At 44.8% G+C, this 72089-nt stretch overlaps 1 protein-coding gene across 1 annotated transcript; it reads left to right on the top strand.

Annotated features, from left to right (window-relative positions):
- Positions 1-26273: 26273 nt before the first annotated feature.
- Positions 26274-70328, top strand: GPR139 (G protein-coupled receptor 139). Its single transcript, XM_055561838.1, has 2 exons — positions 26274-26397; positions 69394-70328. The coding sequence occupies exons 1-2, from the start codon at positions 26274-26276 to the stop codon at positions 70326-70328; spliced, it is 1059 nt and encodes a 352-aa protein (XP_055417813.1).
- Positions 70329-72089: the final 1761 nt, after the last annotated feature.

Raw genomic sequence — 72089 nt, 5'->3', positions numbered from 1 at the left:
TGCCAGGAGCAGTGCTCCATCTCCCATTTGCAACAACCAAAAATATCTCCAGATGTTGCCAAGTGTACCCTGGGAAACAAAACTGCTCCCAGCACGGTCACTGCAGTAAAGGAATGTGACATGGGAGAACAGAGGGCCTTTTCCCAGAAGCTATTACCAAAATGTGCATCTTGAGGGGTGAGGGGAAGATAAGGAGAATAACATGGAAAAGGGAAAGAGGAAGGATTGAGACGGCAGTGCTTCCAGAAACTTCCATCTCATTGACCATTTTCCCATTAGCCCCTGCTGCTGCTGCTGCTGCTGCTGCTGCTGCTGCTAAGTCACTTCAGTCGTGTCCGACTCTGTGCGACCCCATAGACAGCAGCCCACCAGGCTCCCCCCATCCCTGGGATTCTCCAGGCAAGAACACTGGAGTGGGTTGCCATTGCCTTCTCCACCATTAGCCCCTGGGAACCAATTGATTTATCATGTTATCTAGCTGTCACCTTGGAAGAAGAGCTAGGATCCCAAGGCTTATGAAACAGAATGAAGCATATGAATACTTCAACCTGGGGATGTGGGGAGGAAAGAATGGACTAAAGATTTAGACTCCTTAATTAAGTAGATGGTGATAGTTCAGCATCAGTGACCACAACCTGAGGGTCCTGGACTGTGTTTCTTGTGAAGGTACTGGATTTTTTCTTGTGTCTAGTACCAACTGTTATCCATACTAACAAAAGAGATCACTTGTAATTTAGAGTTTTCATTGGGCTTTTCAGACCCAATCTTCTTTGATTCTCCTCTAAACCCTTGAAGTGGGCAAGGTAATATCTTGTTATGCCTATTTTCATATAAGAAAACTGATATCCATTATATAAGAAATAGAGACACTATCACATGGGCACTAAAAGTATGGAGCTTTTAATACAAACAAATCAGACTTCAATTCTTGGTTCCACAACTGACTAGTTATTTGATCTTGTCATGTTACTTAATACTTCATCTGTAAAATGTAGTCAATGCCTAGGTAATACAGGTTGTCATAAGAACTAGGTTAATTAATGCAGGTAAAGTATCTACTATGGTACCTGACACTTAGTAAGCACATAATAAAAGATAGCAGGTATTGTTATATAGTTATCAATATCCTCACTGAAATTCCAAGAAAAATTAAAATATACCAATATAGCCAGAGTCTCACAGCCTGTAAAGGATGGGTCATGTCCTTAAAATCAACTTTTGAACATCTGGTATCATTTTAATATTCTGTGATAACAGATTGAGTAAGGGGATAAAGACTGATTATTCACTATTTACATTACCTTACTTAACCTCACTGTGTTAGAGAATCAGTCACTGGTATGTCCATTTCACAGGAAACAAAATTTGAGATTTAGAGAAATAACTTGCCCCTGTCACCCAGGTTGAGAGTGGGGTTGGATCATCAGTTTTGTAGTACTGTTGCAAGAAGGGGGACCCCTTTCAGAACGTAAATCTAATGCCTTGATTTAGATCAGGTGGGGAGAGTCTTCTACTCTATTAGACAGGACAGCACCCACTCCCAGAAGAAAGTAGTTACAGAAGAAAGAGATGTCTACCACAGTTCCCAAGATGTATCTTAAGTGAGGTCTCTCGGGGTTGACGGAAGGGGGGCAGTTATTAGGGAACTGTTGACCAAAACTATTTGCCTTGGCCAGGCTGGTTTACCTTGGTTGTCTCACAAAAGGAGGCTCCTGTAAGGAACATGGTGCTGACACTGAAAATTAACTGGGAGAATTCAAGAGGCCAAAAGTTTCTGGACCACCTGTCTTATGAGTCTAGGAAATATTCCCTCTTGTTGCCTATTCCTGTATCTAGAGTTCAGTTCAGTCTCTCAGTCGTGTCCGACTCTTTTCGACCCCATGAATTGCAGCACGCCAGGCCTCCCTGTCCATCACCAGCTCCCGGAGTTCACTCAAACTCACGTCCATCAAGTCGGTGATGCCATCCAGCCATCTCATCCTCTGTTGTCCCCTTCTCCTCTTTCCCCCAATCCCTCCCAGCGTCAGAGTCTTTTCCAATAAGTCAACTCTTCGCATGAGGTGGCCAAAGTACTGGAGTTTCAGCTTTAACATCATTCCTTCCAAAGAAATCCCAGGGCTGATCTCCTTCAGAATGGACTGGTTGGATCTCCTTGCACTCCAAGGGGCTCTCACTATTACAATTATTGATCTCATATAGAACTGCATATCATCAGTTTATTGGAGGCTCAGTCACACACTTGGTAATACAAGCAACAACAATTTTGTAAAACAGGCAATATAAAAAATATGACAGCTAGGAGTACTAGTAAGGTCATAAGCAAGAACTTAAGTCAAGAACTTCCATGGCTATAGCCCACTATATTCCAGGTCATCTGACAGTCTGTTCTATACCAACTTTTGTATTTAAGGAAAATTACATATTGGTATTGTCCATAAAGCACCCAGCCCAATTTCCTAGTGCTACTAGTCTGGCTATTCCTAGTACAGTTTGATTGTTCCCAACATAAGGGAGACTTTAAATTTAAATGACCATAGCCTAATGTTAACCCCCTGGTTGCAGATCATGAAGCATCTGATCTTCATCCAAAGATTACTGAGTTAAGCTTCAGAAACAAATTTAGAGTGCCCTTTTAGTAATTCAATTAAAGTTTACAACAATATAACCTAACAACAAAGAACTATCTGGGAAGTGAGTCAGTAAATAGAGACACCAAAAAACAGAATTAGAATTTTATATCCAGAAAAGACCCTGATGCTGGGGAAAATTGAAGGCAGGAGAAGGGGACAACAGAGGATGAGATGGCTGGATGGCATCACCAACTCGATGGACATGAGTTTGGGTGGACTCCAGGAGTTGGTGATGGACAGGGAGGCCTGGCCTGCTGCGGTTCATGGGGTCGCAAAGAGTCGGACATGACTGAGCGACTGAACTGAACTGAACTGAAGCCCACTGGGGATTCCCTGTTGGCTCAGTCAGTAAAGAGTCTGCCTCCAATGTGGGAGACCCAGGTTTAGTCCCTGGGTCAGGAAGATCCTCTGGAGAAGGACATGGCAACCCACTTCAGTATTCTTGCCTGGAGAATCCCATAGACAGGGGAGCCTGGCAGGCTACAGTCCATGGGGTCACAACAGTCAGACACGATTAAGTGACTAAACCACCACCATCCATTGACATGTCTCTTTCTCTCTAAAAGTATGTTCTGTTTTTATCAAATATGGTCAAATCAAGATTAATTTGTCTGCGAATTGTCTGATTAATTGATAGAAGATCCCCTACAAGCAGGAAAGCCATGTCAGAAGTTTGCACCAATTTTGCCTTGCAGATTTAAGTGAATTCCTCCCTTTTTGAGATCCACAACATACCTTAAGACTCCTGCACCTATTAGAGGGTGGCCTTCCTTACTTAATTTATCTTATAATGCTGCTGGGAACCTAAGAGTTTCCAATCTCTGGAAAGATCAAGTAGAAAGAAAAGAGAAAAGTTTCGATTTTATTCACAGTGGTGTCATTTACCAAAGTGCTGTAAGTCATAAGTAACTTGAGGGAAAAGTTTCCCCATATTTGAAAGACACAATTCAAAACCAGTAATACTCCAAGATGAAACCCATAAAAATTATAACCATATTCACCGGTTCACTCAGTAAACAATCCTGTTCTTAGCTTTTCATGAAGACTTCCTGGTGGCAAGCCCATCTCTCAACCAAGATGGATTCCAGCAAGAAGGACTCTGGGAGGTTGGTCATCTCCTCTCTCTTTTGATCCCTCCCGAATTATCCCAGTTAGCTGTTGGTGGCAGCACTATGCTCCTTATAACTCAGGCAACTCAGGGAAGCAGGCCTGGTCAAGGTGAGTGGTTTTGATCAACAGTTTCCTAACAGTCCCTTGGACTGCAAAGAGATCAAACCAGTCAAACCTAAAGGAAATCAGTCCTGACTATTCATTGGAAGGACTGATGTTGAAGCTGAAACTCCAATACTTGGCCACCTGATGTAAACAACTGACTCATTGGGAAAGACCCTGATGCTGGGAAAGATTGAAGGCAGGAAGAGAAGGGGACGGCAGAGGATGAGATGGTTGGATGGCATCACCAACTCAATAGACACGAGTTGAGCAAGCTCCAGGAGTTGGTGATGGACAGGGAAGCCTGGCATGCTGCAGTCCATGGGGTCGCAAAGAGTTGGACATGACTGAGTGACTGAGTTTCTTTCTCCCTAACAGTATGAAGTGGAGAAGGCAATGGCACCCCATTCTAGTACTTTTGCCTGGAGAATCCCATGGACGGAGGAGCCTGGTAGGCTGCAGTCCATGGGGTCACTAAGGGTCAGACACGACTGAGCGACTTCACTTTCACTTTTCACTTTCATGCATTGGAGAAGGAAATGGCAACCCACTCCAGTGTTCTTGCCTGGAGAATCCCAGGGACGGGGAAACCTGGTGGGCTGCCGTCTATGGGGTCTCACAGAGTCAGACACGACTGAGGCTACTTAGGAGTAGCAGCAACAGTATGAAGCCCTACCACTCATTCTTTTGCAGTTCTAGTGACTGATTGAAGTGTGGAATGGCAAGATAATCCTGCCCATGAAAATCTGAAAAGTCTCAAAGATTGCTGCTGCTACTCCTGCTAAGTTGCTCCAGTCGTGTCCAACTCTGTGCGACCCCATAGACGGCAGCCCACCAGGCTCCGCCATCCCTGGGATTCTCCAGGCAAGAACACTGGAGTGGGTTGCCATTTCCTTCTCCAATGCATGAAAGTGAAAAGTGAAAATGAAGTCTCTCAGTCGTGTCTGACCCTTAGCGACCCCATGGACTGCAGCCTACCAGGCTCCTCTGTCCATGGAAGTTTCCAGGCAAGAGTACTGGAGTGGGGTGCCATTGCCTTCTTCTCAAAGACTAGGAGATCTTTTAAAAAAGCTTTTCTTCATAAAAAAATAAAGATGCTTAGGGGAAGAAATGGCCCTTCTTTTGTGTAATATGCACAGAATGAATAGCTGCCACCATCTTGCAAGCATGAGAAGAACAAACCAGAGAGGAAAGATGAAACATCAAAGACAGCAGAGCAGATGACAAAGACATCTGGGCCATTGACGATGTCGCTCAAGAAAGTACTGATTTAACAGACCTGGGAGCTCTATGTCAGCTTTGTTTTCATGGGAAAAAATTACTTTCTATTATGTTTTAACCATTTGAATCAGATTTTCTGCTTTTTGCAGTGAAATGCCTGATAAAATTAGCCATAATGATACCTGTATCTTATTATGATAACCGATGTCTTATTACTACTAATAAGATTTATTGTACACTTACTACATTTCAGATACTGTACTAAGCTTTTCAGGTATTTCCTTTGAAATATTTCATGTTTCATTCTTATAACAAATTCATAAAGTAGATACTATTATTAATTCCATTTTGCAGATATGTAATAAAGTAGAAGAAAAGAAACTAGCATTTGTAGGTTACAAACATACCTATGTAACTTCCTGGGACATTGAGAACATGACTCAAAGTGCAGACTCCTGAGTCAGACCATCTATGTCCAAATAGTTTTTAATCTCTTACCAGCCCAGATCACAGATCTTGGGCACGTACTTACAAAATATTCTCTTTGAGCCTGTTTCCTTAAATGGACATGATAATTGCATCCATCTGAAAGTGTTATTGGATGAAATCAAATTCATTGAATCAACAAATACTGTGTGTATGATTTAATATTTCCCTTAATTTTGCAAGGGGGAGAAATACTACCTCCATTTATGTAAATGAGGAAACAGGTTTAAAGAGGTAAAATTGTTTGTCAAATTCTATTGTTACTGTTAATAAGCGGGGTGCTGGGATCCAAATGCAATTAGGTTTCTTTTAGTTCCAAAGAAACGGGTGTAGTTACATGACAAAGGTTGTTTGGGTCCAAGGTTGGGACAGAGAGCTGGGGGATGAACTAAACACAGGCTGTGAAGAGCTCTTTGTGCTTTTTCAAGGAAAGCGGGGAACACATTGGTGTGAGAAGAAGGCAGCAAGGTCTAGATCTGGAAGTGGAGAGCAGGAGAAGGTAAGAATTGCCAGATGGGTGACACTCCATCTACAGATATGCAGCCAGTCTCTGGGGATACACTCTCCAAGGATGGCTATGGGATCACCTCATTCATTATTAGATTTGCCTTGTGCATTGTGATATTGTGAATTTTAATAAGACATATGTATTTGTCTCTGTCCTGTTCCTGGCACAGAGCTCCTAAAATGTTTAGAATTTCCTAAGTATAGGGAGTGATTTCGGTGTCTTCTGTTATGTAAATGAGGTGAGTTTGGGACCATACCCAGATGAGGGATGGTTGTCCAAGTAACCAACCCCATGATTAGAAGGTTGGAACTTTCAGTCCCATAGCAGGAGGACAGAGGTGCTAGAGACTGAATCAATAGCCAGCGGTCAGTGGCTTAACCAATCATGATTACGTAAGGAAGCCTCCAATAAAAACCCAAAAGAAGGGTGTCCAGAGAGCTGCCATGTTGGCAAACATGTGGAGGTACTGAGCTCCAATTCCCCTCTCCCCATACCTTACTCTTTGTATTTCTTCTACCTGGCTATTCCTGAGTTATATTCTTATAATAAACTGGCAATCTAGTAAGTAAAATGTTTCTCTGATTTTTGTGAGTCACTCTAGCAAATTAATTGAGCCTGAAAAGGGGGTTGTTGGAACCTCTGATCTATAGTCAGTCGGTCAGAAGCACAGGTAACAACCTGGATGACCAATAGACCTCTGAAGTAGGACAGAATAGGAGTGGGGGACATCCTTGTGGGACTGAGCCCATAACCTGTGGGACCTGACATTGTCTCCAAGTAGGTGGTGTCAGAATTGAGTTCAATTGTAGGACACCCAACTGGTATTGTAGAATTGCATGGTGTATAGAAAAAAAAAATCACATATTGAAACAGTGTCAGAATATTATGCACCTTTGTTGCCAAAAATCCTTGAGATGTTGCTGATTGTTACAGTTCAGTCACCTCGCCATCAGCCAACACGAGCACAAACTCACCTCAAGCATTTGGGCAATCAGGGCTATGAAGTCTCAAACTTGTTGAGCCGCTCAGTGCTGTCTAACTCTTTGCGACCACATGGACTGCAGCACGCCAGGCTTCCTTTCTCCCAGAGCTTGCTCAAACTCATGTCCATTCAGCCAACTCATCCTATGTCGTTCCCCTCCCCTCCCACCTTCAATCTTTCCCAGCATCAGGGTCTTTTCCAATGAGTCTGTTCTTCACATCAGGTGGCCAAAGTATTGGGAGTTTCAGCTTTAGCATCAGTCCTTCCAAAGAATATTTTCAGTTGATCTTCTTTAGGACTGACTGATTTGATCTCCTTGCAGTCCAAGGGACTCTCAAGAGTCTCTTCCAACAACAGTTGGAGGAAAGCATCCATTTGAAAGTATCAGTTCTTGAAAGTATCAGTTCTTCAGCACTCAGCCTTCTTTATGGTCCACATCTACATCCATACATGACTACTGGAAAAACCATAGCTTTGACTATACAGACCTTTGTTGGCAAAGTAATGTCTCTGCTTATTAATATACTGTCTAGGCTGGTCATAGCTTTTCTTCCAAGGAACAAGGGTCTTTTAATTTCATGGCTGCAGTCACCATCTGCAGTGATCTTGGAGCCCAAGAATATTAAGTCTGTCACTGTTTCCATTGTTTCCCTATCTATTTGCCATGAAGTAATGGAACCATATGCCATTATATTAGCCTTTTGAATGTTGAGTTTTAAATGAGCTTTTTCCCTCTCCTCTTTCACCTTCATCAAGAGGCTCTTTAGTTCCTCTTCACTTTCTGCCATAAGGGTGGTGTCATCTGCATATCTAGGTTATTGATATTTCTCCCGGCAATCTTGATTCCAGCTTGTGCTTCATCCAGCCCAGCATTTCTCAAGAAATACTCTGCATATAAGTTAAATAAGCACAGTGACAATATACAGCCTTGACATATTCCTTTCCCAATTTGGAACCAGTCTGTTGTTTCACATCTAGTTCTAACTGTTGCTTCTTGATCTGCATACAGATTTCTCAGGAGGCAGGTTAGGTGGTCTGGAATTCCCATCTCTTGAAGAATTTTCCACGGTTTGTTGTGATCCACATAGTCAAAGGCTTTAGTATAGTCAATCAAGAAGAATTAGATGTTTTTCTGGAATTCTCTTGCTTTTTCTATGATCCAACAGATGTTGGCAATTTGATCTCTGGTTCCTCTGTCTTTTCTGAATCCAGCTTGTACATCTGGAAGTTCTTGGTTCATGTACTGCTGAAGCCTAGCTTTGAGGATTTTAGGCATGATCTTGCTAGCATATGAAATGAGTGCAATTGTGCTGCAATTTGCACATTCTTTGGCATTGCCTTTCTTTGAAAGTGGAATGAAAACTGACCTTTTCCAGTCCTGTGGCCACTGCTGAGTTTTCCAAATTTGCTGACATATTGAATGCAGCACTTTAACAACATCATCTTTTAGAATTTGAAATAGCTCAGCTGGAATTCCATCATCTCCACTAGCTTTGTTCGTAGTGATGCTTCCTAAGGCCCACTTGGCTTCACACTCCAGGATGCCTGGCTTTAGGTGAGTAATTACACAATTATGGTTATCTGGGTCATTAAGATCTTTTCTGTATAGTTCTGTGTATCCTTGCCACCTCTTCTTAATATCTTCTGCATCTGTTAGGTCCATACCATTTTTGTCCTTTATCCTTCCCATCTTTGCATGAAATGTTCCCTCAGTATCTCTGATTTTCTTGAGGAGATCTCTCGTCTTTCCCATTCTATTGTTTTTCTCTATTTCTTTGCATTGTTCACTTAGGAAGGCTTTCTTATTCCTCCTTGCTAGTCTCTGGAACTCTGCATTCAGATGGGTATATTTTTCCTTTGCCTTTCACTTCTCTTGTTTTCTCAGCTGCTTGTAAGTCTTCCTCAGACAACCATTTTGCCTTTTTGCATTTTTTTTCTTAGAGATGATTTTGATCTCTGCCTCCTATACCATGTTATGAACCTCCATCCATGGTTCTTCAGGTACTCTGTCTATCAGATCTAATCCCTTGAATCTATTTGTCACTTCTACTACATCATCATAAGGGATTTGATTTATTTCATACCTGAATGGTCTAGTGGTTTTCCCTACTTTCTTCAATTTAAGTCTGAATTTGGCAATAAACAATTCATGATCTGAGCCATAGTCAGCTCCCAGTCTTAATTTTGCTGACTATATACAATTTCTCCAACTTCAGCTGCAAAGAACATAATCAATCTGATTTTGATATCAACCATCTGATGATGTCCAAGTGTAGAGTCATCTCTTGTGTTGTTGGAAGAGGGTGTTTGATGTCTCAAACTATCTTATTCTAAAAAGAAAAAACAACAACAGAAAACATGATCAAGTGGCTACAGTAGGAAGTTTGGGGCCAGGCAGAGGTGGTCTGGAATCCTTCTTACTAGGTGATCTTAAGCACAATGCTTGCCTCTTGGGCCCTCAGTATGATGGTTCAAGAGTCAGACTATCCATATTCAAATCTTGGGTTGCCACCTACTGGCTGTGTAACCTCAAATAAATCACTGATAAGCTCTCTGAAGCTGTTTCCTCATCTATAAAATGGGGAAGATAAGTTTACCTACCTGTTAGAGAGGTTTAGATGAAATTATGTAAGTCCTATATTCAATGAGTAGTTGCTGAGAACCTTCTAAACGCCTATCAGGGTCTGGTGGTGACAAGATAGGCAAGATCCCTGTCCTTGTGGAGCTCATACTGGAGTGAGAATGAAGAGATGATACAAAGATAATTAAAATAAGAAAATAATATTAAGCAGCGATCAAAATGGAGCTGCTCTGGACACAGAAAGGGAGGCCTGAACCAAAGTTGAGTATTGGTTGACCAGGGGCAACAGCAGGTACAAAGTCCCAGAGACAAAGCAGAGTTTGGCACAATCATGGAGGAAAGTAAGGACCAGAGTGTCTGGACTGAGCAAAGGGAAGGGCAGTGCAAGAGGTAGCCGAGGGTTGAACCCCGGGAAGCCTTGTTACGCTTATTTTGGGGTTTACTTGAGAAAGGAAGACATTGGTGGAGGTTTTAAAGCAAAACAATCCTTAGCAGAGTGCCATCCATTCTAAAATTCATTCCCAGGATTTGTTTGAATGAGGTATGGTTAGACACGCAGACATGGAAGCAACTGTCATGAGGGAAGAAGTTCATACTCACAGATCCCTAGAAGGAGGGATCCTTCACAGGAGCCAGGCCAACACAGGGAAGCACCAGGTTCAGCCAGGAGGCAGAGGTGGGTTAGGGCAGAGTGTGACCCAGGGCCTCCACTGGGGTGCTCGCAGGAAAGAAAGGGTGAGGCAGGGGATGCCTGTTGAGTAACTTTAAAGCTGGATGGTTTGAATAATTTTGATGGGCTCTGGACTCTAGTGACAGTCCCTAGCTGTCTAGTTCCTGGCCCTGGGGTGATTTAGGGCAGGGGAAACAGTGGTTCTGTGTGTGAGAGTTTGATAACGGAAATGATTGGAGAGTATGGGTTCTTTACTAGTTGGTTTGTACATCAAAAGCACACTCAACCAGAGAAGTTGGCCATTTCTAGGAATTAGCTAGCCCTGAGAAGGGCCATCTCTCTAGCATCAAGGCCCTAGATGTCAAAACATCAAGAATACAGAAAATAAGGAAGTTATATCCAATACATTATCATATAACAAGTTTTTCATAATTGATATCCATTAGTATTATCTAATCAGAGAAGGCAATGGCACCCCACTCCAGCACTCTTGCCTGGAAAATCCCATGGACGGAGGAGCCTGGTGGGCTGCAGTCCATGGGATCGCTAAGAGTCAGACACGACTGAGCGACTTCACTTTCACTTTTCACTTTCATGCATTGGAGAAGAAAATGGCAATCCACTCCAGTGTTCTTGCCTGGAGAATCCCAGGGACGGGGGAGCCTGGTGGGCTGCCGTCTATGGGGTCGCACAGAGTCAGACACGACTGAAGCAACTTAGCAGCAGCAGCAGTATTATCTAATAGAGATGAGGGCAATGCCTCCTATTTTGAAAAATTGTGAGCAATTATTATACAACATATGCAAAGAACCTAAAACATAGGAAGCGCTCAAAATTTGTATTTCTTTCCCTTTCCTGCTACAACACATTTTGACCTCTAATGATGTATTTAGACCAGAAAATCCCTATAGCAGATGGGTTCTGACCTGCATTTTAAACTGATAACAAAGTTTTACCTTCCACATATCAAATCAGCCCTGACATATGATTTTTTTAATATATTCATTGTTAGATATTGCCACCATATTTGAACCTCTGACAGTTACTTAAAAAGAGGGTGGGATGATTTGAGAGAATAACATTGAGACATGTATATTACCATATGTGAAATAGATGACCAGTCCGAGTTCGATGCATGAAACAGGGCACTCAAAGCCAGTGCATTGGGACAACCCAGAGGGATGGGATGGGGAGAGAGGTGGGAGGGGGATTTCGGGATGGGGGACACATGTGCACCCATGACTGATTCATGTCAGTGTATGGCAAAAACCACCACAATATTGTAAAGTAATTAGCCTCCAATTAAAATAAAATAATTTATTTTTTAAAAAAGTAGTGAGAACAACAGGGCAAGGGAAAGAGAATAAACATTTGCTGAGTGTATGTTATAGGTCAAGCAGTGTGTAAGATGTCCATCATCACAGTGTTTCCCCAAATACAGTCACAAAAGATGCTATGGTCTGACCATTGTACCCATACTTCAAATCTTGTGCTGAAATCCTAACCTAAAATGATGAAGGAGTTAGAAGGTAAGAGCTTTGACATTGATTAGGTCAAGGGTCAGAGAAGGCAATGGCACCCCACTCCAACACTCTTGCCTGGAAAATCCCATGGACGGAGGAGCCTGGTGCGCTGCAGTCCATGGGGTCTCGAAGAGTCGGACACGACTGAGCGACTTCACTTTCACTTTTCACTTTCATGCATTGGAGAAGAAAATGGCAACCCACTCCAGTGTTCTTGCCTGGAGAATCCCAGGGATGGGGGAGCCTGGTGGGCTGCCGTCTATGGGGTCGCACAGAGTTGGACACGACTGAAGTGACTTAGCAGCAGCAGCAGGTCAAGGGTGGAAACCTCATGAATGAAATTAGTGCCCTTATAAATTAGTGCCCCACAGAGCTTCCTAGTCCTTTTCCATCGGATAAAGACACAATGAGAGGGCTCTGTTATGAGCCAGGAAGTGAGGTCTCACCAGCCACCACACCACATCTGCTGGCACCATGATCTTAGGCTTCTCAGCCTCCAGAACTCTGAGAAATTTCTGTGGTTTATAAGCCACCCACTCTGTGGTATTCTATTATAGCAGCCTGACAAACCAAGGCACCATGGAAAAGATAATTTTAGAGATCCCTAGACCCAATATTAAATGGCATTGAATCACCTGAAGGGAGAATTAATCCCTTTCCCACCTTTCCAACTGCAGCAAGAAAAAGTCCCAAGCGGGCCCTGCTGCTGCTGTTGCTGCTGCGTCGCTTTAGTCCTGTCCGACTCTGTGCGACCCCATAGACGGCAGCCCACCAGGCTCCCCCATCCCTGGGATTCTCCAGGCAACACTGGCGTGGGTTGCCATTTCCTTCTCCAATGCATGAAAGTGAAAAGTGAAAGTGAAGTCGCTCAGTCGTGTCCGACTCTAGTGACCCCATGGTCTGCAGCCTTCCAGGCTCCTCTGTCCATGGGATTTTCTAGGCAAAAGTACTGGAGTGGGGTGCCATTGCCTTCTCCGAAGCGGGCCCTAGTATTCCTTAATGCCTCTCTAACACTAATCTCCACCTTCAACAAAGAAGACTCGGAGCCTTGGCAGGCTACAATACTAGCTAGAATGCTAATGATATTGGTGTTTCCCCCTTGATTTCTTTTTTTTTAATATAAATTTATTTATTTTAATTGGAGGCTAATTACTTTACAATATTGTATTGGTTTTGCCCCCCCCCCTTGATTTCTTAAATGATTTCCTTCTTTACAAAGCAAGAGAGACTAGTGTGACTACATGTGATAAAAATTAATTTAAAAATTAATTTTAAATATCTAATTTTTAAATAGAAGTATTTCTAAGTGAATCGGCTTAAAAAGAAACACTATGCTAATAATAGTACAAGCAGCAAAAATCATGCACGTGATATACACGCACAGGAAATACTAGATTCTTTCCTTTATCTCAGTGGCATCCTCATGAGGCAGACGCCGTATTGATCTCTGGTTTACCTATAGGAAACCGGGACACAAAAAGGGGAAATGACTCAGCCAAGGTCACACAAGCCTCTGCAGCCCAGTTCCATCTGGCTCCAGAGTTTGAGATCTCACCACACTGATAAATCAGGGTGTTTGTTTCCAGAATCAGAAGTTATCAGTTTGGGAAAGCCTCCTATGTATCTCTTAAGGAAGCTAAGGGACCTGCTGTCTTTAGAAATTAGCAGCCAGGAGTCTGGGTAACCCTCACCTGGGAAGCCTGGGCAAAGCACGTGATTCTCTCTTCAAGTCTCCAGCAGCTTCTCCTCCCATATCACAGCTAAAGAGAAAGGCAGAGCAACACTAGAACCAGATGTTACATTATGAATTGATCTCTTAGATCAGTAATGCAGAGTCCCTGGGATGGCAACCTTGTTCCAGAGAAAGCAGCCTTCAGTGCTCAGGTATTCAGGACACTGTGAAATTTCCCTGAACAGGACAGATCATTCTTCTGCCCCACCTAGCCTGGTCCAGCCATTAGATGGCCTGCCTGCTGTCCTTTCTAGTTGTTCTTCTTCTGTGCCCATTGCTGCCTAGTGGAACTGGCCTTATCCAGACATTGATGAGTCATGCTTCCGTACATTTCAATGTTTTATCCCTGCGGGGAGGATTCTGGTAAGTATCTTCACTCTCACTGTTCTTAATACACCATGTCTCCCTCTTAGGACTATTTCTACGGCTCTTAAAGAAAACTGAACTTTTTGTCAATGATTGGGAATGGAAAAAGCTTAAGGATTGGGGTGGGATGGGGGGGCGGTGGTCTCATGATTAGCTGGCTGGAAAGAATATTCAAACCATCTCTCTTCTTTTAGTTTCACAACTTAAGTACCTCGAATGTTCTAGGTGTTACACAGTATGTGAGAATTCTTGGTCTCTGAAACTCCACAAATCAAAGGAAAATGACATTTGGTAACTTTTTATTCATACAACACACAGACATGATGTTAACTTTTGGAGCCAATTCTCAGTTGTGCTGAGAATGGCTTCAGCTTTGAGTTGTACAAGCTGTGTTTATGTCCCAGCTCTGATGCTAATGCAGTGTGTGGTCATGGATATATCACTTAACTTCTCTGGATCTCAATTCTCTCATCTGTAAAGTGGGGCAATTGGATAAAATTCTCTCTGTGGGTCCCACAGCTCTCAAACACTAGGTCATTGTGGGCACACTGCTTCCTCTCTCTGAGCCACAGATTTCCCATATGTAAAATGAGCTAATTAAGCCCTGGTCACTTCACAGAATAATGATGATTAAAATAGAATGGTTTATGTGGCTATACAGGCATACCTTGAAGATATTGTGGATTTGGTTCCAGACTATAGCAATAAAGTAAATATCACAATAAAGTGAATTGCTCAAATGTTTTTATTTCCCAGTGCACACGAAAGTTATGTTTACACTATAGTGCAATCTATCAGGTGTGCAATAGCGTTATGTCTAAAAAAACACATTAAATAAAAGATACTTTAGCTAAAAGATGCCAACCATTGCCTGAGCCTTCAACTAGTCATAACCTTTTTGCTTGGTGGAGGATTTGAAATATTTTGAGAATTACCACAATGAGACACAGAGACATAAAGTGACAAAATGCAGTTGGAAAGATAGTGCCCTGATGGACGTGCTTAATGCAGAGTTGCCACAAACTTTCAATTTGTTAAAAATACAGTATTTGCAAAGCCCAATAAAACAAGATATGCCTGTACTTTGTTAAAGTCCTATCAATTGTGAAGTGTTACTGTAATGAGAATAAAAATCTTTGGCTGATCAATGTGTGTCTTTTAAATGAAAGGGAGAGTCTTAGGGGTGTTTTTGAGAAGTACTCCTCTCATCATTACAGAGCTTTATCTAGACCATCTTTGTCTCTAGGAGATTATTTTTAAATTGTAGGAAGAACATTTGGGCTTCCCAGGTGGCACTAGTGGTAAAGAACCCATCTACCAATGCAGGAGACAAAGACACAGGTTTGATCCCTGGGTTGGGAAGATCCCTTGGAGGAGGGCATGGCAACACACTCCACTATTTTTGCCTGGAGAATCCCATGGACAGAGGAGCATGGCAAGCGACAGTCCATAGGGTCTCAAAGAGTCGGAAACAGAAGTGACTTCGCACGTAAGAACATTTAACATAAGATCTGCCCTTTAACAAATTTAAGTGTATAATACAATATTGTTAATTATAGGCATGATGTTAAAGATAAGATCTCTAGGATTTATTTGTCTGGCATAACTAAAAGTTTATGCCCTTTGAGTAGCAACTCTCCCTTGCCATCCACTCCCCAGCCCCTGGCAATCACCATTCTCCTTCTGCTTTAATGAGTTTGCTTTGTTTATGTGAGGAGAATCATGCAGTGTTTGTCTCTCTGTGACTGGCTTGTTTCATTCAGCCTCATGTCCTCCAGATTCATCCATATTATCACAATGACAGGAATTTCTTCTTTTTTAAAAGCTGAATAACATTCCATTATTATATATGTATGTACATATATATATATATATATAACATTTTCTTTGTCCATTTATCCATCAACGAACATTAGGTTGTGGCCACATCTTGGAGATTGTGAATAATGCCTCCACAAACATGGGCGTGAGGAGATACTAGAGGGTTCACGGGGAAGCAAGAAGTCACAGATCTGGAATGGGCAGAAAGCATGAATCACAGAAATGTCCCCAGAGCAGATGAGTCCTGTTGGGCTGTCCACACAGAGATGAGTAAAATCCATCTCTCCTGCCCATGTTTCACTCATTCAAGATTCTAAGCCCCAGCAGACAGAATCTAACTGACCAACTTTAGGGTACCTGACCGGCCCCCACTGTCCCGATTCAAAGGATCTGGCCTCTTCTGCTTCTGTAAACGGGTGACAAGTTCCTGAATTCACGCTCCTTCTGAGAACACATCCAGTGGGGAGGATCACTCTTCGAAAGGAAATCAGGATCTGTTAGGAACGGGAATAAGATTCTGTGCAGCCTCCGAGTGTGAAATAGCCACTTCCCAGAGGTCACTTAAATGCTTAAGTATTGGTAATCACAACATGTCACCCTCAGATATGATCTCTTTTTTTACCTTTTGCTGTTGCGTGTTTCCCCACCTGATAAGAAAGAGGTCATTTGATGAGACAGACTGGTTGTCTCTTACCTCCTTCTCCTCTCTCTTTTCTCCTCTCCTCACTCCTCCCCTTGCTTCCTGTCCTTCCCCCCCTCTTTTCTCTCTCTCCCTCACCTCACTTCTGTCAAGTAAGGTGACAGGAGAAAAATGAGCCTTAAAGGCTCTTTAGTAGTCTTGTAGGTCTCTCTGAACAAGAGAAAAGACTGTTCCCCAGTTTTAACATCCTGATCAATTACAACCTCCCTCATTCTACCACACACACACATGCACATGCCTTCCCTCAATCTAACAAGCACAATCTAACGTACACCTATGTGTGCACACATACACACATAAACACACACATATGAAGAAATACACAAACACACATGTGCGGGTACATCACATAGGCATGCACACACATGCACGCACATGCAAATGCTTGTGCTTATATATACATGTTCATGCACACAAGGACAAATACACACACACACTCACACATACCCCTAACTCTCACCTCCCTTCCTCTCAGACAAAGGCCCATTTCCTTTCCCTCATCCACAGCCACTCGTCTCCTGTTGATGAAATTTACTTTTTCCCCCCACAGAGCCATGGGGGAAAGAAAGGCACACAACTGTGGAAATATTCTCTTTCTGCTCTTTGGCAGCCCTTGACCACTTGACAGGTCAATGACAAGAAACAAAAGACTTTATCCAAATTCCATGAGAATTGACATGCCCCTCAAAGAACTTAGTGCATGGCTATTACAAGCAGTGCTGTAATGAATCCTCAGCAGCCCACCAAGATGTCCTCAACCATAAGCCGTGCCTGTGGAGTAAAACCGACACTGCTTAGAAACTCAAGGAAAGCAAACAAGAGGCTGCAGACAAAGACAAACTGATAAGGGATCTATCAGAGCTGGCCAAGGACAGCAGAGAACGCGGATAATCAGGGGGATATGCCAGGTACCTTTCTGACAGCCTAATAGCAGGGAAGGAATTGTCTTCTGTAACATGTCTGAAGGCTGGATGTCTAAGGAGCTGCAACACCATAAGGAGGTGTTGATTTCAACAATAGCTTGTAATAACCTGCTTGGCCAAGAGACTTTACACAAGGCATTTTTTCCTATGTAATACTGTAAGAATTTTCAAGGATACATAAAAATTGAAAGAGGTTTCACAGTGAAAACTCATATCTAGACTCCACTGTTAATATCTCCTTGCTTAAACACATATCTATCCACCCTTCTCTCTAGTCATCAATGCATTTCAATTTCTGATGCATGTTACAGTGATACACTGAGTTTTCACTCCAGAACTTCGGCAGGCATGTCATTAACTAGAGTTCAGTGTTTGTTTATGGTTCACACACAAGATACTTTTGACATTAAAAAGGAAGGTTAAGCAAAATTGGAAAAGACACATACAGCCCCATGTTCATTGCATCACTATTTACAATAACTGGGACATGGAAGCAACCTAGAGGTCCATTGACAGATGAATGGATAAAGAAGTTATGGTACATTATAATACAAAGGAATGTTACTCAGCCATAAAAAGGAACTCATTTGACTCAGTTCTAATGAAGTGGATGAGCCTTGAGTCTATTCTACAGAGTGAGGTAAGTTAGAAAGAGAAAGACAAATATTTTGTATTAACACATTTACATACATGGACTCTAGAAAGAGAATACTGACGAACCTGTCTACAGAGCAGCAATGGAGACTCAGATGTAGGGAAGAGACTTGTGGCATGAGGGGAAGGACAGGAGGGATGACTTGAGAGAGTCACATTAAAACATATACATAGCCATATTTAAAATTTGATAGCCAGTGGAAATTTGCCATATGACACAGGGACCTCAAATCCAGTGCTCTGAGATGACAGGGTGGCAGGTGGGAGGGAGGTTCAAGATGCAGGGGACATGCATGTACCTATGGCTGATTCATGTTGCTATATGGCAGAAACCAACAAAATATTGTAAAGCAATTATCCTCCAATTTAAAATAAAAATTTTTAAAGGGGGCCTAGGAAAAGAAAAGGATGAATAGGTGAAGCACAGAGAACTTTTAGGGCAAGGAAAATATCCTTTATGATGCTATAATGATGGATAATGTCCTTAAATATTTGTATAGACCCATAGAATGTGCACCACCAAGAGTGAAAGCTAGTGTAAAATATGAACTTTGGATGATAATGTGTGTGCATGTTCATCAGTTGTAACAAATGCACCACTCTGGTGAGGAATGGGGGAGGATCCACTCGTGTAAGGGCAGAAGAGATATGGAAAATCCCCCTACTTTATGCACAATTTTGCTGTGAACCAAAAACTGCTCTAAAAAAACTGAAGTCTGGTTTTTAAATTACATAAATAATTTTTAAATGAAACAAAACATATGACTTAGCTCTAAGAGAGGACTAACAGACTTGCATCCCATGGGCTGAATTCAGCTTCCAGATGTGCTGGCTTTACCTGCCCAGCATCTATTCCCATTCCTTCTGCTACAGAATCTCAACTTTCCTTTGGATAAATGGTCTATCTTATTTCACAGTCCAAGTGGTTAGGGAGGAATTTACTGCTTCTCTTGGCTCCATCGCTGGACCCATGAGCCCCAGATGACCAATGGGTACATTTTTGGCTGACTTCAGAAATCCAATGCAAACTGGTGAGTTTGGTTGACATGGATACACATGAAAGGCTGGTCCAACAAGAGTCAAACTTCTCTTTTAGCTCAAGTTACTAACCTGTTAGGATACATCCAAGTATGTCCATCTTCTTATGATGCTGTAAGAGCCTATAAGAGAATGCAGCTAATCCAAAGCAAAGCAGAGTCCATTGGTGGAAAGGGACGGGTACTTTTTGCTCCTGGATCCAGCCAGGCCTAAAGTTCAGCAAACATCCATACTTTCCAGTTATGACTCAATACATTCCTTTAAAAAAATGAAGCTGGTCTGACGGGGCTCTGTAACAACCTGGAGGGATGGGAAGGGGTGGAAGGTGGGAGGGAGGCTCAAGGGTGAGGGGACATATGTGTACCTATGATTGATTCATGTTGACATATGGTCAAAACCAACGTAATATTGTAAAGCAATTATCATTCAATTAAAAATAAATAAAATTTTTAAAAGTAAGCTAGTTCGAGCTTTTTTTATATTGATTTCAATAAAAAGATTTCTGATGAATACACAGTAGTGAGCTGATCTGCGATATGCATCCAGGTCTGGGTTCAAGACTACACCAAACCTGCCTCTTGAGAAACCTATATGCAGGTCAGGAAGCAACAGTTAGAACTGGACATGGAACAACAGACCAGTTCCAAATAGGAAAAGGAGTCCGTCAAGGCTGTATATTGTCACCCTGCTTATTTAACTTATATGCAGAGTACATCATGAGAAACGCTGGGCTGGAAGAAGCACAAGCTGGAATCAAGATTGCTGGGAGAAATATCAGTAACCTCAGATATGCAGATGACACCACCCTTATGGCAGAAAGTGAAGAGGAACTAAAAATCCTCTTGATGAAAGTGAAAGAGGAGGTTGAAAAAATTGGCTTAAAGCTCAACATTCAGAAAACTAAGTTCATGGCATCTGGTCCCATCACTTCATGGGAAATAGATGGGGAAACAGTGTCAGACTTTATTTTGGGGGGCTCCAAAATCACTGCAGATGGTGACTGCAACCATGAAATTAAAAGACACTTGCTCCTTGGAAGGAAAGTTATGACCAACCTAGATGGCATATTGAAAAGCAGAGATATTACCTTACCAACAAAGGTCTGTCTAGTCAAGGCTATGATTTTTCCAGTAGTCATGTATGGATGTGAGATTTGGACTGTGAAGAAAGCTGAGCACTGAAGAATTGATGCTTTTGAACTGTGGTGTTGGAGAAGACTCTTGAGAGTCCCTTGGACTGCAAGGAGATCCAACCAGTCCATCCTAAAGGAGATCAGTCCTGGGTGTTCATTGGAAGGACTGCTGCTGAAGCTGAAACTCCAATACTTTGGCCACCTCATGTGAAGAGTTGACTCATTGAAAAAGACCCTGATGCTGGGAGGGATTGGGGGCAGGAGGAGAAGGGGACGACAGAGGATGAGATGGCTGGATGGCATCACCGACTCGATGGACGTGAGTTTGAGTGAACTCCGGGAGTTGGTGATGGACAGGGAGGCCTGGCATGCTGCAATTCATCGTGTCACAAAGAGTTGGACACGACTGAGTGACTGAACTGAACTGAACTGGGTTCAAGGAGCCACTACACACCCTGCAGCGAGGTCTTAACAAAAGATTAAGACTTCCTTCCTCTTCCTCTATAAGGAAGAAAACTGACCCTGCCCATGAGGTAATCCAAGTCCAGAACTGCAGGTGACAGGTAATGCCTGAGTGGCAGCATAACACGGTAGGTGTTGCAGAGGAGGAGTGTGGTCAGGGAGCTGCAGGGGGTGTGCTGGGCAGGAAAGGCTTCGGGGATGAAGAGTCTCAAAAAGTGAGGAGGGACCAGTGGACAAGTTACACTCTTATGGGAGGTGGGGGAGAGCAGGTGGGGCCTCCGGCACTCCAAGCCCTTTTTCACCAACCCGCCCAGCCTGAACCGTCTCAGTCATAATCACTGTGGGTCTCTCTCTCTATCCGTCTGTCTTTCCATACATCCATCCCTCGTCTCTCCATGTCTCTCTCCGCATCTTTGTCTCTCCCTCACTGGCTCTTCCTTCTTCTCCTCTCAGCCTCTCCCTCCCTCTCCCTCTTTGTCTGGTGTGGCCCCGTCTCCCTCCCCTTCCTCCTCCTCCCTCTGCTTCACCCACTCTCTCCTAACTTCTGGGAGGCAGTCGGCTCCATCACCAACACCACTGGAGTTCAATGGAGCATCATTTCTCACGTGTCCAACTCAATAGCCTCATAACTTGTCTTCCCGCCCTCATTCTTGCCTCCCTTCCATCAATCCTCCACCTCCTGACAAAGCAAATGTTTTAAAATGCAAATCTAACTCTGGCACTCCCCTGCTTACAACCAGGGATAAAGACCAAACTTCTCAGCACAGGCTACAAGGCCCTTCCCACTCTCCAAGCACAGCCAGGTCTGTGCACCCTGGCTCACTGCACCCCAGTCTCCCACCTCTTCTCAAAGGGTCAGTCTCACTCCCGCCCCAGGACCTTTGCTCTTGTTCTTCTTTCTCCCTTGAAATGCTCTCCTCACTCCCAACCTGCCGTCTCTTTCCTGAGTAACTATTATTCATCCTTCCCATCTTCTTTCAGGTCCAAATAGCACTTCCTCAGAGAAGCCTTCCCTGATTGCCAAGCCACATCAGATATCACTGTTATATGCTCTCTCATTCCTTTGACTTTTTCTTTAAAGAATTTATCCAAGTTTATTATTATATGTGTGAGTGTGTATGTGTCTGTCTACTTCTTTATCAGATATTAGATATCAGATATCAGCTTCTTTATCTGATATTAATCAGATAGATTAATTCATGCCTATCTTTTGCACTTAAGATCTAGGAAAGCAGAGACCAACTTTTTTAAACAACTATATACCCTGAACTCAGTACAGTGGCTGGCACATACCTTTAGTTTTTTTTTTACAGTCCTCACCTCTTCCTATGATTTTCCCAACACTAAAAAAGTGTTAGTTACAATATGAATTATATTTTGCAACTGTTTTTCTCAGAGTAAAGAATCATTACTTCATATCCCTGTCCCTGTAAAGGGAGGAGAAATGAAAACTAGACCAAGAGGGCCAGGTCACCAGGAAAATGGCACATTTCCTTATGGAAGTGAAGAATAAACCATAGTTCTGCTCCACTCATGTTTATTACCTCCCCAGGCTTATAGGCATTTGAGTTTGCAACTCTCTCCCCTAACATTCTCCATATATTTCTGTTCTATTATGTAAGATTTGTCGCTGGACACCTCCCTGGCACTGTGCGCTACAACACAGCAGGGGACAAGACAGAAGAAATCACTGCCCTGGTGTCACGTGGAGTCCAAGTTACATTATGTGACAGTTTTCTGTTGGATACTTGTCCTTCCACTAAACTAAGCTCCTCCCAACGGTTATAGCACAGGCTCTGAAGCCAGACTACCTTCAACCTAATCCCACCCATTTCCCAGGAAACTTGGACCTTGACAAGCTGCCAAGGCTCTTGATAGAGCCACAGACAGCCCAGTCCAATTCTCTGTTCTCCAAAATTGTACTCTGCACTGTCTCTGCTGTTCCACACCCTCTGTCCCTCCTCAGCATCCTTTGAATGAGGCATACCTGGTTTCCTTCATCCCCATTTTATAGATGGAGAGATGCAGGCTCAGAAACAAGGCCCATTAAAATTCCCCATGTAGCACAGTTCCTCTGCTCAGTCAAGTTTCTGGTTTTATAAAGAGTCTCTAACAGGAGTCCTCATTCTTCTAGTCAAGGCTACGGTTTTTCCAGTGGTCATGTATGGATGTGAGAGTTGGACTATAAAGAAAGCTGAGAACCAAAGAACTGATGCTTTTGAACTGTGGTGTTGGAGAAAACTCTTGAGAGTCCCTTGGACTGCAAGGAGATCCAACCAGTCCATCCTAAAGGAGATCAGTCCTGGGTGTTCATTGGAAGGACTGATGTTGAAGCCGAAGCTCCAATACTTTGGCCATCTGATGTGAAGAGCTGACTCATTTGAAAAGACCCTGATGCTGGGAAAGATTGAGGGCAGGAGGAGAAGGGGACAACAGAGGATGAGATGGTTGGCTGGCATCACCGACTCAATGGACATGAGTTTGGGTGGACTCTGGGAGTTGATGATGGACAGGGAGGCCTGGTGTGCTGCGGTTCATGGGGTCAGACAAAGCTCATGCTGCAGCAGAGTCGGACACAACTGAGCGACTGAACTGAACTGGAGTCCCAGAATCCAACCACATAAATTATTTTTAAAGTATCAGTCATACATGATAATTACATGCTAAACCTGAGCTTGTGCCCTCCCCAACCCTACTGGGGCCCAATTTTCTGACCCTCTATTCCACAAAGACAAACTCATTTCGCTATACCCTGCATGCCCCAGGTCAGTGCTGCCAGGGCCCTCCGTTCTTTCAGTGTTTGTTGAGAACCTGCAAAATGCAAGCACTGTGTAGAAGCACAGATAAGAAACAAGCTAAAAAACAAATTGTATATAGTATGTCCATGGTGCCAAGCTTAGAGAGAAAATCGAGCAGGGGAGGGCCAGAGGAGTAAGCATTTTGGCCAGGAGTAGGGTGAAGATCTCAATTTTAAATAGGAATGTTAGGGAAGGCTTCAGTGAGAAGGACACATATAAGCAAAGACCTGAAGAAGGTGAAGAAGCAGGTTAACACAGTTTTCTGGAAAAAGAGCACTACAGGCTGAGGAAAGAGCCAGTGCAAAAGCCCTGAGGCATTATCCATGGGTCACAAGGTAAGGAAATCTCTAAATAGCCTGGAAGTTTTGTCAAATCACACACACCTGCCCTTCCCGAAACCCAGTTTCTCATCTCAGTCTGGTCGCCTGCAGACAAATCTAATCTATAGGTTCTTGAGCAATTATTTGCCAAACCTCTATGATGGCATGCTTTATTTACTAACAACCTGGAAGGTTTTTTGTTTTGTTTTTATTTGGGGTAATCACATTTAAATGGGAGAGTTCACAGAAAAGTTTTTATATCCAACTTGGCTTGAGTTATCATGTGGCCTCACCTGGCCCACATGACTCTGTAATAATCCAACAATGACATGTAATGATCTAACAAATCTAATGATGGGAACTGGACACAGGTCCCTTGTTGGGCAGGGGAGAGGCAAGATAGAGGGGCCAGGAGCCTCTTTATCTTGGGCCACCTGGAGTGCACCCAATTCCCTTCCCCCTTGCAATAAATGTTGAAGGAGAATGGGACACAGAGGGGAGACTTAGTCTTCTCTCAGCTCATCATATGCTCCTGCCATGGCAGCTGTTCATCCCCACCTCTCCTTGGGATTTCTTTTTATTTTTAATTTTAATTGGAGGCTAATTACTTCACAATATTGTAGTGGTTTTTGCCATACCTTGACATGAATCAGCCATGGGAGTATATGTGTTCCCCATCCTGAACCCCCCACCTACCTCCCTCCCCCATCTCCTTGGGATTTCTATAGAATCTCTAACTCTCTCACACACATTGTCTTGAGCCTGGGACAGGCATATCTCCTTTACCAACTCTGTTGTGGCCCACAAAAGAGCCACATGGAGAACTCTCCCTCAGCCTACTGTGACATGGGAGTGCCTGTTCACCCCAACTCTCCAAGATTGCCGATTTCCCCACCAGCTTCGTTTCTTTTATCTTTCACTCAACCTTCAAACATTAGTCCACCCTGCAGATAGTTTCCACGTGCATCTGTCTGGGTGCCCCATGAGTGTGGTCATTGTGTATGTTGATGAGGGTGCCCCTCCATTTTCATGTGTCTAGATGTGGGATGAAAGAGTTTCCACGTGCAGGCCTGAGTGTATGAGTGCGCCCCCATGATGAGGTACTACGTTTGTGAGCGTGGATGAGTCTGCCTGTGTGGCTGCCATCCTATCTCTGGCAGGAGGGCTCCTGTGTGGAGGGCTTCTGCTACCCTGCCCGCATCCCATTCAAAGGCACTCAGCTCAGGTACAGCCCACCTCTGGCCTCCCCCAGAGTCAGCACACACACTCAGCTGCACACACTCTTTCTTTTAAACTCGGGCCCTCTGGACCAGGAAAACAGAGAACCCTAGAGCATCCTCATGTATGGATGTGAGAGTTGAACTATAAAGAAAGTTGAGCACCAAACAATTGATGCTTTTGAACTGTGGTGTTGAAGACTCTTGAGAATCCTTTGGACTGCAAGGAGATCAAACCAGTCCATCCTAAAGGAAATCAGTCCTGAATATTCATTGGAAGGACTGATGCTGGAGCTGAAGCTCCAATACTTTGGCCACCTGATGGGAAGAACTTACTCACTGGAAAAGACCCTGATGCTGGGAAAGATTGAAGGCAGGAAGAGAAGTGGATGACAGAGGATGAGATGGTTGGATAGCATCACCGACTCAATGGACATGAGTTTGAGCAAACTCCGGGAGTTGGTGATGGACAGGGAAGCCTGGCGTGCCGCAGTCCATGGGGTCACAAAGAGTCGGACACGACTCAGCGACTGAACTGAACTGAACTGAACTGAGAGCATCCTTGCGTCTACAGCCTCCTCTTCTCACCCCCTGCCCTGAGTGGAGAGTCTTCTGTAGGAGATGGACTTGAAGCCCTGGCGGGAGGGGGGAGGGGGAGCGGGAGGTAAAGGGGGAGAAGAGAGCTGGATGAGGGGAAGGTCGAGAAAGGCAAACTGAGGACACGCCGCCTCTATACAGAACCTTTGCTGGAGAAGCAGGTCCCACCCACACCACGCCCCTCCCACTCAGGGCGGGGGACGGAGGGTTGGAGATGAAGGTAGACTGTTTCCACCCAGTGTTCCTTTGGGGTTCTCAGGTCTAAGTTCATATCTCCTCCAGAATCTGGAGCAGAAAGGGGCAGTTGGGACCCCCTCCTCCAGGGCATCTCACCCGACCCCGCCACCCCTTCCTTCCACCGGGTCCAGGCAGTTGCTGATTGGCTGCGGGGACCGGCGTCCCAGCCCCCCGGCTCCGAGGCGGGAGCCGAGCGAGCCCGAGGTGGGAGGCGCACAAATGGGCTCCGGGAGCCCCTCCCGAGTCCCAGCGCCCAGCGCCCTGCGGGAGGGCTGAGCTGGGATTCCAGGCGGGCAGGTGCGGAGGGAGCGGAGGGGACCGCGGCCAAGGGTAGAAGCAAGTCCTGCGGGAAGAAAGGCGCTGCTGCTCCGGCTGCTGCCTAGGCGGTCGCCACCACCGAGCCGGCGTCCGGAGCGGGGCTGGCAGGCCGGGCGCCGAGCCGCGGGGAGCGAGGGGCGCGCTCATGGAGCACACGCACGCCCACCTCGTAGCCAACAGCTCGCAGTCCTGGTCCCCCGGCTCGGCCTGCGGCTTGGGCTTCGTGCCCGTGGTCTACTACAGCCTCTTGCTGTGCCTCGGTTTACCAGGTGAGGGGCGTGGGGGAGAGGGAGGGAAGCCGGGAGCCCAGAGAGTGCGGGGCGAACCCTGCCCAGGGCCCCCGCGCCGGGCCACCTTCTCGGTGAGATCCCTGGCGCCCCCTCTGCAAAAAGTTTACGCCTTTCCGGGCAACTGCGGACATTTCCAGACTCTGGGGGGTGAGAGGAAGTTGCGGTGGCCTGGCGGGGACTGTGCGTGTGTGTGTGTGTGTGTGTGTGTGCTTCTCAAGAGTATGCGCGGTGGGCGATGGGCCAGGATGTGTGGGGGGTCGGTGCGAGCGAGGGGGGTTTGAGCTCCTCGGTGTGTATTTGTGTGCGCGACTGAAGGGCTCGGTCAGGCGTCCGTGAGGGGCTCCTGGGAGGGCCGTGTGTGTGTGTGTGTGTGTCGACTGCAAGTCCGGACAGATGGTGTCATGGGGGCCTCCTCTCTCCCGTCGCCCCCCACGTCCACCCAGACTAGGGGCACCTCTGCCCCGCGCCGCCTAACCCCAGAGGACGCTGGAAACCCTGATCCTGGGCACTCTCTTGTTCTGGGGGGTGCTGGGATGGAGCAAGGGATGAGCCCCCCGCTGCCACCCTGAGGAAGGCGAGGCCGGCTAGGAAGAGTCAGGGTGGCTCCAGGACCATGCCCTGGACAGGGCAAGGGTGCGGAGGGACATGCGGGATACCGAGGCCGCCACCGCAGGGGGTCACAGTCTCCTTGAGGACCTGCCTCACCCCTTGGCTTTGCCTCCCAGTTCACCGACCCTGGGCAGCTCACTGCTGCTGCAGATGTCTGTCTGGTTCCACATCTTAGCCTGCTGTCCGAAGTGTAGCTGAGACTTGTACTGAATTCCTGAAGAGAGCTTGGGGGTGCGGGGAGGGCGGCAGGGGGCGTTGCCGACGCGGGGAAGTGGGGCTTTGGTGCTTGCCAGGGCACCTGAGGCAAGGAAGGGTTTGGGGGGCTCCAGCTGGAGATGGACATTTCTCCCAGATAGTCCCTGCGACAGTCCCTGAATCTCTGTGGCAGAAATATTCCTGAAGATCACTTGCGGGCAGATGGGAGAGAGGGACAGAAAGAAATAGGAAAAAAAAAAAAAAAATCCAGTCCTACCTATAGCCTAGAATCATAGCATCATCTACCCTGCTGCCTTTGGGATCCTGGGAACTTGGGAGCTGGATTTCTGAAGAGCCTGGCTGAGATTTCCTTTCCAAAACATTCAACTTGGTAGCCACAGCCTCTGCCGTATTTAAATAAATCACCCCTCTCCCAAATTTGGCAGGTAGGAGAAAGTATAAGTTTGGTAAGACTGAGCCTCTCTGCCAGTGAGTGATGAGGCTTTTATTACTAACTAATTGCTCTGACTGCCCTGGCAGAGAGCTAGCCTGATTCGCACTGCTGGGGTGGCGGGTACCTGTCCTGTAATTACCCCAAGCTGGGATCTATTTAGGCCCAGCTCCCACCTCCCCACCCCCACCCCCTGGCCCTCCTGAACCTCTCCAGAACTGTCCTTTGGGGAGTGTTTTTGAGAAGGTTGCTTATTTGATGAACCACAGAAATAACAGAGCCCCCTTTCCTTTTAGCCCTCATAACAGAGTATATCTGACTCCCATCAGTCACCTCTCCATCTCCTCTTTAGACTGAAGTTACCACTCTCTCAGGCTTTTCTTCTGAAAACCCCTTGAGGCATAGAACCATAGAGACAAGGAAAGGCTCTAAGGGTCCAGAGCAGGGAAATGAGGGTGGGGAGAATGAGGGAAATCTCATATCTTCAAACTCCCCAGGGTGGGAGTCAAGGTACTGCATACATTTACAGATTAACTACCATGCCTGCTAGGACCTTCCTGGCCCTAGCATTGGCACCTGTCTTATGCCAGGCACAGACTCTTCAAGGCTGAGCCCAGGGCTTGGAGATTTAAAAGAGTGAGGAATTTTGATTAGAACTTGGAGGACATTGATGTGTTCATACATTCAGAGTTATGACCACCTACTGTTGTGCCAAGAGCTGAGGAGGTATGAAGAGGTGACTCAGAGACCCCTAAGACATAGTCTCTGAGATCAGGGAGCTCAGAGATGGATGCAGAGGGACCAAACATCCTGGAGAAGAACCGCTGGAGAGGCCAGGCTTGCGGGAAGATCATGGGCTGGTAACAGCTTGGTTAATGGCTTGCAAGGTAGTTCAAGGGTGACATCCTTAAGTAATTCTCTTAAAACTGTAAGGACAAAAAATACATCCTAGTGACTAAGAGTGCAGACTGTAGAATGAAGCAGAGTTGGCTGTTAATCTATGAACTTTTTAATGTCTCCGTGCCTCAGTTTCCCCTTCTGTGAAATGGGCATTATGAGAGTACTTCCCTGGTGGCTCAGACAGTAAAGTGTCTGTCTACAATGTGGGAGACCTGAGTTCGAGCTCTGGGTTGGAAAGATCCCCTGGAGAAGGAAATGGCAATCCACTCCAGTACTATTGCCTGGAAAATCCCATGGACAGAGGAGCCTGGTAGGCTACAGTCTATGGTGTCGCAAAGAGTCGGACACAACTGAGTGACTTCACTTTCACTTTTCACCCTTGAAATTGTGGTGAGAAGTAAAGATGTTGATGGAGATGAGGGTGCAAGTCAAGCGCTCAGCTCAGTGCCCAACACACCATGCATTGATTGCTGCTGTGTGTGCTGCTGCGGTTGTGGTTATCATGAAGCTGATTCAGTTGTAGGAAGGACGGGGGCTGCTTAGCCCTGCCTGAGCTGGAGGAAGGACTTGGAGGCATGCTGAGAAGAGCATTGGGCTCAGTGCCGGCTCCTCAGGCAGAGCTCACTTCGGTATTCCCCGCCCTGCCCCCAGCCCCCAACAATTAGCAAACCCTGCCTCCGAGGCTCAGCTATGCTGGGTGTGAAGTAACAGACCGAAGAGCTTGGTAATATTGTGAAAACTGAGATTTTAATTGAATCACTTTTCCTGGCAGTGGACTCACCCCAATTTCAAATTCTCACTGTGGTGGTAGAGGGTTAGGGAGTGGCTGTGTGTTGGCAACAGGGGAGCCAGTAACTAGGAGAAAGCAAGGCTGTTTCTTAGCCCCTTCAGCCTCTAGATTGATAGGAAGAGCTTGAGAAAGGCCATATGGTCCAATACCCTGCCTCTAGGAATTGCCCCCAGACAGTCTAATTTAACTGGTCTGGTGGAGAATACAGGGGTTTCTAACGTGGAGTATAGGCAAAGCTCTGCCACTTGAGAATTCTTACTCTCTGCACCACAGTTTTCCCCACCCATAAAATGGGCGGAGCACACAGGCAGTTTATGTTAAGATAACCTATGTTAAAATGGCTTACCACAGTGCCCAGACTGTGGAAAGCACTGTCACTCAATACCTTCTCCACACTGGATCTTTTTCCTGTATTACATGCTTATATTGTTGCACTGAATCCCCCCATGATGTGTCCATATCCTGAACGTGTTTTACGGAGGATCAAACTGAGGTTCTGAGAAGTGGAGCATCCCGTCTATAGTTGAGCAGTCCAACCAGTGTGCGAACACCTGTCCTTTCCCTTGCATCCAGTACCTTCATTACTGTTGAGAAGTTATTTCACTAACTTCAGTCCTTGCTGTGTGCTCAGTGGAGAAAATTGGTGTCCCAGCTGTTCCTAAAACTCCGTCTCTTTCCTCCTCCTTTTAAAATAAGTAAGATATTTCCAACTTTTCAAAACACATACAATAAGCCAACAAAATCGAGTTGGGGACCCTGATTGGGCCAGCTGGGACAAGACAGTGCACAGCAGAAGGCCGTGCAGGAGGAAAAGATGAGCCTGAAGTGCTTGAGGAAAGAGAGCAGGAGAGAGGACCAGTGAGCCTGCCTGATAAGGAAGGAGAAACGCAAAATTATATTGAGATTTGAAAGAGATATTTTTAAAACTTTTCCTGCTAAAAGGCACAATGGATGTTAAGGGAGACAAAGTGAGGGAGATGAAGCCTGAAACCACATGCCACACAGCAGACGGGAGCGTTTGCCCAATTGCCTGTCTGCCTCTGGGGGTTGGTGCAGGATGAAAGGAGATGATGAGGCTGTAGCCTATCAGGTAGTAAGTGCTTTGACATGTGCTAGTTACTGTCATCGGAGAAGGCAATGGCACCCCACTCCAGTACTCTTGCCTGGAAAATCCCATGGATGGAGAAGCCTGGTAGGCTGCAGTCCATGGGGTCGTGAAGAGTTGGACATGACTGAGCGACTTCACTTTCATTCTTCACTTTTATGCATTGGAGAAGGAAATGGCAACCCACTCCAGTATTCTTGCCTGGAGAATCCCAGGGACGGGGGAGCCTGGTGGGCTGCCGTCCCTGGGGTCGCACAGAGTCGGACACGACTGAAGCGGCTTAGCAGCAGCAGCAGCAGCAGCAAACTGGTCTGAGCCCTCTAGACATGTTCTCTTTTGCCTGTAAACATCTTTGGAGAAAGTGTAGTAAACAGATTAAGAGTACACAGTCAGAAGGTGGACTTCTGGAGTTTGAGTCTTGGCTTTGGTACTTAGAAGCTGTGTGACTTTAGGCAAGTGACTTTAACTCCTCTGTGCCTCAGTTTCCCCATTTGTAACGTGAGGATGATGACAATAATGGAGTCATAGGGTTCCTGTAAGGATTAAATAAGCACTTAACACAGTGCCTGGCACACAGCAAGCACTCTGTAAGTCATTTTTTCATCATTTAAAAATTAGGGAAATCAAGGGAAAATTCCTGACTTGTTATATGACATCAACTTTCCCCTAATATCAAAACAAGACAAAGACATTATAGGAAAACTAGCAACCAATAGTCCTCATGAACATAGGCATAAAAATCCTTAACAAAATATTAGCAACTCTAATCCAGCAATATATCAGAAGGATAATATTGAGTTGGCCAAAAAGTTTTCAGGTTTTTCCATAACACCTTATGGAAAACCCAAATGAATGTGTGAGCCAACATAATACACAAGACCAAATTGGATTTATCCCAGGAATATAATATAGTTATATATAGTTATAAAATAGTTCAATAGTTGAAAATCATTCACCATATTAACAATGTGATTCACCATACTGACAAACTAAAAAAGAATTTCTGTATTATCATTTTAATAGATGCAGGAAGTACTTGACAAAATTCAGTATCCTTCCATTTGATAAAAAACTTATCGAACTAGGAACAGAGAGAGAGAACTTCTTGAATCTGATAAAGAGCATCTATTACCTACAGCTAACATCACATTTAATGATGAAAGATGGAATGCTTTTCCCCTAAGATCTAGAACAAGGCAAGGATGTTCTCATCACTCCTATTCAGCATAATACTGGACATTTTAGCCAGTGCAATAAGGCAAGAAAAGGGGAGAAGAAGGTGTACATGGAGGAAGAAATTAAATTGTTTCTATTCACAGATGATATAATTGCCTTCATAGAAAATTACAAAGACTCCACAATAGAAGCTTCTAAGGACAAAATTAATGAGTTAACATGTTTGCACACTGTTAATATGCAAAAACCCTATTGTATTTCTACATATTAGCAATGGACAATTTGAAATTAAAAATAGGAATTAGGGGCTTCCCTGGAGAGGGCAATGGCACCCCACTTCAGTACTTTTGCCTGGAAAATCCCATGGACGGAGGAGCCTGGTAGGCTGCAGTCCATGGGGTCGCTAAGAGTCTGATACGACTGAGCGACTTCACTTTCACTTTTCACTTTCATACATTGGAGAAGGAAATGGCAACCCACTCCAGTGTTCTTGCCTGGAGAATCCCAGGGACTGGGGAGCCTGGTAGGCTGCCATCTCTGGGGTCGCACAGAGTCGGACACAACTGAAGCAACTTAGCAGCAGCAGCAGCAGCAAGCAGCTGGTGGCTCAGTGGTAAAGAATCCACAGACCAATGCAGGAGACACGGGTTCAATCCCTGGTCCAGGAAAATCCCACATCCCCCAGAACAACTAAGCCTGTGCACAACTACTGTTGAGCCTGTGCTCTAGAAAGCAAGAGCCGCAGCTACTGAGCCCATGCTGCAACTACTGGAGCCCACACGCCTCGAGCCTGTGCTCTGCAACCAGAGAAGCCACCACAATGAGAAGCCCAAGTACCGCAACTAGAGAGTAGCCCCAGCTCACCGCAACTGGGGAAAGCTCTCTCACAGCAGTGGCGACCCAGTACAGCCAAAAATAAATAAATAAATAAAACTGGAAAAAAAAAAAAAAACTTAATTTCAACTCTCTACTGTAAAAAAAAAAATGGGATTAAAAAAATATATTTCCAGGTTCCCTTAAAAAAAACAACTGAAAACATTAGACTCTTGTTCCCAAAAAGTAGCAGTCAGCTAGAGCTGAGCAATAGGCTGCTTTGCCTTTCCTATGCAATTATGTGTGTGTGTGTGTGTACACGCACATTAACAGGTAATAACATTCATAGTACTTGAAAACCTAATAGTACAGAAAGGCACACATTGCAAAGTCTCCCTCCCGTTCCCTTTCCGCTGCTCATCAATACCCAAAACCATCCCATCATGACCGCCACACATAAGTAATCACTGTATTAGTGTCTTTGTTGTTGTGTTTCAATCACTAAGTCCTGACTCTTTGTGACCCCGTGAACTCCAGCATACCAGGCCTCCCTGTGTTCTGCTATCTCCAGGAGCTGGCTCAAACTCATGTCCACTGAGTATATGATGCCATCCAACCATCTCATCCTCTGTCACTCCCTTTTCCTCTTGCCTTCGATCTTTTCCAGCCTCAGGGTCTTTTTCAATGAGTCGGCTCCTCACATCAGGTGGCCAAAGTATTGGAGCTTCAGCTTCAGCCTCAGTCCTTCTAATGAATATTTAGGATTGATTTCCATTAGGAGTGACTGGTTTGATCTTGCTGTCCAAGGAACTCTCAAGAGTCTTCTCCAGCACCATAATTCAAAACCATCAATTCTGCAGTGCTCAGCCTACTTTATGGTCCAACTCTTACATCTGTACATGACTGCTGGAAAAACCATAGCTTTGACTATACGGACCTTTGTCAGCAAAGTGATGTGTCTGCTTATTTAATTTTAAAAAAGTGTCTAGTTTCCAATTTATTTCAGGGTTTTTTAGTGTATATATACAAGCAAATATGAATAGGGGATTTCAAGTCTCCTTTTTTTTTTTTATTCTCTTGAGCACATAATACACACCATCCTATATCTTGCTGTTTTCTCACTTCGTATATCGATAACCCAAAACAGTATATATAATTCTTTTTCCTTCTTTAATGAAGCGATGTAGGATTCCATTGTATATTTGTACAATCTATTGAATGGTTACCCCTTCAAAAGGACACATGCACCCCAGTTCGAGACAGTCCCTATGTGGTGCACCTAATTCTCTGTAACCTGTCTGGCCCCTCTTAATTCTCATTTGGGCTTAGGATCCTTGTTATAACAGTGGGAGAAAGAGCTTTGCATGAGGAGTCCTGAATTCCAGGCTTGGTTCTGGTAATAACCCACTGTGTGACCTTGGACAAGTCATTCTTAATGAGTTTGTTAAAGGCCCAGGAGAGCTGAACTCTGCTTGTGTTGCTCAGTTGGAGATATTCCCCATTGATGGGATTTAAGCACAGACCAATGAGGTAGCTATGCTGGAGGCTGTCTGGGCTGGCCTTGGGCTGGAGTCCAGAACAGTAGCTTTGTAATCCTTGCCTCTGACTAAGAGTTCAATAAATGTTATTAACCTTCTATTCCCTGCATTGTTTTGTGGTAATTTGAAGTAAAACATGCAAAGGCTTCGCATGGTCCCTCACACATTGTAGAAGCTCAATAAAATAGTAGCTCACATTGTTTTTATTGCCTAACATATCAGTGTGTTCAAGCATTGTAAATCCCCTAAGCCACAGACTGCTTTGTACATAGGACTTTTCCATAAATGCACAATTCCACTCCAAGTGTACCCACCAGGCATGAAGCTCCACGTCCTGGCAAACCAGGAGAGAATGATCCAAGGATTAAGCAATCAGTGCCATCATAAGCCTAGGCAATTTGTACCCCTAAGAGAGTTGCCTGTGGCTCAGTGAAGCCTCCAGAAATGATATCAGTCCAGGTCATGAAATGGTCTTCAGCTAAAATTTGTGAAGAGAATGACAAGCACCACCAACAAGTTCACACTACGTGCTACAGCTAGGATGGTGAACAGAAGCGGGGAGAGGTGAACACAGATCCTGCCCCTCAGCCTCTATGTGGATCTGAAATATGTGGATGATGTTTATAGGAGATGCAGCTCTGCAGTGCTAGGGGTGGGGCAGTGCAGGTGTCTTGAATTCAGATACCTGCATGGGGCAGCCCAACAGTGTAAATAAACAAAATGGGCCAGTTTTAAGAACTGTTTCGCTTATCCAAAGGATTGTGCTTCCCTGCTGTTTTGCTGAAAACATGTGACTCTTTCAGTCTATTTCCTTTTTTATCAATAGAGACATATGTACCAAAAACACTGCCCTTTCCTCTTAATGATTGCTAACACTTATGTAGCAGTTACTTTGTGCTGGAGATTCTTCAAAGCACTTTACATACATTCAGTTCAATTCAGTCGCTCAGTAATGTCCGACTCTTTGCGACCCCATGGACTGCAGCATGCCCAGCTTCCCTGTCCATCACCAGCTCCCAGAGCTTACTCAAACTCATGCCCATTGAGTCAGTGATGCCATCCAACCATCTCATCCTCTGTCATCCCCTCTCCTCCCACCTTCAATCTTTCCCAGCATCAGAGTCTTTTCAAATGACTCAGTTCTTCGCATCAGGTGGCCAAAGTATTGGAGCTTCAGCTTCAGCATCAGTCCTTCTGATGAACACTCAGGGCTGATTTCCTTTAGGATGGACTGGTTGGATCTCCTCACAGTCCAAGGCACTCTCAAGAGTCTTCTCCAACACCACAGTTCAAAAGCATCAATTCTTTATAGTCCAACTCTCACATCCATACATGACTACTGGAAAAACCAAAGCTTTGACTAGACAGACCTTTGTTGGCAAAGTAACGTCTCTGCTTTTTAATAAGCTGTCTAGATTGGTCAGAGCATTTCTTCCAAGGAGCAAGGGTCTTTTAATTTCATGGCTGCAGTCACCATCTGCAGTGATTTTGGACCCCAAAAAATAAATTCTGTCACTGTTTCCATTGTTTCCCCATCTATTTGCCATGAAGTGATGGGACCAGATGCCATGATCTTAGTTTTCTGAATGTTGAGTTTTAAGTCAACTTTTTCACTCTCCTCTTTCACTTTCATCAAGAAGCTCTTTAGTCCTTCTTCGCTTTCTGCCATAAGGGTGTTGTCATCTGCATACCTGAGGTTATTGATATTTCTCCCAGCAATCTTGATTCCAGCCTGTGCTTCATCCAGCCCAGCATTTCTCATGATGTACTCTGCATATAAGTTAAATAAGCAGGGTGACAATATACAGCCTTGACGTACTCCTTTCCCAATTTGGAACCAGTCTAGCTTATTTAATTCTCATGACAACCCTTTGAGGCATGGACAATGATTATGCCCATTTTCAGATGAGAACATTGAGACACTTACCCAAGGTCACACAAGTAGAAAATGATAGAGCAATATTTGGTACTGCTGTCCAGGTTTATTATAAGAAAATGGCAGCGGGTGTGCAATGACAGCTGACAATTGACACTCAGGCTGGACTGAGAGGTGGGGGTGATAGACATAGTGAGAAGGAGGACCTGTGAAGAGCTGACTCATTGGAAAAGACTCTGATGCTAGGAGGGATTGGGGGCAGGAGGACAAGGGGATGACAGAGGATGAGATGGCTGGATGGCATAACTGACTCGATGGACGTGAGTCTGAGTGAACTCCGGGAGTTGGTGATGGACAGGGAGGCCTGACGTGCCACAATTCATGGGGTCGCAAAGAGTCCGACACTACCAAGCGACTGAACTGAACCACCACTCGGTTTACCAGCCAATTGTCCAGTGTTGTAAATTGTTCTAAAAACTCTAGAAATCCAGATATTTACATGAAATGCCCAATGTTTCAATGTTGGCATTGAAATTCAAAAATTTTTAAATCACTGTGTGAGCCAGCACCACCAGAGCCAAATCAAACATGTCTGCAGGCTTGATGCAGCCCACCAGGCTGCCAATTCACAAACTCCAAAGTGGGCAGAACTTCAAGAAGGACCAAGAAACATCAAGCAGGTCACAGTGAATTGAGAATAAAAACAAGCTGAAGGGAGGAGCAAGAAATAATAGAGATGGAAACCAAAAGAAAGTGTGGGTAAATCAGAAAAGCATACCAACTCAGAAAACCAGGGACTTGGCATAAACTGGAAGGAAAAGTTCCAAGAAATCCACAAACTTTATGCTGACAGTGTCTTGAAAGCCTACCATTTAGGGGGAAGGGAATTGCCCTGCGAATCTGACAATGATCGCTCAGTGGTCCCCAGACATGGATTCAGGTTCTAAATTCGTGGCTTCTATAGGTGGGGCTCTAGCAGATTGCTCAAAGCTCTCTGAGCCTCCACATTCCTCTCTGCAGAGAGAGTGGAACAGTGCCTTTCTCACAGGGTTGATGGTATGGACAAAATGAGATAATTTGAGACTAGCCAAGGCCCAGAGCCTGCCACTCCACGGTTGCTGGGTTTTGGTGAATCTAAACACTCCCATTTCCCAAAATGAGGAAACTGAGACCTCACCCAAATCACAGTGCTGGGAATGGCCAAGTCTGAACCAGAACTTGGTTTTTCCAAGTCTTACTTAGTTCGCTAAGTCTTACAAGGTCACATGCTAGTGGTCTCTGAAGAGGAAACAAAGTGATAAGAGTAAAGGAACAAAAGGCTACTTTTAGAGCTAAGAGTGATCATCTAGATGCAGAGGAGAGGGGGTGGGGGGGCGGCACTGGTCCTGTTGTTTTATGTAGGATTATTTTAGGTGGTACAAGCCTGCAGCATCAAAATCCCTTTTCAGTTTTCTTAATCCTTCTAATTCCATCAAAGGGAGAGTCTCAGCTAGGTGCCAGTGTGTCTTTAACACCTTTTCACATGTGCTAAAACTCTCCCTCTCTAGCAGACACAGAGCAGACCTAGAGCTCAGCACCTCGGCAGGAAGCAGTATCTGGCGAGAATTTAATGTCACTCTTGTATTGCCATTGTATTTATTTTTAAGGCTACCTTCTGTTTACAACAGGGAGGTGGGTTTGTTTGTGACGTGTACGATTGTCACGCGTCCATGCTGTCCAGTATAGTCACCGCCAGCCACATGTGGCTATTGAGCACTTGACATTTAACTAGTACAACTTGCAGAACTGAGTTTTTCATTTCATTTCATTTCAATTAATTTACAGTTAAAATCTGATACTCGACTCAGTTATTAGAAAATAACTGTTTGGAACAACGTGAGTATGTAAGTCTATCCTTTCAACTGTACATTTCATGACATCTAAACAGATCAAGGATTTTCAGTGAAAATTTAGCATCCATAGAGAGATGTGCAGGAAGTATAAAAAAATACAGCAGACTTTGGACATTTAGTGTGAAAAAAGGGTTAAATATCTGGATAATTTCCATTGATTACATTTTGGATGAACAAGGTTAAATAAAATATATTGTTAAAATTAATGTCACCTGTTTCTTCTTATTTTTTTCTAATGTGGCTTCTAGAAACAATGAGAGTGCATAGGTGGTTCACATTACATTTATATTGGAGAGTAGTATTGTATAAAGTATAAATTCAAGAAAAAAGGCTTATCACTTTAAAACAAGATGTCAAATAAATAATAGTACACAGGACACAGAATATGGCAAAAGTCACAACATTAATGGGTCAGGTACTAAAATCTGGGAAACACTGATCTAATAGAATGTTCTTGATGAAGAAACTGAGACCCGGAGAGGGCAAGTTCTCCCAAAGTTTCATAGCTAATTAGGGGTGACCTTGACCCCAAACCTTCCAGATTCCAAATTAAGTAAGCTTTGACCACAGCAAGGGGAATAACCCTTCCATCTCCACCTCCACCAAAGGAAACATAAGGAAAGTCGGATCACTGTGTGGGGAGGAGGTGGCTACCCTGAGTCCCAGTGGAATTCAAAGGGAAGGAACCTCTCTGTATGGATGACTTAGGAGCTTGGCCTTCCTACCAAGTAAAGCAGAATGATTGGGGACTTCTCTTGAGGAAAGGCATGACCAGTTGAACTACATTTAGGGGAAAGTAGGCTTTTATCCCAAAGATATGTATTCATTTTTGCCCCATAACAAAGAAGGATGAGATGAAAAACCAGACAGCACAGTTCCATTCAGAGAGCATCTGCATTCATTGATTCACTAATCCATCCATCCCTCCATCCATCCACCTGTCCATGTAACTGGCAGTGCCAAGTGCCAGGCACTGCACTGGCATGCAGTAAACCAAAAGAGATCCCCGCCTTGCCTTTGTGTGCATGTGCACACAACCACACACACACACACACACACAGACGTACATAAAGAGACGGGGAAAACCAGCATGATCAGAAATCCTAATAAATGTAAACGGTCACCTGTGAAAAGATCTTGAAGCAGAGAGGGGCACGTGGTGACCTGCACATATAGGGAGCCTCAAGGGGAACAGCTGAAACCCGAGGCTGAGGAAAGAAAGGATGGAAGAATGAGGGTAACGGGAGCAGGCTGTGAAGCCACCCTTCAGGAGGGGACCCGGTGCCCGCACAGCTGAACAGAAAAGGCACCCAAGTCTGGGAGTAAGGTGGCTGAGGCAAGGCGAGAGCACAGTGTGAGGTGCAAGCAGAAGGGAACAGAAAGCCAGAGCTTCATTAAAACCATGCACACCGATCCTGAGCTGGGACAACACACTCTGCAGTGTGAGGACTGGTGTGTCCACCAGCAACTTCTATCCTTCCCCATCGTTTGCTCTTGCTAGAGCTCAGGGAATTGCTTTTCTGCTACAGACATTTCTTATCATTTTCAGCTAAGTGCAGAGCAAGCTATCAGCCATATCTCTTCAACTGAGGGCCTCTACACACACACACACTCACAAACAGACACATAGACACACACATACAGACATGCACACATACACACCCCACACACAGACACATACTCCATAGTCAAAGGAAAAGAATGGCCTGTGATTCTCTTCTGGCTGCAACCCTTGCTTTTAGCATTCCTGGCCTCACCCCACGGTTCAGCTCCACAGAACCTGCTGACAAGGGCCATCATCTGCCTCTTGAAAAAAAAGTAGCGGCGTCCCTGGAAGGTGGTAGAACAGAGCAGTGATTGCAGGGGCCAGTGCTGTGAGGAGGGGTTGCTGCTGCTGCTGCTAAGTCACTTCAGTCATGTCCAACTCTGTGCGACCCCATAGACGGCAGCCCACCAGGCTCCTCTGTCCCTGGGATTCTCCAGGCAAGAATACTGGAGTGGGTTGCCATTTCCTTCTCCAACCCATGAAAGTGAAAAGTGAAAGTGAAGTCGATTAGTTGTCTCTGACTCTTCGCGACCCCATGGTCTGTAGCCTACAGTCCATGGCTCCTCTGTCCATGGGATTTTCCAGGCAAGAGTACTGGAGTGAGTTGCCATTGCCTTCTCCGAGGAGGGGATGGATGTGCCTTAAAGGAATCACAGGCCCCATGAGCTCTTGACCTTCACAGAGCAGGGTTCTCACACATGTCCGCCCTCCACACCCAGGATCCTTCCAGAACTCCACTGCTCATGGCCAGAGGGATCACAGAAATAACACTGGTTTAGGAATTAAGTGCCATCTTGCCAGTTGTGAGGTCTTTCCCCATCTTCAAGCCTCAGTCTCCCACTGCGCATGTGTCTGTGGAGACCCTGTCAGGTGCCAGGTACCCCTGTGGGCACTGAGGGAGGCAGCAGGCCCTCCAGGAGGCAGACAGCAGTGAGCGAGAAAACAGTGCTGCCACGAAGTCACGTTAGATGCTGATACAGTCTGAGAGAGTAAGAAGTGGTAGAGGGAGGGGTTCGTGACAGGGCTCCCTGGAGAACTATGTCTGAGCAGAGGCTGGAATGACAAGAAGGAGGGGCATGGCAGCGGGAAAGGAAGGGGCAGGCAGAGTGTGAAAGCGGGGGTGGGGGTGTGCTGCTCAAGCTGGAAGGCAGGGCTGGGGGGCTGGAATGTGACGCTGAGAGGTGGGGATCAGGGAGTCGCAGGCTGGACGGTGTGGGCCTTTGGGGTCGATGAGGCGCTTGGGTTTTACTCTAAGTGTTGCAAGACACACTAAGCAGGTGACATGACCTAATCTGAGTTTTCCAAAGACCTCTCTGGATGCTGTGAGAAGAATCGAGGGAAGGTGGTGGGAGGGGAGAGGCTGAGGAGGTGGCTGCCGTCGAACAGGGTGTGAAGGGCCTCCGGGAGCTGGCACAGGGCAGGGCACGCGGTGGGAGTGTGGGTCAAAGGTCACGTGTACAGCCCACCCCACATCCCACTCCTGCCCCATCCACCATCTCCTCCGTCTCCAAGTAAAACAAGCAGTCAAGAGAAGTGAGCCAACTGAGGATGTCTTTGGACATGTGCCTGCTCCGGGGCGGTGTGGGACCCTGTGCTGGAAGATCCCTGATCAGGGTCGTGGCCCAGAGCAAGTCCCGCTGATGACCCAGCTGTCAGTTGCGGAGAGTTCTGACCAGAGAGGAGGCGAATGCCTGGGTGACAACAGTAAGTCACCTTCAGCTCTGTCACTTGACAAAGGAACGGGAGCGAGTTGTGGCCGGCGTGGCAGCAGGACGTTGTCATCGTGGCTGCACTCAGCTCTGAGGCCTAGGGTCCAGTAGGAGGAAGGGAGTAATGTCCCCAGGGCTGTGGTGGAGACGCTGAAGACATTGTGACCACGAACGGAGAGGTGTGTGGAAGACGGAATAAAGGGCTCTTGGATCGTCTCAGAGGAGACCTTCTGGCCAGAAGAGGAGGAGTCTGAGAAATGAGATGACCTTTTTTTTTTCTTAATCACTGCCAGCACTAAACGCTGGTCAGATGCTTGCTGGTTAACAGCCTCCTCAAGCCCCTTGTTTTACTTCCGGAAGAGGTCTAGACCGGGGGTCACAGCTTCCGGCGGCCGACTGGAAACTCAGACTTTCAGAATATGAGAGAAGCCTATTCAGGGTTTTCTTCAAAAGTAGCAACTTCTCTATTAACTTTCAGAGAGAAGTTCATAACAATTTACATTTCTCATGACTCTTGAGAAATTTTAAAGTCTGGCCAAACTAAGCTCTCTCTGACTGTTATCAAGCGGCCAGAACCAGGAAGCCTGACCACCTTTGCAGGGAGCTGGTGCTGTGCAGTTTACCGCAGCCCCACCTCTCCTTCACTTCAGTTCAGTCGCTCAGCCGTGTCCGACTGTTGCGACCCCAAGAATCGCAGCACGCCAGGCCTCCCTGTCCATCACCAACTCCCGGAGTTCACTCAGACTCACGTCCATCGAGTCAGTGATGCCATCCAGCCATCTCATCCTCTGTCGTCCCCTTGTCCTCCTGCCCCCAATCCCTCCCAGCATCAGAGTCTTTTCCAATGAGTCAACTCTTCGCATGAGGTGGCCAAAGTACTGGAGTTTCAGCTTTAACGTCATTTCTTCCAAAGAAATCCCACGGCTGATCTCCTTACTCACGCTCAATACAAAGATTTTTTTCTTCCACCTGGCCTGCATCTCTCACTTAAGTCCTCTGCCTGGCCCCTCTAGGATTTTGAGTTTTCTGTGTTAATGCCTTTCCTCAAATGTAACTATGTATATACTACACACACACACCCATGTAAAGTGTGAGGGTGTAAATGGACATGGGTGTGTGTGTGTGTAGTGTATACATAGTTACATTTTTTTGCATACTTTTTTTGCACACTTTTCTTGCACACTTTATTGCAAGAAAAGTTGCTAAGACCTGGATTTGAGACCCACTGGACTTTCTAGGTGTATGTAGTTAACCTCTTTGAGCCTCTATTTCCAGATCTATTACATAAGGTTAAGAGTACCCACCTTGCTGAGAATACATGACATCATGTACATCAAGGGTGTAGCAGGTGCTTAATAAATAAGGCTGACAAGGATTTCCTATCTGATCCCCACTTGGGCTCTTAGGCTGCATAAAGTATCAGGCTCCATTTCACGAGGTCCTAATTTGTGCAGAAGATTATAGGGGATAATGATGGAGGGAAAGAAAAAGATACAGTGAAATGGCCCCTTAAATCAATATCATAATATAATGTGACACATTCTTTCACAGAAATGAGGGTGAGGCATTGAAATTCATGTGTGAACCCAAACTTACCTCTGCCTGGGAGCAGCAAAAAGATACTGAGTTAGGCAATGTGCTCTTGACAGTAGGCACAGAGTCTGAGTCCTCTCTTTGATTCCAGTGCCCTCTGGTTTTGGCACATGCCAATGGCTTTGGTAAGTATTGGGTGGGTGGATGAATAGATGGATGGATGGATGGATGAATAAACAGATGACTGCCATCTCAATTCCATAAGTATAACTTCCTTAATAATCTTGAAGAGACTGAAAACACATCTTGACCATAACATCATCATCACCACCACTACCATTACTGAGCCCTTACTCTGAGACAAACACCAGATCAAACATTTTGCTCCACAATGCATCATTTAATCCTCACAGCAGTGGCTATGAGCTTGGAACTTCTGTGGTGGGAGGGGAAACTGAGGCTCTGAGAAATACAGTGAGCCACCCGAGAGAATTCAGCCACTGAGCAGCAGATCTGAGCTGTGACAATCCTGTGCACCCCTGCTTGTGCCTGAGCTGCCACTGGGCCTGCCGTGGACATTGGTATTCAGAGTATAAGAAAGGACAAATGCTGTGTCTACAGACCTCTGCCTTGGCTCACCCTCCCAGCCTGGTCTTTGCAGGCATTTTGAGGGACTAAGTCTTCCTTTCTGATTGAAGACACTTCCTGGTGTCCCTATTGCCTTTTCCCCAAGCAGATGCTTTAATTACTTGAAATTATTTTTAAGCAAGGACGGGAAGGTGAATTCCCTATCCACCCCACACCTAACCTACAAAATGGAAATTGAGTTGCTTTTTTTTTAAGTAGCATATTGTGATGAAATGACTCCCTGAAAAACTCTGCCATCTTCCAGAGACTTCCAAGGTGTCCTTTATCAGTCAGAAGCAAACTCACTTCAGTCAAGTGCTCAGAATTCCAAATCCAATCCATGTGGTGAATGTTTATTGACCACCTATTATGTGCCAGGCTCTGTTCCTAATCCTTAAAAATAGTCATCAGTAATAGCCATTAATGTTAATATAGTGTTGGCCAATATACAAAGTGAATTAAAATTTACAGAGGGCTTGTTCATCCATTATGAAACTGAAGTTAGGAGGAGTCAAACAGCTTTCCCAAGTTACTCCCAATAGGCAGGCTTGAAAAAATAAAACTACATCCTTGAACCTCAAACCCAGGGCTCCATGTTCCACTAAATGCACAAAGCTATGAAAGACAGGAATGACCCCTACCCAAAATGGAGCCACGCCTCTGAATCTTGCTAGGACTGTCCAGTATTCATTCGTTTGAAAACAGAGTGCTCCCTACTGGTGCCACAAATAGATCTGTGCTCCTGTCCTTGGGGAGAGCACAGTCTAGTTGAAGAGATGAAAAAGCAGGTACATCTGTGTGGTATACATCTGTGGGGTGTGGTATACCATGGGACACAGAGGAAGGTATCAGCTGCAGTCCTGGGATGGGGGATGGCAGTGCTGGAGATGGGGTGGAGCTGTCAGGGCAGATATTTACCACTACCTGGAAAATCCCCTCTTCCCCTCTGGGATCTGACATGCTACGTGTGTTCTGATCACAAGTCTGTTTCTTCATCACACACACACTGAGCATCTCCTTTAGCATCAGAACCACTGCCAAGGACGGGGGACGAGAAAGGAGAGTGAACTTTTCTCATGCTTTCAAGACGTGCACTACACTGCCCAGTACACAAAACAAGTAAATTGAAAATGATTAGGTTGTATCATATGAAATTGTCAATATTTGGCCACTTCTTACCTTTTAAAAAGTCCATTCTGTATGATTCAATCGATTACCCAATAATGTAATAACTTGCTGTACTAAAGAAAAACAGGATGATGTGAAAGTCCCAAACCCTCAGCACTCTTCTTCCTCCACCATCCCCCTGTGGCAGAATCCATAGCTGCAGCTTAGAAAGCAGGACCGCTGCAACCTTGATGGTAGAATCATAACAAACTTTGAGTGCCTGCTACCTATTGGACACTGTTTCCAGCACTTTCCATGAATTAACTAATTTAATCCTAATCAAATAGGTGCTGTTATTACCCCTCATTTTACAGATAAAGAAACTGAGGCACAAGGTAAGTGATTAAGTGGCTCGAGGTCACGCAGTTAGTGCTACTGCAAAGACAGACCTCTGCCCAGACACCAGGAGCCAGAGCCTGTGTGCCCATCTACAGCTGCAGCAAGAGATGGAGATTTCCATGGTACTTTCCATCAGTTTTGTGAGAGATTTAGGGAGATTTCAGGCACAAGCAGGGCTGCTTGGGAACCCAGGGGACAAAGTACCAGCCAGAGTTGGAAAGGAGACCATTCTCCCCACCGTTGGGAGCTTAGAATGCTGTGGATAGAATCTTCTTTCTGTTCCATTTTCTAATCAACTATTGTTATTACATTTGAATTTGGTCCTCTTCAGGTCTCAGCTGCTGGTTCCAATAATGTTTTGACTACTTTCTTGAGTTCTCTAAGCATACTATTGTATTATCTCCAAATAAGAATAATTACAGTTATGCTTTCTTGAATAGTTTCACCTCTTTGTTTAGTTTCCTACCTTAGCATTTTGTTTAAACTGTAGATTTGGATTCTATTAGTAGTAGTATTAGTATGTAACATTAGTTAAGTTAGTTTTACCAATTTCATTAGACTGAGGAAAATGGATTGAGGTTTTGAGCAAATGTAGACAAATGGCTTCAGGAACAGAAGGGCAAGAGCCAGGGTGGAGCTGAGAAGGCCTGCAGTAACTCAGGTATAATATGATGCCATCTAGACATGGTTGCTGCACTAAACAAATATTTTGTCAAGTGTCTACTATCTGTCAGAAACTGTGCTAGAGACACAAAATGAGGCAGACATACACCTGTCCCCTACCCCAGAGTTCCCAGTATCAGGCTGCCTGAGGAAAGAGAAAAGACAGGGTGTATCTAGGAAGTATTTGGATAAAGAATTAGCTGGATGTGGTCTTACGGGTGAGCAACAAAAATTATTTCAAACCTCAAAATCTGGTAGTATATAATTGATAATCACTAGGAAATCAACTGATATTTTTATTAGCTTCCAAAATCTATTACAATCTACTCACCTGAAAAAAAAAAAAAAGATGAGAACAAGGAAATGGGAATTTTTCATTTATGAATGCTTTTGAAAATATGGATTCAAGAGAAATTAACAGGCATTTTAATTTTCTGCTATCTCATTCCTGATACCAATGAGGCTCCTCTGAAATATCTCGTGATAATTAACATTTGCCTAGCGCTCTTCCAGTTGCAAAGCCGCTTCCCGTGCATTGTCTCCTTCAGTCCCCACAACAACCTTGGGAGTTTGCAAAGCAATTTCACTGAGGTTCTCACTCTGCAGTCTTGAATTCTCAAACCTCATTTCCCCACGGTCCATATGCTAGCCAAGCCTGTCATTTTACAGTTCTGCAAACACAGCATGGTTTCACACTTGCTTGATTTTGTACTTGTGGTTCCCTCTGCCAAGAAAGAAGCCCATCCCTTCTCTGTCCAACCAAGGAGGGCCCTCTGCATTCTGGGAAACCCTGGGCAGGTAGGGAAAGACCTTTTACCCTGGGGCAGCAAGGAAGGTCCAGCACCTTGGAGTTGGGAGCACCCCAGGATGGTGCCCATGGCAGTGGCAGACCAGCAGACTAGTGAACACAGAGTCTGTCCTGCAGCTAATTTGGTGTCAGTAGAAGCAATGGTCCCAAGGCCCTCTGACTTCTTAAAAAGTGTAGCAGTTAACATTTTGCAGTTGGACAGACCTGAGTTCAAATCCTGGCTTTGTGACTTACTAGCTGTGTAAACTTGGGCAACTCTTTAAATCCAGTCCAATACCCTCCTCTATAGGATGGATCTGATAACACCCACCTATAAAGTGAGGGAAGCAGCAATGAAAATTGAGTGTAAAACACTTATCATAAGATTGCTAAGTAGAAGTTATCCTTTTTATTATTAAGACCACGTCCAGGCATTCTCTGGCAGTCCAGTGGTTAAGACTGCACTTTCACTGCCAAGGACCTGGGTTCAATCCGTGGTCGGAGAACTAAGATCCCACAAGCCATGTGATGTGGCCGGCCAAAAAAAAAGAAAATGGAAACAGTGTGGAAACCTGGAGAAATATAGTAATATTATTTTTAAAAAAGACCACTTCCTTCATGACAGAAAAATATATAGAATCATTCATTGTCATCATCATCATCATCACTGTTACTACTACTGTTGCTATTATTACTTACATTTTCTCTTATATCTAAAAGGGAAAAAAAAGACTTGCATTTTTTACTGACATTTTCCCTATCATCTCTTGGAAATGGTATTTCTGCTAAGAAAAGAAAGAGAGGCAGAGGCAGATTATTTTGTCATAGGGAGACCATAGGAGCATCAATGGGGGGAGGGGTGGACTAGACCAGCTGACTCCTTAAGGGTCAAGGACAAGGGTCATCCTAATGAAATGGATGAGGAGCATTACAGGAAGGGAGAGCTCCATAGGCAAAGGCTCAAAGCTGGAGACGATGGGCTTGTTTGGGGTGCTGCAGGTGCCACGATTCCTCTAAACTGGGAAACAGGGAAGGAAAGAGTGGTGAGTGAAATGGGATGGACAAGGGAGCTGAGGTCATAATTCCAGTGATGTCTACTATGCACTTTTCTAAGCACTTTCGATGCATTAACTTATTTAGTCCTCACAGTTGTCTCCATTTCAAGATGCGCACATGGAGGCACAGAGAAGTTAAGTAATTTGCTGAGGGTCACACAGCAAGCAGGAGTCAGATCTGGATCCCATGCCCATGCTCGTGATCACAGCACTAGTAAGGGCACTACTGGTTTCTTTTCTTCTGTGATGTTCAGGCAGGTGTCCCCAAACCATAAAAGATACAGGCCCCCTCAAAATCACAAAGAAGCAAACTGTCCTTCACCTGCTGAACCCAGCTTGGGCAGAATGGTAGCTAATCTCTCTCTCTGCCACCTCCCTGTGTGCAGAGGTGGGTCTTTAGAAGTTCCCAAACATAAATCCATTTCCATATAATTATAGCTCCTTGACCTACATGTCGTTCAGCTGTGTACATGGGCTAGAGGCATAAAAACCAATTTCTCCAAGCAGAGAAAATTGCTTCCTGAGGCCCCCAGGTAATTAGACATTGTCTTCCGGGCATGGCCTGTTCCCTGTCCCTCCACGTCCCCTGGCACAGGTGCTGCCACTTCAATCCCACATCTGCTCAGGGGATACAGGTCCCATCGTGGACCAGAACATCCACCAGGACGGTGGCCTTGAAGAGCGTGCAGCACACGGGGGGTGTGCATCAGAGAATTTTCGATGTTCTTGAACATCCAGATCCTGTGGAAGTTTCCCCTGCCAGCCTAAGAGGAGAAGGGAACACATTATGCAGGAAGATGGTACCTCTAAACATTTCTGCTGCTGCTGTCAAATTGTATATAGGAGGAGAGTTATTGCATATATGAAGAGAGTAACATGGAAACTTACAATACTATATGTAAAATAGATAGCCAGTGGAAATTTGCTATATGACTCAGGGAACTCAAATGGGGGCTCTGTGACAGTCTAGAGGGGTGGGGTGGGGAGGGAGATGGGAGGGAGGTTCAGGAGGGAGGGGGACATGGGAAGAAAAAAACAGGAAGCTACAGTGCCAACCCATGTTTGAAAGTTTCAACGAAGTATGTAAAGGAAACTCTGTTCTCCACCACCCCTTCATCTACCTTCAGGGATGTCTGTGGTTAGGTACAGAAATAACAGTCCTCTTCCTTAGTAAAACCCTTTAGTGCTTAAAGCCCTTCAGTGAATCTCCATTGCCTCAGGACAAATTCAACTCAAACCCAGTTTAAATCATTAGAATCAAGTGCTATTACTTCTCTACCTCTTCTCCCACCAGGGCTCCCTCCAGCTCCCAGTCCAGCTCTGGGCTGGGGCAGGCAGATGGCAGACATAAGTGAGGCCCATGGGGGACTTGCTGAGCTGGAGGCTAGCCCCAAGCGGAAATGTGGGCCCAGTGTGGCCTGCCTCCAAGAGCCTCCCTCAAAGAGGTCAAATCTTTGATTGGACATGAAATATTCCAGTTTGTAAACATGGCAACTGATTCAAAAACCTCAAAGACACACCTGCAGCCTGAAATCAGCCCCTTGGGCCCCCAGTCTGTGATTCTCTAGGTCAAACTCATCACCCCTTCCTAAGCACATCCAAAGCATGCTTCCTCCCGCTATTGTGGAGCTTGTCTCTGGGGATTGATCTGGCTTCTGCCAGGCTAGGAGCTCCAGGAAGGAAGAAACTATTTCCTTTGATTTACTAGGGCATCCATGGCTGTAGCAAGGTGCCTGAATCCAGCAGGAAGTCAATATCTCTAAGGGTTGGCCAAAAGGTTCATTCGGTTTTTTTCCATGTGGGCATGCATGCAAAGTCACTTCAGTTGTGTCCGACTCTTTGCAACCCTGTGGACTATAGCCCACCAGGCTCCTCTGTTCATGGTTCTCCAGGCAAGAATACTGGAGTGGGTTGCTGTTTCCTTCTCCAGGGGATCTTCTCCACCCAGGGATCAAACCCACATCTCCTGTGGCTCCTGCATTGCAGACGGATTCTTTCCACTGAGCCACCAGGGAAGCCCACCTTCCTCTGTAAGATGGCTCTAATAGAACTTAGTTGTCTTTAACTTCATTCAGAACAATTTTCTTAGATAGTATTGTGACATATCAGCATGCATTTTTCAAAAAAGTATCAAAATTGGTCATTTTTTGTGGAACCATTTTATTACTGAAGATGGAAGGGAAAAAGGCAACATTTTTGGCATATTATGCTTTATTATTTCAAGAAAGGTAAAAACACAACTGAAATGCAAAAAAAAAAAAAAGTTGTGCAGTGTATGGAGAAGAGATTATGACTGATTGAATGTGTCAAAAATGGTTTATGAATTTTCTTGCTGAAGACCTTGCTAGAACAGTTGAAGTTGATAGTGATCAAATTGAGATATTAATTGAGAACAATCAACATTATACTACACAGGAGATAGCTAATATACTCAAAATATGCAATTCAAGTGTTGAAAACCATTTGCACCAGTTTGGTTATATTAATCACTTTGATGTTTGGGTTCACATAAGTTAAACGAACGGAGAAGGCAATGGCACCCCACTCCAGTACTCTTGCTTGGAAAATCCCATGGACGGAGGAGCCTGTTAGGCTGCAATCCATGGGGTCACTAAGAGTCGGACACGACTGAGCGACTTCACTTTCACTTTTCACTTTCATGCATTGGAGAAGGAAATGGCAGCCCACTCCAGTGTTCTTGCCTGGAGAATCCCAGGGATGGAGGAGCCTGGTGGGCTGCCGTCTATGGGGTCGCACAGAGTCGGACACGACTGAAGTGACTTAGCATAGCAAGTTAAATGAAAAGGAAAAAAACCTCCTTGACTGTATTTCCACATGTAATTCTCTCCTTAAACATAACAAAAATGTTCTATTTTTAAAACAAATTGTAATGGGTAATGAAAAGTGGATATTGTACAATAATGTGGAATGGAACACAGGACAAGCGAAATGAACCACCACCAACAATACCAAAGACAGATCTTTATTCAAAGAAAGTGATGTTGTGTATATGGTGGGATTGGAAGTGAGTTCTCTGTTATGAGCTCCTTCTCGAAACCAAACAATTACTTCCAACAGTACTGCTCCCAGCTAGACCAACTGTAGGCAGCACTTGATGAAAACCATTCAGAATTAGTCAACAGAAAATACATAATCTTCCATCAGGATAACACAAGACCATGTGTTTCTTTGATGACCAGGCAAAAACTGTTACAGCTTGGCTGGGAAGTTCTGATTCATCTGCTGTATTCACCAGACATTACATCTTCAGCTTTTCATTTATTTTGGCCTTTACAAAATTCTCTTAATGGAAAAAATTTCAATTCCCTAGAAGAATGTAAATGGCACTTAGAACAGTTCTTTGCTGAAAAAAATAAAAGTATCGGGAAGATGGAATTATGAAGTTGCCTGAAAAATGGCAGAAGGTAGTGGAACAAAATGGTAAATATATTGTTCAGTAAATTTCTTGGTGAAAATGGAAAATGTGTCTTTTATTTTTACTTAAAAAACTAAAGGAAGTTTTTGGCTAACCCAGAGGTAGGAAAGGGCAGGAAGCTGGACTGAATAAGGAGTCCTGGTAAACACACAAAGTCCTCTTCACCCCTGAGTCTCTTTCATTGAGCTGGCAAGCAACAAAATGACCACTTACTGAGCACTCACTGTGTGCCAAACACGCTTCTCAGCCCTTGATTTAATTCCCTCAAGAACCCTAAGAGACAGGAATTATTTATCCCCACTTTACAAATGAGGAACTTTAAGGCACGGATTATTTAAGTAACTCAGCCGAGACCACAAAGCTAGGAATTGACAAACTTGGGATTTAAGTCCACAAAGTCTGGTTTCTGAATTGGTGCTCCCCGCTTTCCGACAAGGGAAAGAGTTGATGCTCTAAGAAAGAAGCTATCACATCCAATGTACAAGTGTGTGTGTGTGCTCAGTCATGTCAACTCTTTGTGACCCATGGCCTATATCCCACCAGGCTCCACTGTCCACAGAATTTTCTAGGCAAGAATACTGCAGTGGGTTGCCATTTTCTCCTCCCGGGTAGCTTTCCTACCCAGGGATCGAACCTATGTCTCTTGCATCTCCTGCCTTGACAGGCAGATTCTTTACCACTGAGCCACCTGGGATGAATAATACTTTTGAGCACCTACTAAATGCTAGGCATAGTATGAATGCTCTACTGTATGAGGTTACTCAGTCTTCTTTTTTAAAAATGTATTTATTTATTTTTGGCTGCCCTGGGCTTTGCACTTTTGCCTTCATTGCTGCACATGGGCTTTCTCTAGTTGCAGCAAGTGGGGACTACTCTCTAGTCGTGGTGCACAGGCTTCTCATTGTGGTAGCTTCTCTTGTTAGGGAGCGCAGGCTCTAGAGTGCAGGCTTAGTAATTGTGGCACATGGGCTCAGTTGCCCCATGACATGTGAAATATTCCTGGATCAGGAATTGAACCCAGGTTGCATGCACTGGCAGCCAGATTCCTATCCACTGGACTACCAGGGAAGTCCAACTCAGTCTTCTTAAGAAGTCCTTTGGGAAATAGTATTATCCCCATTGCACAGATGAGGAAACTGAGTTAAGATCATGCCTGGACAAGTAAATGGGTAATCTGAACCCAGATCCATCAACCATCTTAGGAAGAAACAGGAAAATTTTCCCAAGAGGCTACCTAGAGAGACCGGGTTTAGAGAGAAGACAGGGATGGGATAAGATCATGTCATCATGGACAGAATGGAGCACCTCAGAAGTGACAGCCAGCAGATGAATGCTCCACAGAGACTGCCTTGGGGAATCCATTCATCCACCCATCCATCCATCCACCTGTCACTCTTTTATTTCTCTAACATTGACAGAGTGCATACTCTTTGTCTGCCCTGTGATAGGCCCCCAAGGTTCACAGAAAAGAAATATAGTCTCTGCCTCCCAGGGACTCCCAGTTAATGGATGGTAAAGATTATAAAAAGGTTCTAAATACTCTATCCAATAAGGTGCTTACCTCAGTGCCTTGAGAACAGGAAAGGCTTTAAAAATAAAAAGTCTGCCACGCAAAGTGGTACAGGCAGGGAAAGGATTCCAGGCAGAAGAAATAGCCCATAGTGTGCTACAAAGCTAGAAAAGAGCACTGCACCCTGGGGCAACAGCTCATGGAGTGAAGAGCATTTGCATGGGATGCAGAAGGGAGCTAATGATATGGAAGGTATCTGGGTGTCGGTGCAAAGACACAGGATTTTGCTATAGAGCAGAGGTCTCAAATCTGAGACCATGGGTCACCATGTGTTTTTGTATGTGTGTGTTGCTTGCAAGTCTCTCTTGAATTATTGGATTACCGAGCCACATTTGGCTTCCCTGGTGGCTCAATGGTAAAGAATCCACCTGCAGTTCGACCCCTGGGTCAAAAGGATCCCCTGGAAACAGAAATGGCAGCCCACTCCAGTATTCTTGCCTGGAAAATCCCACGGACAGAGGAGCCTGGCGGGCTGCAGTCCACGGGGTCGCCAGGAGTCGGACACGACTGAGCTACCGAGCACAGCCACAGTTGGTTGTCATTGCCTTCTGGGAAACCACTTGTTTTTGTTGCTGTTGTTTCTCAGTCATGTCTGACTCTTTGCAACCCCATGGACTGCAGTATGTCCGGAGTTTATTCAAACCAATGTCCATTGAGTCGACGATGCCATCCAACCATCTCATCTTCTGTCTCCCCACTCTCCTGCCTGCAATCTTTCCCAGCACCAGGGAAACCACTAGGTGGAAATGAACAGTGGCTGCTCTCTTGAAAGGGGCTATAAGCTAGGGAGCCAACTAAAGGCCCCTGCAGGCTCACCTCACACATTGATGTCACCTGCCTGCTATCTTGTGCCATCTGAGTTTATAAGCCATGGCATAGTCATTGAAGGAAGCAAGGAGTTTGAATTATTCCTCATGCTGCCGTGGGATGACTTATTCAGTAAGATCTCAGCACCCTGAGCCCAGGGTCTTGTACTCCTTGAGAGACTGATCCAGGCTTGGCACATAGTTAGGCATCACTAAATTTATACTGAACTGAAATTGGATTCACATGGAAGATTCTGGCACAAAACATGGAGAAGCTGATAGTCTTTAAAAGATCCCTCTCTCACTGAACACTAAATTAATTTCCAATTACTCTTGATCACATCACCTGACTCATTTTCCACAGTAAACACTTAGCAATCTTCCAGTCTATTCAAAACTATGACAAAGCCCTTTTCTGCATGTCTACAATGCCACATTAATCTATATTCATAATCATTCATTCAATAGATATTTAGAGTATCTACCATATGCTTAGGGCTTCTTTCATGGCTCAGTGGTAAAGAATCCACCTGCCAATGCAGGAGATGCAGGTTAGACGCCCAGGTTGGGAAGATCCCCTGGAAAAGGAAATGGCAGCCCACTTGTGTGTTCTTGCCTGGGAAATCCCATCGACAGAGGAGCCTAGTGGGTTACAGCATATGCTTGCTAAGTCGTTGCAGTTGTGTCCAACTCTTTGTGACCCAATGGCCTGTAGCCCACCAGGCTCCTCTGTCCATGGGGATTCTCCAGGCAAGAATACTGGAATGGGTTGCCATGCCCTCCTCCAGGGGATCTTCCCTACTGAGGGACTGAACCTGTGTCTCTTATGTCTCCTGCATTGGCAGGCAGGTTCTTTACCCACTGAGCCACCTGGGAAGCCGGAGTCACAGTACATGGGGGGTCACAAAAGAGTCAGACACAACTTAGTGATTAAACAACAACCATATGCCTGGGACTGTGTAAGAGGTTGGCAATATGTGAATAGTAACAAGCAAATACACTTCATACCCTTCTGGACTTCTAACCTAATAGTTATGGTGTTAAAATTATATGGCCTATATGGTACCATGCACTGTGCTTGGCACTTTCCATGTATTAATTCATTTAATGCTCACAAAAGCCTGTACTGTATCATTATCTTTTACATAGATGTGCCAACTGAAGCGCAGAAAGGTTAAGTAAATTGTCCAAGTTCACACAGCTAGAAAGTGGTAGAAGCAGGTTTGCACCTTAGCAGCAAGTCTCCAGAATCTTTACTCTTTGCCTCTTTTCATCCTGGGATGACACTGGGAATCCCTGAAGTGCCTCCCAAATCATCAAAGAAGTGGTTGCAAGAGTTGTGCTCAGTGTTGGTGATGTCTATAGCAGTGGAATCCTGGGTAAGTAGATTAACCTTTACAACATGTCCTGGGACTTTTGTTATCCTAGTGAGTGGGATTTGTTTCTTGGCATCACCTGGTATTGCTTTTCCTTCTTTTAACTTGGAGACATTTGATGCAGACCTTATACTAGAAAGCAGCTGGAGGTGCAAAGTCGACAGCTGATTGCTGCAGGTTATACCTGGCTTTAGCTGCAGAGCAATCAGCTGTCCCTAGGAAATGGCCCCTGGGAAGAGAGCCTTCAGGCTAGAAAGACAGCTTGGGTTATTAGCTGAAGAATTATTTGTTTAATTTATCTATTATGTTCCTCCTTCTTGACAGTGTCACCTCTGGCCCCATTTCCTTTGCTCATGCAGGTCCTGGATCCCAGCTCCTCTTCACACTTTCATGCAGCTTTCCCAGGCCTCAAAGTCAGAATTCATCCCTACTTTCTCTCCTGTGGGACCAAGAAAATACCTGGGCCCTCTGGGTCACACTCGCTTCTCAGTCATGCAACCTCTTTCCCTTTCTGCCTCCCTTGCCAGTGGAGAGAGACTTGCCTCCTCACTCCAGCAGCCTCAGTACTGTGAATGCCACTTAGCACCTACCTGCACATGCTTTTTGAATGAGAAAAGGTCCAGAGAAACGCGTGATTCACCCAAGGCCTCAGAGCTAGTAGGTAGCAGAACAGACCTCTACTTGGTTAAAATAGATCGTAAGCCCCTTGTGGACTCGTTGCACCTACGTGTTTGCACAGCACTGCATCTGCAGTGTGTGGCCCAGTGACTGGTGCAGGGTGAGTTGCTCAGTAAATGTTTGTGAAATGTGTAAATGAGTGCCAGCCTCCTTTAATTGTCCCATTGTCCTTGACTGCACAGAAGAAGACAGGCAACAGGAATGAAGCTTTCATACTGGCTGTGTTTTATATGCATGATTGATAAGAAATTTGCCCATAGCTGCAAATACCTACCCCCAGCAGCCATTGGGAGACAGATGGTGCTTAGCGCAAGATGTTTAATCAAACAGTGACAACCTGAGCGGAGCCACAATTAGCCTCTGACACCCAAGTGAACTCCAGATGAAGAGCCCAGAAGCCTCTGATTTCCTGTTGGTCCCCTGACACCCAGTGACCATCACTCTGGGTCCACAAAACTGTCAAGCAAATGAGCATCCTGTGCACACAGCAGCCACCAGTGGCAAGCACCTGGGGTGAATCCCAGGGAGGATTAGCCAGTGTGAGCACTATTCCATATCCAGAGGAGCCATGGAGAGGGCCCCAGTCATAAGCCTTGCGCTTGAAGGAAGAAATTAGACCCTCAGAGGCAGAAATGAACCCCCTGTCTCTTTACCCTTGCTTATTCCCAGGGGCTGGGAGTGGTAGGTGTCCTTTTAAAAAAAAAAAAAAAACTTCTTACTTTGTATTGGGGTATAGCCAGTTAACAATGTTGTGATAATTGCAGGTGAACAGTGAAAGGGTTCAGCCATATGTATACGTGTTTCCATTCTCCCCCAAACTCCCTTCCCATCCAGACTGCTACACATCATTGAGCAGAGTTCCATGTGCTATGCAATATGTCCTCATTGGTTATCCATTTTAAATACAGCAGTGTGTACATGTCCATCCCAAACTCCCTATCCCTCCCTCCCCATCTTCCCCCCTGGCAACCATGTTTGTTCACTGTGTCTCTGAGTCCCTTTCTATTTTGTAAGTTCATTTGTATCATTTCTTTTTAGATTCCACATAAAAGGGATGTCATGTGATATTTTGCCTTCTCTGTCTGATTTACTTCACTCAGTATGACAATCTCAGGGCTTCCCAGGTGGCGCTAGAGGTAAAGAACCCACCTGCCAATGTAGGAGATATAAGAGAGATATAAGGTTCTATCTCTGGGTTGGGAAGATCCTCTGGAGGAGGAAATGGCAACTCACTCCAGTATTGTTGCCTGAAAAATCCCATGGGCAGAGGAGCCTCGTGGGCTATAGTCCATGGGGTCACAAAGAGTCAGACATGACTGAAGTGACTTAGCACTTAGTATGACAATCTCTAATCTCTAGGTCCATCCATGTTGGCTCTATTTCATTCTTTTTAATGGCAAAGTGATAGTTCATTGTATATATGTACTACATCTTCTTTATCCATCCCTCTGTCGATGGACATTTAGGCTGCTTCCATGTCTTGGCTACTGTAAACAGTGCTGCAAGGAACACTGGGATGCATGTACCCTTTTGATCATGTTTTTCTCTGGATATATGCCCAGAGGTGGCACTGCTCTATTTTTAGTTTTTTTTAAGGAACCTCCATACCATTCTCCATAGTGGCTATACCAGTTGGTGAGTATTCTTGAAGGACTTACAAATCCTCTGTAGGGAATTTTTCCCTCAGCTACCTCATGCTATATACATGCCAGCTGATACCCACTGTTAAAAAAAAAAAAGAAAGAAACAGAGAAAGAATTGATCCTTTTCTACTTAATGGCCAGTTCCCTTGAGCTAATCAAACATACTCTAAAGTCTAATAAATTGTTTTTGGATCCTAGGTCCAGCGCACATCTAGCGGGCCAGTCTCTTAACCCACTGAGCCTCAGTGTTCTCAACTCTATAATGGGCCTATTAATAAATAGTATCTATCTCCTAATGTTGTGTGAGGATTAAATCTGATTCCAGTAAAACCTCTAACAAGTGGGCCACAATAGCAAGTGCCTAGTAAAGGGAATCATTATTAATAAATGTCCCAATTATTACTGCATATGCTCAGCCCTTGTATTACAGATCTGTGTGAGTGGAAGAACTGGAAGAGGCATTTGACACTTTTGCATCCAACTTCAGTCAACTTCTTCATCCTCTGAGCCTCAATCTCTATCATCTATAATAAAGGGATGAAAAGAGTACTTACTTTATTAGCAAATATTGTATATTGGATATTTGAAAGTGAAAGTGTTAGTCATTCAGTCATGTCTGACTCTTTGCAATCCCACGGACTGTAGTCTGCCAGGATCCTCTGTCCATAAAATTTTCCAGGCAAGAATACTGGAGTGGGTTGCCGTCCTGTTCTCCAGGGGATCTTCCCGACCCAGGAATTGAACCCAGGTTTCCTACATTGTGGGCAGGTTCTTTACTATCTGAGCCACTAGGGAAGCCCTGTTGGATATTTAATATTAGATAATGTTTGATATTATAGACATGAAATATTCTTCATAGATGAAGAACTGAGTTCAGAGTCTGACACATGTAAACACTCAGTAACTGTTAGCTGCCCTGAGAGAATCCCAGGGACGGGGGAGCCTGGTGGGCTGCCGTCTCTGGGGTCACACAGAGTTGTACACGACTAAACAACTAAGCAGCAGCAGCAGCAGCAGCCCTGAGAGGATGGTGAGGGATCTTCCTTTTTCCTTCTCTTTGCCTTGGCACATACTGGTCACACTCTCTGGGAGCCCTCCCTTTTCTTGTGTACCTGTTAAACCCCTGCCCACCTTTACCGAATGGGAGCTATGATGCTATTTTTTAAATTATTGCTTTATTAACTAGCTCACTTTGCAGATCTGGAAATTGAGGCTCTGAGAAGGGAAGCGACTTGTCCAGGAGCACAGAAGTGTCTATGTGAGAACTCAGTCTAATCCCGAGGGGTCTCCTAACAATATTGGAAAAGCTAAGGATGCTTTCTTTCTTCAGTTTTATCAAGATATCACTGGCATACATCACTGCATAAGTGTCAGGTGTGCAGTATGATGGCTGACTTACGTATAGTATGAAATGATTACTCCAATAAGTTTAGTTGACATAGTCATCTCATACAGATGCAATACAAGAAAAAGAGAAAGCAGAAAAGGAAACAAAAATAGTTTTCCTTGTGATGAGAACTCTTAGGATTTACTCTCTTAACAACTTTCATATGTAACATACAGCAGCCTGAAGGACACCTTTACTGACCGAGTAAGAAAAATAAGTCAGAGGTCTCTTCTAGAGCCAGTTCTCCAAACCTCAAGAACTGTTCCAGGAGAAGACCCACCTGGATTCGTGCTGTTGCCTCTGCATCAGGCTTTTGCCTGATTCAGTTTGTTGCCTTCACAGGACTGGTCATCACACTCAAAGACACTAACTGAGACCGTTTACCACACGCTCTCCCTGTACCAGGCACCGTGCCAAGAGCTTTATCTGTGTGTGATTCCCTCTAATCCTCAAAATAGCCCTCTGGACCAGACAACACTGTTACCCTCATTTATCAGTTCCCCCTGCATTTACTTGCCCAAGGGTGCCATGAGAAATGTGAGGATCTGGAGCGCTAACCCGGCTCCTCCAGACTCCAAAATTCATGCCTCTCACTTTAACCCAAGCCCATCCTTTCTGATAACTCTTCTGCTCTGTGTTTTCTGGCCAGTCACCTCAAGCCCTGCCCACATCTGTCTCTGTGACAAAAGCCTCTGAGCTGAGAAAACACAGCTGCATCCCTCACTTGGTACAAAACTTGACCCAGAATGGCACCATGAAGTGCTCTCAAAATGCTTCTTAGACTTCCCAGCTGTGCCATCTTGGGCAGGTGGCTCACCCTTCCTGAATATTAGTTTCTCCTCATTTGTAAAGTGGAGATCAGAGAATGCTTGCACTGCCATGTTATATACTTCTTTAAATCAACTCACTTTTTAAATAAAGTTATTTTATACACAGGCTTTGATCACTGCCCTAAATGGAAAAATAACATTCCTCTAATACCATTTAAATTAAATGCATAACTTTGAAAGTGAAAATGTTCACCAGCAAATCTCATAAAATCATCTCATCTATACAAAGCCACCCAGCACACAGTAGATGCTCAATATATGGCAGTCATAAGACAATGAAGCTTGGCACTGAGAAGTGTGGTTTGGAGACATTTGAGTTGTTGGCCAACTTGAATGTGGCTTCCCAGTTGAGAATCTAGTAGTTGTCGTGGTTACCCAAAGAAGCTGCCCCCGGTCAAAAAGCCAGAATCAATTTTACTGACAAGAGAAGGCCAACTGATTGGCCCTTGGCCTAGATGCTGACTCCCTTCTCCCCATTGCCCTGAGTCAGACTGACTGGCCTGGGGTGGCAGCCATCCTAGCTCTTGCTGACTAAGCAACTGCAAAGCCAGGCTTGGTTGACAGTGGTTTAGTCGCTAAGTCGTGTCTTACTCTTAGCGACCCCATGGACTGTAGCCCACCAGACTCCTCTGTCCAAGAGATTCTCCAGGCAAGAATATTGGAGTGGGTTGTCTTGCTAGGTCTCAACTAGTCCTGGTCAACACCGGAAACGACTACTTCCTTAAGTTCTGAGGGAAAGGAAAGCTGCACCATGAATCCAGGTCCTAAGACTTCCTCAGGGCAAATCCCCACAGCGTTTTTGTTTTTTTTCTCCCGTGATGGCAGACATCACCAATCCATCACAGCACTACCAAACACAGGTGTGATTTTGGGGAAAGTTTCAAAATGGTGCCCAGCAGCCCCTACCAATCAATTGAAGATTTAATATTTTTGTCATCCCTGCCTCAAGCTCTGCTCTCACGCTAGGCATGAGATCCTAGAGCGAGTCAAAGAAAGCAGGAAACACTGATCCTACTTTGAAAAGAATACATTCAAATGCTAAGTGCGGTGACAAGTAGTATAACAGTGAAGGACATGATAGTAAAGTTACAAAGAAAATTAAGGGGCTATCAAAATAAGAACTAGAATTTAAAAAGAACAGAGGCTGTTTCAGAGAACGGAAGAGACAACTGAATCATCAAGTAGTAAAGCACAATGTTTTTCCTCCACCAAACAGAGAAACAAAGAGGAGGCTGGAGGTGAAATACAGATGCAGCTAGAGGGACTGGGAATGAAGAATTTCCAGATAAGGTGACAGGACTGTAATGCCCGGAATGATCCATAGAGGTAAACATGACTCTTCTATGGATTCGTTGAGAGCTCGGACTCTCTCCTATTCAGCTGTACTTCCAGCATGGGGTCTGGCCTCTAGCTCAATATTGTCTGCTGAACTGAACTGTGTGTTCAGGCCAGATGTCAAAAGTAACAACTAACATTTACAGAGTGCTCACCATGTTCTGGGAACATTTTACACACTGTATTTCCTCTATCTTTCTATCAGTCTCTGATGGTACCATTTATATTGATGCCAAATTCACAGATGTAGGAAATGAGGCTCAGGGAGATTAGTCACTCTACTTCATAACTTCTTCCACTATGATTTGCAACTTTTAGCCTGTAAAGAGCAAAAGGAACAAATGGCCCTTCCAGGAATCTTGAACGCATCTCTCAGGGATTACCTTCCTATGAGGTGGGGCCCCGCCACCTGATCTCCACTCCACCAGCCACAGTTTTATGCCTCTAACAACCAACTTCAGGAAGGACATTCCACATTCCCTGGCTTCTGCTCTGAAGCAAGTGGAACAACAGGAAACAAGGATGGCCACTGGCCAGCAGGCAGTGCCTGGGGTTGGAAACCCTTCCCTGCTCCTCTCCTAGGAGCCCTCAGGAGGGCACAACCTCCTGAAGACCTCCTGACACCATCCACAAAGGTCAAAAAAACTGAATACCAAGTCTTGTCAGCATCATCTTCCCCGCCCCCCCACCCCCACTGGAGACAGATTTTCCTGATGCTGATGGGGTGGGAAAGGTCCAGAGGGGATGGGGGCGGAGTCAGTCAGCAGATGCAGAAGCAGCCTGGGCACGTGGGGGTAGATTAGGGTGCATTTGTTTTCCTTGGGTTTTGTGGCTCCTTCTTTGGGTAAAGGAGAGAGCATCTTGAGCAGGGAAGAGTTTGAAGAGCAGTGAGGGAGCAGTTAAGGACAGGACAGCTGAGAGCTCTTAAGCTGAGAGGACACAGCACGTAGGCAGCAGTGTCTGTGTGGGAAAACGGAGGGGCACCGGGCTGCTTCTTGGGGAGGGGCACAACCTTGAGTACCTGGTGTTCCCAAGCGGCGTGGAGCAGAGCCCAAAGCCCCTTTGCTGTGGGCCTTTTTTAAAGGCATTCAGGAAACACCTCCAGGGGGTTCAGAATTGTCCTTTAGGCTCAGCTGGGGCACTCAAGGCACAACTAGTCAGAGGCAGGGGCTGTCCCAAGCTGAGTGCTGTCCTGCCGCCAAGTTGAGCCCCCCTCATAGCACACAGCATGGGTCTGCGCTGCTCCTTGAGAAGCCACAGGTATCAGGCTGGGCTCTCGGGTCTTCCCTGATGTCCACCAGGAGGCTGGGCACCTCCAGGTAGTGGTAACACACTTCTGGATGCCACTGATGCCACACATTCTCTGCAATGGAGGCACAGATGACAAAGACATTGGCCTAAGGGTGGGAGAGTATACAAGAGGGTCATACTCCCCCTGGCCCTGCATCCCACAGGTTTGGGCCCACCACGCACTCAGGGCACTATAATCATCAAACACTGCAGAGCTGTACTCCTTGGGGAAGGCATCAGTTGTGTAGCTCTGAGCCCCATCACCCACCACCACACACCTGATACTCTGCATCACAGGTGTGGCAGCTGCAATGGAAACAATGCCTCCTTCCACTTCTGGCCCCTCTAGATGCAGCCGCCTGGTGCCCTCCCCACCACAAGGGAACCGGGGCAGTAGCACCAGCCTGGTTCAGGATTCCAGAGCTAGCATCATTTTGTTTCCCCTTTCTCCACTCCAAGATCTGTAATTGAAAAGGTAACAGTAAGGAAAGTGACAGCCCAAAAGAGGCAATGTCCCATCACACAATTCAGCCCCCACAGCTGACTAAACAAGGTCACTGCTGATTTCTTGCTTGCAGGACTTGGAAATTGCTTTTCCTAAAAATCTGTCCTTGGGGTACCTTCCAGCAGCCACATAAATAACATGACCAGAATTGCTCACAATGTCAGGGGTCCTGCTGTATCTGTAGGACATGTGGACTGCCTCTTCTAGTGCAAAACATAGGCATCTGAAGGAGAGGGGATTCATTTAAGTCACAGGGGATGGTGGCTGAAAGGGTTGAATGGTTCTCTTTTGGGAAATTCACAAGAACATGATTTAGCATGCAGAGAGAGAGGATTTATAGAAGGTAATCCCAGGAATTTAATCAGCCCAAATACACAACTCTGTTCTTTTTGGAAGACCTGCATGGACCTAACGGCTGTGGTATCAATGGCCTGCTCTAGTTCACATAACTGCCCCTGCAGTCAGAAAGTGCTCTTTGATGTCTCACCTAAATCTTTTTGTAGCTTCAACTTGAGCTCCTTTCCTTCTTACAAATTCTATTAGCTGTCTTTAGGAAGAGAGGAGGCAGACAGGGAGGGAAAGAGGGAAGAAGAAAGCAAAAAGGGAGAAAGGGAAGGAAGGAGAGAGAGGGGAAGAGAAAAAATGTGTTATCCTTTAAACCAGCATTTCTACTTTGGAGAACTTATTCCACAGAAATATGCAAAGATGTTTATATATTTGTAAACATCTGTAGTGGCCAAAACTGTAGTGGCCAAAATAATAAAAACTCTGTAGTGGCCAAAATAATAAAACAAGTAATGTCCATCCATAGGTGAATATTTCATGAATATTGTTGACATGCTGCTGCTGCTAAGTCGCTTCAGTCATGTCCAACTCTGCGACCCCAGAGATGGCAGCCCACCAGGCTCCCCTGTCCCTGGGATTCTCCAGGCAAGAACACTGGAGTGGGTTGCCATTTCCTTCTCCAATGCATGAAAGTGAAAAGTGAAAGTGAAGTTGCTCAGTCGTGTCCGACTCTTAGTGACCCCATGGACTGCAGCCTACCAGGCTCCTCCGTCCATGGGATTTTCCAGGCAAGAGTACTGGAGTGGGGTGCCATTGCCTTCTCCATTGTTGACATAGGAAGATTCTAATTTCTAATTAAAAAAAAAAAAAACCAGCTTGCATGACAGTATTAGTGTATGATCTCATTTTGCGGTGATGATCATATTACTAATTATATTTATAATTATAGGCATATAAATATCCTGGAGAAACAAACACTAAATGCTTAACCTCTGTTCTGGTTGCAGCATCGTAAACTATTGTAAACCAGTACTTAGAGCCTTAACAGTTTGGGATTGTTTGTCCTGGTTCTTAGGCTGACTGGGCTCAGCTGGATGGCTCTTGCTCCAGGTTTCTAGCAGTTGCAGCAGAGGGGCAGCTGGGACTGCAGTTATCGGGGGTTCCACTGAGCTGCACATCCAAGAGTGCTCACTCACGTGACAACTGGTGTTGGATGTCAGCTATGAACTCACCTGGGGCTTTCAATCAGAGTCCCTACACATGGCCTCTGCAAGTGACATGGACTTCTCACAGTTGGACTCCAAGACAGAGCTTCCCAAAGCAAGTATTCTTTTGAAAAACTTACAGTCTAGTTGCACAATGTCACTCCCACAATAGTCTACTGGTTAAAAGGGAGTCACGGGACCAACTCTGAATCAAACGGAAGAGACTACACAAAGGCATGAATACCAAGAGGTGGTTCACTGAGGGCCATCTAAGCAACTAGATATTGTAATATTTCTAGAAAATAGGATTTGGACAGACTTTCACTTTCCAGTGTCTGATGTAATAGTTAAATGTACAAATGCAGGAGACAAAAAGTCTGGCTGTCCTGGCTGACCACTTGCTTTCTGTGTGAACTCAAACAAGTTACTTATAACCTCTCTGAGCCTCAAAGCTTTCAGATAACTGTTATGACCTCACAGGGTGGTTGTAAAGATTAAATTGAAGTATTGTGTGTAAGATGCTTAAAAATAAATGTTCAATAAAAGTGAGCTAATAATATTATTATGCAGTGATATGTTTAATTTTTACAAGTATATTTTACTTTTATAATTGAAAAAAATAATTTTCAAAGACCAAAAAAAAGAGACATGTAGCAGAATTAAGAGATGTAAACTCAGAACTCCCAGTCAGGGCTCTTCTGAGGAATCTGAAGGGACTCTTAGTCCTCATAGACATAGAAAATACCTCGGGAAGACCTTGACCCTTCCCCTCTGCTCCAGTCAACCGTCCAGTGGTGGGGTCTGACAGCCCGACCTGTGTTGTTTTTTTAGCTGTTCCCCAAATCCTCTCAAATTTGCGTACAGTAAGCTGCAAAGTATAGGAAACGAATCCCCCCAATAATATAACCAAGAAGCTTTGCAATCACAAAACATGGGCTTTATATTACCTGGGAGCTTAAACCTGTCCAAAGACAACATTGACAGAAAGGATTTGTTTTTTGGAAGCATTGACATTTTGATCATGAAGTTCATGGGGACTTGCTTGGATGGGATTTGGTTGGGTTTCCACACAACAGATTTTTGGGCCAGTTAGTTTGAGGAAAAAACTAAGAAATGGAATTTCAGGCGGTGATGACTCGGGTTCCTTCGCTTATTCAACCTTTATAAATACAGGCCCTGTCAACACCGCTCCTTTTCTTTGGGGAAAAAACTGTCACAGTGGAAATGAAAGGATTTTTCAGTGTGAGGAATTATAGCAAATGTCAAACCTTAAGAGTTGAAAATTCTACCTTCTGATTTCTTTTTCAGAAAATCAATACACAGGCACTGTTCCATTCCCCTCTGGGTCTCTGTGGCTCACACATCTCTCTCATCCCAAGGATGTCTTAAGTGTTCTTGATGTTGCCTTGGGGGCAAATCTACCTGCATGAAAGAAATGGGAAACTCAATGGCTGCGGGTTAGTTTCTCGAGAGATGCAATTACTAGGAACTTAAGGAAATGTCAAATATGAATAGCTGGCAATTTCATCTGGAGTTGATGACTTGCCTGGCTTAAAGGACTAATTAGATGGAGCTTGAATATTTTTAAAGAGTTTAGTTATGAAAGAGTTTTAGCACCACACTACAAATAGGTTTCGATGAAGAAGTAAGAGATGGTGGTGAAGAGTCACTCTCTGCAGAATATATACAGTCAGCTCTCTGTATTTGTGAATGGCAACCCAGAGAGTCAGAGAGCCATCTGTACTCTACAATTTTATACACAGGACTTGAGCACTGGCAGATTTTGGTATCACAGGGGGGTCCTGGAACCAATACTCTGTGGATACTAAAGGATGACTATATGACATTTTTTTCTGGGGAGACCTCAGCATTTATTCATTCTGTCCCCCCTTATAAGTCAGGAGCAGAGCAGGGACATGAGAGAGAGCGTGGGCATTATTTAATGAATGGAAAAAGAGGTTCTGAGAAATAATGGCACTTTTCTAAGTCAGAGGCAACCTAGAGAACAGGAATCACTTTTCTCTGGCTGGAAACAAAGTGGAACTTGATATGCCATAAAGTCAGACAAAGCTGGATAAGTAAATTTTTGAAATTTCAGGATTAATAATACAAAGAATTTTGCTTTAATGGGCCTCTTTTCTTAGGTGTTGACTTAAAGTTTACTTATAATTTTTCTTTATTATACAGGGTGTAACATACCTGCATGGTACTCCCACCCCTGTTTAGAAATATTGATATTATCAAGTGGTTTTGAGCTTGGGTATTAGTCCTGGGTTTGAATACTGGATAATTAATATAATTGGTACCTTAACTCTCCACCACTTCAAAATGTAATTTCCAAGTGCCTTGAACAAGAACAAGGACAGCACAGACTTAAACAAACAAATCAAAAACCTGACAATGCCAAGTACAGAGAGGTCATGAGCAACTGGAACGCTCATAGTCTACTGCTGGGAGTGCAGGTTAGTAAACCACTCTACAGAGCAGTTCAGCAATATCCGGTAAAGGTGAAGGTACACATACTCTGAAACATAGGAAACACGCTTCTAATATGTATATACTACCTGAGAGAAACTCTCACATGTAGCTACTTCTCATGGAGAGCCATATCAAGGTATTAACTATAGCAGATTGTGAGAGCAAAACCCTGAAACCAGTTTAAATGCCTGTGTGTGTATATATATACACATATAGATGTCCATATAATATGTCAGTATATATATACACTATAGACAGCTAGATGTATATGTCTATGCAATATGTGTATATATACATAGAGACATATATAGACATAAGTTTGTATATGCATAAATATGTCTATGGATAAGTGAATAAATAAATTCTGGCAAATTTATTAATGGAATTGCTCTATAGTCATTAAGATGAGTCAAACAGATCTACATGTATCAGTAAAAATAGATCTCAAAAGCATCTTGTTGAGTGAAAAACAGCAGCATGTAGAGTGGCAGGTTCCGCATAAAAGAGAGTTAAGATTATGCAAATGTGGCCTCAGAGACTGTGGCTACCTCTAGGGAGGGAATGGGAGAAGGAAAGGATGAGCTGGAACAATTTCAAAGAAGACTTCAACTGCCAATATAGCATTATTCCTTCTTTAAAAAAAAAAATTAAAGCATATGTGGCAAGATGTTAACATTTGTTTAATCTGAGTGATGAATACGCCAGGGTGTGTATACTACATTTTCACTTGTGAACTATTGTGAAATAATTTTAAAGAGGCATGCAAGAAAGACAGACAGCCCTGGATACCAGCCCTACCACTGCACTTCAAACAAGGAACATAAATTCTCTGAGACCCTTGTTTGCAAACTATGATGGCTAAGTCACTTCAGTCGTGTCTGACTCTGTGCGACCCCAGAGACGGCAGCCCACCAGGCTCCCCCGTCCCTGGGATTCTACAGGCAAGAACACTGGAATGGGTTGCCATTTCCTTCTCCAATGCATGAAAGGAAAAAGTGAAAGTGAAGTCGCTCAGTCGTGTCCGACTCTTAGCGACCCCATGGACTGCAGCCTACCAGGCTCCTCCGTCCATGGAATTTTCCAGGCAAGAGTACTGGAGTGGGTTGCCATTGCCTTCTCCGCAAACTACGATTAACAATGTTCAAATTTCAGAGTTGGTTGTAAGTTAATGAGAGTCAAGTGTAGAATGACTTTCAGATGTTATCCATTGGGATATCCTTTTAGAATGAGTCCCTAATGACTTTCCAGATGTATCCTACTCAGACAGATATTTGCTTCTTAAAATTGATCAGAAATTATGTGGATGCATTTCAAAACAATTCTGATCTCCAGAAAAATAATGTATTGCTATTCTTTTGCAAAACTATATACAACACGTATTACACAGACATGTAAAGCACTAATTATTTAACTATGATTGCCCTGAGGGAGGGGTAATTGGGTGGTTGGAGTATAAGAGTGGAAGGAAATTTTATCTTTCTCTCCTATTCACTTTAATTATGTACCATTGCCGGGAGCCGGCATATTGCATATTGAGTGAGGATCTGTAATAGCTCAACTGGAATTCTATCACTGCCTGGAGCCAGCGTGAGGAACTCCGCCCATGACAAAGGTCATGAGGAAGGAGGCTCGGCATACGCAAAGGCGGGATTGAGCCTCAGGAGTCCCCCTGGAAATTCTCGAGCATCTACCCCCAAAACCAGAGTCTGCCTACTTTCTGCTTTGTGCTTTCACCTACACCTCTGACTTTACGGGGGGCTGTCCCCCACTACCTCTCTCTGAAAAAAAGAGTTAGCTTACAGCTCCAGTTAATAATTCCTGGGTGTGACAGTGTTTCAACCTACAAACTCCTTTGGAAATCCTCTAGCCTGCCTGAATAGGTTTTTCCGGCCACATGTGATTGTTCAGAGCCTCCCAACTGTGAGAGGCAGGAGATGTTCTAAACTGCCTAAACACAGATTCCTTTGAGTAGTTAAAAGATTGATTAGAAATTGTATTGGTGAAGGGTTTTTCACTTGTTGGGCCAATGTTTGCTGCTAAGTCTCCATACTCCTTACCTACTGTGTCCTTGGCAGTGTATTGATTGTTATAATGGGTGTATAGAAATGTAAAATGCAGCTTTGTCCAATGCTTTTTTGGAGGCTGGTGCCTGACTTTGGAATAATCACCTTTAGAGAAAAATAAGTTTCTTAAAATGTTAACAGGCCTCCGGGCCAGAAGATGATGTCAATCACCTGAACTTTTGCATATGATAAGTTTGCAGGAAGAAAGCCTGGCTTGCTGCATGACTCTACCCCTTCCCCCATTATCCTCTATGCATAACTTAAGGTATAAAAACTACTTTGGAAAATAAAGTGCGGGCCTTGCTCACCAACGCTTGGTCTCCCCATGTCATTCTTCCCTTTAACTTCCAGCTGAGTGTCCATCTGGAGCGCGGATGTCCTCTGCGACCATTTATTTGCCTGGGCTTCTAAGACCCACTCGAGAAGGTGTCTAAGGTGGGGCACCTTCCGCTATTCGAGAGGGCGCCTGCGGCCTCCGTGGTCAGAGCTAACCTGGTGTCACGGGTTATATTGATTTTCCGCGTAAACCAAGCCACTCAGCTTCTTTTCTCCACTGAATTTTCCTACTGAGCTATCCTTATTTCAGCCGCTTTTCTCCACTGAATTTCCTCACTGAGCTATCCTTATTCTATTACTCTTTGTATCCTTAATTAAAGTGTAATTAAGCAGTTGTTCCCTGACCCTCGCCTAGCCGTCTCTCCTTCGAATACCCTGGATCAGCCGGGGCTGGTCCCCGGCAGTACCATGTGTATAGACTACTTATTCTAAAAATAATTTATTTAAAAAATAATCTAAAGGTCATAATCTTCTCCATTCTAAACCCACTTACAAAGGAAAGGTCTTAAAATCTAAGTTCTAAAGATTCTCTAGTGGTCATATAGTCCAATTTCCTACCTGAGCACAGGAAATGCCATTCCAGCCCCATATCCTCCTTGAAGTCAGACGAAAGAAAGAGCACAGGATTAAGGATTAGGAGATCTGGGTTTGTTTCCTGTCACATGAATTACTAACTCTTGACTCTAAGCGAGTTCCTTACGTTCTCTGAGCCTCAGTTTCATTTCAGAAATGAGGACCACCGCAGCACCGCTGTTGTGACTGCGTGAGACAGATAAAGTATGATGTGAACATGAAATTTTGTCATCTAGTATCAGGATGTTTATATGAGATGCAACTGCAGTGCAGAAGTTTCCCTCAAGAACATGGGTTCAGTCCCTTTGATTTCCATGGGAGTGCCCAAGACACTATTCCTAAGGGGCCCCTAGTAACCAATAAAGTCACCTTGCTTCAGATGTAAACCAGATTCTCTTCTCTCCACAGCAAATATCCTAACCGTGATCATCCTCTCTCAGCTGGTGGCTAGGAGACAGAAGTCTTCGTACAACTATCTCTTGGCACTTGCTGCTGCTGACATCTTGGTCCTCTTTTTCATTGTGTTCGTGGACTTCCTATTGGAAGATTTCATCTTGAACATGCAGATGCCTCAGGTACCCGACAAGATCATAGAAGTGCTGGAATTCTCATCCATCCACACTTCCATCTGGATTACTGTTCCATTAACTATTGACCGGTATATTGCAGTATGCCACCCGCTCAAGTACCACACGCTCTCCTACCCAGCCCGCACCCGGAAAGTCATCGTAAGTGTTTATGTCACCTGCTTCCTGACCAGTATCCCCTACTACTGGTGGCCCAACCTCTGGACTGAAGACTACATCAGCACCTCCATGCATCATGTCCTTATCTGGATTCACTGCTTCACTGTGTACTTGGTACCCTGTTCCATCTTCTTCATCTTGAACTCAATCATTGTGTACAAGCTCAGGAGGAAGAGCAATTTTCGCCTCCGTGGCTACTCCACGGGGAAAACCACTGCCATCTTGTTTACCATCACCTCCATCTTTGCCACCCTCTGGGCCCCACGCATCATCATGATCCTCTACCACCTTTACGGGACGCCCATCCAGAACCGCTGGCTGGTGCACATCATGTCCGATGTTGCCAACATGCTGGCCCTTCTGAACACGGCCATCAACTTCTTCCTCTATTGCTTCATCAGCAAGCGGTTCCGCACCATGGCAGCCGCTACTCTCAAGGCCTTCTTCAAGTGCCAGAAGCAACCCGTTCAGTTCTACACCAACCATAACTTTTCCATAACAAGTAGCCCCTGGATCTCACCGGCCAATTCACACTGTATCAAGATGCTGGTGTACCAGTATGACAAAAATGGAAAACCTATAAAAGTATCCCCATGACCCCATAGGTTTGACACCTAGTGCCTCTGCATAATCCATTGCCAGATGGGAATGTGGCCCATCCTGTGGCTGAAGAGCTCTCCTTAAGAGTGCTAACCTGATTTCCTGTCTCCACAGACTGAGCACCTTTCAGACTGGTAGATGAGAAAAGATGGAGGAGAAAAACAACAAAAGCTTGAATCTTGTTTTCATTTATGCATTTGTTTCCACCGAGTCATGTAGACAGCAAAAGTCTCTACCAGCTTGAAGATGTCATTGGAGGTTGTGTCATTCTCCTGTGGCCTGTAAGGACACACCAGAGAGAAATAGTCTATGGACTTAAGCTTGGCATCATCCAGTCACTGGGAACTGCTCATTTACGTGACACATCAAGCCACAGTAACACATAGCTGAGCCCACACTCTTCTTCCAAGAACTGAGGTCATCCATCATTTCCCTGTGTTGTTACCAGCAGCTAACAATGCAGACCAATTCGGGAATTGTCCAAGGCTCCCTTTGTCCTAGGGAGGGTTTTGGTCTTGAAGTGGCCCTGACATACCTATCTGCAGAATGACACTGAGGGGACAGGGGAGGATTGAATCCTGCACAAACTCTGGCCAGAGTTTCTGTGAAAATGCTCCAAACCAACATAACCATGACCCTCAGACCCTCAGGGGTCTAAGATCCAGTCTTTCTATTTGCCATCATGTATAGGTTTTATCTAACACCTCCAAAACAAAGACCCTGCCTGGTGTGCAGGGCCATAGGAGGAATTCTTGAGCCCAGAAAAACAAAAAATAAGCCCACTCTTGCCATTGTTTCAATCCACCCTTGAGTAAGTTGTGTATGATCTCTTTACTGAAATAGCTTCTTCTTGCCATGCCACTCAAGCTTCCTGGAGAAGCCTTTATGTGTAGAGTTGCCAACCCTGCCATCCTGCTTGCTGAAGCCCTCACCAAACTGTTTTATTTGAAGTGACTTTTGAACTGGATTTGATTTTCAAGGGTCAGGAACTATAGCTCTCCAGGTGTGAAAGGAGGCAGTCTCAGCTCCACCCCGCAGCCCAGCTGCCATTGCCATTTGGCCGCAAATGGTGATAAGAAGGTGCCCATGTTGTCTGCATGTCTGCCCTTTGATGCACATGGCTCAAAACGGTGGTGCCAGTTTTCAGTGATGCTATTTAACCCAGATCCTTTGCAAAATAATACAATATGAATTTATTTATTCTTCCCTTGCCTGTACAAGTCAAGAACAGTTCTAGGGTATAATTAATGGAGGTTTCCCTGGGAATTACCACTCATGTGTGCATACACACAGACTTGAATACATTAGGCTCCTGTGTACACCATGATGTGTTTTGAAAGAAAAATCTATGCTGGAGATTTTCCTCAGTTTTTTTTTTTTTAACCTTCTTCCAGATTACCAGTATTTGAAGTTATCCCTGTTCTGAAAGAAGTATTCCAACATGATTTTGGAATTCTATGATATTTTTGGTGACCCAACAAAAAGCAGAGAGTCCACTTGAAACACTTGGTTCCTCGGGCTGCATTTTTACTGCACTTTTGTCCCTAAATTGGAAGACACATCTACCCTTTTAAAGGGAACTTGCAATAAATGAGCAGGGTAGAAAAGGCTCCAATGCCATATAATCCCAAAACTTCAGCCAATACCCTCAGCATTAAATTAGTACAACTTTAGGTTACATTCACCCTAAAGATCCTAATTCCTACTCTGTTTAAATGCAGAAGAGTCTTGTCTCACCCAAAGATTAGTTCTGAAGTC

The sequence above is a fragment of the Bubalus kerabau genome, chromosome 23, assembly GCF_029407905.1.
Source record: "Bubalus kerabau isolate K-KA32 ecotype Philippines breed swamp buffalo chromosome 23, PCC_UOA_SB_1v2, whole genome shotgun sequence".
Lineage (NCBI taxonomy): Eukaryota > Metazoa > Chordata > Mammalia > Artiodactyla > Bovidae > Bubalus > Bubalus kerabau.
This window is presented reverse-complemented; position numbering and strand designations above follow the sequence as displayed.

Excerpts from the sequence above, each read along its gene's own strand:
- GPR139 (XM_055561838.1), top strand. The coding sequence starts at position 26,274 with ATGGAGCACACGCACGCCCACCTCGTAGCCAACAGCTCGCAGTCCTGG. Across the intron at positions 26,398-69,393 it reads GCTGTGCCTCGGTTTACCAG|CAAATATCCTAACCGTGATC; the intron begins GTGAGGGGCGTG and ends TTCTCTCCACAG.